Source organism: Zalophus californianus, chromosome X (assembly GCF_009762305.2).
Source record: "Zalophus californianus isolate mZalCal1 chromosome X, mZalCal1.pri.v2, whole genome shotgun sequence".
In the NCBI taxonomy this organism is placed as follows: domain Eukaryota; kingdom Metazoa; phylum Chordata; class Mammalia; order Carnivora; family Otariidae; genus Zalophus; species Zalophus californianus.
Window position 1 is genome coordinate 66,048,225 of NC_045612.1, and position 72,089 is coordinate 66,120,313.

Genomic DNA, 72,089 nt, shown 5'->3' on the forward strand with positions numbered 1-72,089 from the left:
CTTTTTGTACTGTTGAGGTCTGATTTGTGACCCAGTATGTGATCTATTCTGGAGCATGTTCCATGTGCACTGGAAAAGAATGTGTATTCCTCTGCTTTAGGATACAATGTTCTGAATGTATTTATTAAGTCTATCTGGGCCAGCGTATCATTCAAAGCCATTGTTTCCTTGTTGATATTCGGCTTAGATGATCTATTCATTGCTGTAAGTATGGTGTTAAAGTCCCCTACTATTATTGTGTTAATAACAATGAGTTTCTATATGTTTATTATTACTTGATGTATATATTTGGGTGCTCCCAATTTGAGGGCATAAGTATTTACAATGGTTAGATCTTCTTGATGTATAGATCCCTTATTTATGATAATGCCCTTCTTCATCCCTTGTTACAGTCTTTGGTTTAAAATTTAGTTTGTATGTCTCTCATTTTATTTAATTTTTAAATTCTATAAAATAGGGAGAGCTGATATTACCATTTTTTTCTAATAAGAACACCTAAACTCCCCATCCATAATGGATGACTTCTCTTATGAGAGTCAGTCCTTGACGGTCCTTAGTGGACCTGATTTAAATGCATTGAAATTAAAAAGGACTCTCACTGTGAAATACATTTAACAGTATTTCAGGCTTGGGGTGCCTGGGTGGCTCAGTCAGTTAAGCATCCAACTCTTGATTTTGGCTCAGGTCATGATCTCAGGGTTGTGAGATAGAGCCACATATCAGGCTCCATGCTCAACGTGGAGTCTGCTTAAAATTTTTTCTCTCCCTCTGCCCCTCCCCTCACTCACACGTTCTTTCTCTCTCTTAAATAAATAAAATCTTTTATAAAAAGGTATTTCAGGTTTATGCTAGCATATTTGGAGTAGCAAGAGCTTTGAGGAACTGTGGTTTTCTTAGATACGCCCAAAATTACTCAGTAGTCACCACTTTCAACAGAAATTTATAGTTCTGTGATTTCACAGAAAATTTTTCATTTCCCTGGAAAAACCTAAAATAGTGCACTTTTCTATGGTTGTAAACAATCCCTCCAATTAAAGAAAGGCCTACTTCTCACTAAAGATCTTTGCCTAATTCCTCCATTAGTGGTCCTCTCTTGGAGCAAAAGCTGAGGTGGTTTCAAGTCCAAACAGCAACAGTTCCTAGGTTTGGAGGCTATTTTAGGTTCCCTGACCACACCCTCCCAGCATACTCTCTCTCACTTCGGTTACCAAACTGACCCAGGCTGTTTCCCCATAAACATCCATCTCCACCTGAACTGAGGGGTATTAAATATAAGGGAGTAAAGCTGGAGTTGATCATCAATACTATACCTTCCATTTGTATAACTTTCTTTTCATTCCAGTTTTATGTATATTATCTCTTTTTGTCCTGTCGGGGAAGAATGGTAAGAACTATAGGAATCCATGTAAAGGAGCTCCCTCATCCATGCTAACTAGATGCTTTCCTCCTAAAACTTCAAGCCCACAAATAAAGTCACATATACACAGTGTACCTCAGTTATGCCCATAGATCTACACTGAGATAGAAATAACTACATAGGGTGTGGAAATGAATCTGCTTACTCTTGATTGGCAATCCAGAAACCTGATTCTTTTTCAAATTTTGGCACTTAATTATATGATCTTGTACTTGTGATACTTCCTATCGAACCTAGATATTAATTTTAAAATCTATTCTATTTTTTTATTTTAAATCCAGCATAGTTAACAAAGTGTTATATTAGTTTCAAGTGTACAATATAGTGATTCAACAATTCTATATATTACTCAGTGTTCATCAAGATAAGTGTATTCTAACTCCCCTTCACCTATTTCACCCATTCTCTGACCCACCTCCCCTCTGGTTTCTGGTCTGTTTCTTTACAGTTAAGAGTCTATCTCTTAACTTTGGTTTCCCTCTTTTTTCTTCCTTTTTTTATTTGTTTTGTTTCTTAAATTCCACATATGAGTAAAATCATATGGTATTGGTCTTTCTCTGACATTTAACTTAGCATTAACTTAACATTTAACTAAGCATTAACTTAGACTAATTTAACTTAGCACTATACTCTCTAGCTCCATCCATGTTGTTGTGAATGGCAACATTTCATTCTTTTTTATGGCTAAATAATATTCCGTTATATATGTATTGTCTATAAACATGTAAAAGTGTATTAGTTTAGGTTTTTCCAGGGAAACAAAAAATTTTCTCTGAAATCATAGTACTATATATATATATTATATCACATCTTCTTTATCCATTCTTCTGTCATTGGACACACTTGGGCTGCTTCCATAATTTGGCTATTATAAATAATGCTGCAATAAGTATAGGGGTGCATGTATCCCTTTGAATTAGGGTTTTTGTACTTTTTGGGTAAATAGTAATCAATTTCCTGGATCATAAGGTAGTTCTATTTTTAGCCTTTTTTACAGATTTATTTATTTATTTTACAGAGAGACAGAGCACGAGTGGGGGGAGGGGGAGGGGGAGATGGAGAGAGAGAATCTCAAGCACACTCCTCACTGAGCACAGAGCCTGACACAGGGCTCAATCCCATGACACTGAGACCATGACCTGAGCCGAAATCAAGAGTTGGACACTCAACTGACTGAGCCACCAAGGCGCCCTTATTTTTATGGAACCTCCATACTGTTTTCCACAGTGACTGCACCAGTTTGCATGCCCACCAACAGTGCAAGAAGATGCCCCTTTCTCTACCTCCTTGCCAAAACTTGTTTTCTTGTGTTGCTGATTTTAGCCATTCTGATAGGTGTGAGGTGATATCTCATTGTAGTTTTGATTTGCATTTCCATGATGATGAGTGACGTTGAGCATGTTTTCATGTGTCTGTTGGCCATCTAGATGTCTTCTTTGAAAAAATGTCTGTTCATGTCTTCAGCCCATTTTTTAATTGGATTATTCATTTGGGGGGTGTTGAGTTTCATAAGTTCTTTATATATTTTGGATACTAACCCTTTATCAGATATGTCATTTGCAAATATCTTCTCTTATTATGTAGGTTGTCTTTTAGTTTTGTTGGTTGTTTCCTTTGCTGTGCAGAAGCTTTTTATTTTTGATGTATTCCCAGTAGTTTATTTTTGGTTTTGTTTCCTTTGTCTGAGGAGACATATTAGAAAAATGTTGTTAAAGATGTCAGAGAAATTACTGCCTGTGTTCTCTTCTCTCTTCTTTAATCCATTTTGAGTTTATTTTTGTGTGTGGTGAAAGAAAGTGGTCCAGTTTCATTCTGTTGCATGTAGCTGTCCAGTTTTCCCAACACCATTTGTTGAAGAGACTTTTTCACACTGCATATTCTTGCCTCCTTTGTCGAAGATTAATTGACCATATAACTGTGAGTTTATTTCTGGGCTTTCTGTTCTATGCCATTAATCTATGCATCTATTTTTGTGCCAGCACCATACTGTTTTGATTACTACAGCTTTCTAGTATAACCTGAAACCTGGAATTGTGATACCTCCAAATTTGTTTTTCTTTTTTTAAGATTGTTTTGGTATTTGGGGTCTTTTGTGGTTCCATAAATATTTTAGGATTTTTTGGTAGTTCTGTGAAAAATGCTGTTGGTATTTTGATAGGGATTGTATTAAATCTGTAGAGTGCTTTAGGTAGTATGGGTATTTTAACAATATTTATTTTTCCATGGGGCTCCTGGGTGGCTCCGTCATTAAGCGTCTGCCTTTGGCTCAGGTCATGATCCCAGGGTCCTGGGATCAAGCCCCGCATTGGGCTCCTTGCTCAGAGGGAAGCCTGCTTCTCCCTCTCCTACTCCCTTGCTTGTGTTTCCTCTCTCACTGCCTCTCTGTCAAATAAATAAATAAAATATTTTAAAAATACATTTATTTTTCCAATCCATGAGTATGGAGTATCTTTCCATTTGTTTGTGTCATCTTCAATTTCTTTCATCAATGTTTTAGAGTTTTCAGAGTACAGGTCTTTCATCCTAGGTATTTTATTATTTGGGGTGCAATTATAAATGTGATTACTTTCTTAACTTTTCTTTCTGCTGCTTCATTATTAGTGTGTAGAAATGCAACAGATTTCTGTACATTGATCTTGTATCCTGCAACCTTACTGAATTCGTTTATCAGTTCTAGTAGTTTTTTTGGTGGAGTCTTTAGGGTGTTCTACATACTGTATTGTGTCGTCTGCAAATAGTGAAAATTTTGCTTCTTCCTTACTAACTTGGATGCTTTTTGTTTCTTTTTCTTGTCTGATTGTTGTGGCTTGGACTTCCAGTACTATGCTGAATAAAAGTGGTGAGAGTGGACATCCTTATCTTCTTCCTGACTTTATGGGAGAAGTTCCCAGTTTTTCACCATTGATTATGATTAAAATCTATTTTAAAGCCATGCTATTCAATGCAGTAGTCACTAACCACATGTGGCTATGAGTATCTGGAAGGTGGCTAGTGTGACTGAAGGACAGAATTTTTTTATTTTATGTTATTAATTTATAGTATAGTTTAAATAACCACATATTGGACAGCACAGAATAATGTAGGGATGTTGGCTTCAATGATCTGTACAATCTGTCCTAGGTGGTCTATGTTATTCTTTTCAATAGATTTCATTCAAACTCATCTGAAATTCTGGTATTAATTTGGTATTAATGCAGGGCTCGATCCCAGGACCTCTCCAGAAATGATAAACCAAGATTGCTTTATACTCATGGGGTGGGCCCTGAAGCAGGAAGAGGGAAAGTGTTCAAAGCCGTATTTTCACAGCCAGACTGATATTTTTCTTCCTTATTTAAATTCAATTTAGTTAACATATAGTATATTATTAATTTCAGAGGTAGAATTTAGTGATTCATCAGTTGCATATAACACCCAGTGCTTATTACATCAAGTGCCCTCATTAATGCCCATCACCCAATTACCCCAACTCCCCACCTGCCTCCCCTTCAGCAACCCTCAGTTTGTTTCCTATAATTAAGAGTCTCTTATGGTTTTCTTCCCTCTCTGTTTTTGTTTTATTTTATTTTTCCTTCCCTTCCCCTATGTTCATCTGCTTTGTTTCTTTAATTCCACATATGAATGAAATCATATAGTATTTACACTGATAATTTTTATTGTCTCTGGGTTTCCACAAACTGAAATGAAAGGATGAATCAAGTCTATCCCAGTCTCTGTGAATGAATGTACATGTGTGTATATCACTGTGCTATGAGTATGGTAACATTCTTTATCTTCCTTTCAAAAGTGCCATTAGTATTGATTGTGAATTTATAATTGAAAAAGAATTTCAGTTCTGGAAGGAAAAAAATGACTCCTCTTGATTTTGGGTAAAATGAATACATCTTGAGAAAGTCTCTTTCTCTCTGGCCTCAGTTTTCTCATCTCTAATATAAGAGAGTTGGACTAGATTTATTTATTTGACAAACCAAACAAGACAGTAAGCTAATATCTTGGGACAAAATCATCAGTTAGACCTGGGTTACCCTCAGGAAATCAATTGAATAAAAAATCTAAACAAAATTATTTTAAGATCACTTTTCAACTCTGTGAGCCCATGTAAGCTATGAATCTTGTGGCTCATAGTTAACATGCAAATGTTATATGACTGAAAGTCCTTCCTTCTACCTAAGTCCTACTTCATTAAGACAGAGTCCCCATCCAACTATATGTTATTCTCCCTCTTCCTCACCATTCCCTACTTTAGCCTCTCCAACTCAGTAATAAAGTAAGAACGGATAGTGTCTGGGGAAATTAGAAAGAATAGAGAGAAAATAGCAGAAAGGCATCAGTTTGAGTATTTCACCATTTCCTGGAATGATAGGAAATGTTAGGATAAGTATGTAATGAAGATAAACAGAAAGGAGAATAAAAGATGGAAATGTGAAGGAAAGAGATGAGTAATCTGCAGTCAATTATATCAAACATGGTATAAACTGATACAGCTATACAGGGGAAAGACCCAATTGGGGATAAGTGGAGCACTACCCTTCCCATCGCTCAGGAAGCAGAGAAGCAGCTAAGGGAGGAAATAGGTAGGAGAGCACACAGGAGCAGCACAAGGCATCCCCTCTTTGTTACAGTTATTGTGGTCCTATCTTGAAGATCAAATATATAACCCCATTCTCTTTACTTCCTTACCTGAGTATAAACTACGTTTCCACCATAGCTCAAGATGACTCTAACAGTCCAGACTAGAGGGGAAGTGACAACTCATCCTCTGCCTCCCTTATTAACTTTCCCCTGGGTCTCTGAGGATCCAAACTCAGCTGAAGAAATTCTAGTTATAATGTCACTTTAGTTAGTAAAACTCCCCAGGGGAGGACTAAAGAGTCTGGTCTTAGATCCAAATGTTATCTCCCCCTTTAATTTGCTTAGATGGCCTTTTCCTCCACCCACTACCACAGCTAAGAATTCTATGAAAGAAAAAGATTTCAGAACTCTTAGTGCCCTGGCCCCAGGTTTCCTGTGATATAATTCAGGAATCTACAGATGCAAAGTTTGAGTAAATGGCTTTGTTTCTGCAGCAAGTATTAAGCCAGAAGGTTATTGCTGGGCTCCTGTTTTACTGAGTACCAAATTAATTATTAATTATTAGTTATGGGATCATGTTTAAAAGGTGTTAAAATAAACATATTTATACCCATCCCCATATAGTCCGTCTTAATGTAACTCAATATAATTGATGTAATCAACTCACACTAGGGTCTCATCCATTTTGTTCATAACATCAAGGTGCCACCCCAAGCTCCAATCAAGACATAGCAGACTGCTATGTCCTTATTCTCTAGAAGACAGACAGAGCATCCCATTATTTCCACACCCCAGAACCTGGCCAAAATCTAGAGTATTTACCTGCCTTCCAAATTCCTAACACAGGACCACTGACAGCAAGCCCAGTCATTCCAGGTTATTCTCAGTGTGACAAAAGCAAAATTACCTTTAATCCAGTGGAGGCAATGTCTGTTGTGCAGATTTTGTGAAATGAAACTCAAACTAAGACAATTATTTTTCCAGAACATAGGGCACCAAAAAGAAAAAGGCTCTTTAGAGTGTGGATAGAGCCACAAGTATAATAAAGGAAAGAGACAGTGAAATAGAGAAAGGGGGAGAGGGGTAGGAAATTTATCTTGGTTAAAATCAAGTTTCACATAATGGCAGTTAGATTAGCATATACTGGTAAGATTATCTTTCTCTGCCTAAAAATACGCTAACCACCCCCCTCAATTCATAAAAATTAGAGAGAACTAAGCTGGACAACGTATACTTCTTCCTGCTTCCCATCTCAGAGCAGCTACAAGATTTCCTGAGGATTCTGTTGCTGGAGCTAAGCATAAAAGCTTATTTATATACACAACTTGCAGGTCTCCAGTTTCTATTCTTCCCTCCTTCTGCCTTCCCCTCCCCCACTTTGCACTAAGAAGCCAAATTTAGGCGTGCTTTACAGCTTGAGGACTAATCTGAAAGAGGAAGGAGAATCTGTATACATTGGCTAGCATATGTGCCCTGCCCTCTTTCTTCTTGAAAATCGCAGCAACCCATCTTTTCAAAAAAGCTTGCCTAAAGAACAGTCACCCTGTAAATGGATTGTGCTTTCAGGACCCGTCAGGGTATTCAGATTCACTGTGCAGCTAACCAAAAAGGTTAGCTCTCCAAGGGACGAGCAGATTGGATTTAATGAAGACTTGGCGCTTGCTTCTGAGAATAAATGCAAAGGGACCCCAAACTGTCAATCTTGAAGGTAGAAGGTAAGATTTGATATTTCAATGCTATGACTAAAACAGTATGTAGTAAAATTCCTGGGATTTTAACAAATTCCCAGAAGTTTAAGCATAACTAATCTGCCTTGCCTGCTTTAAATTAAGCTGCTACTATGAATTCTTTCTGCTTTATTTTTTGGCCAGATTTTTGATAACTAATCAGTCTGTCAACAAGTATTTCTCTGTCCTTCTGCTAGGAACTGAATGTGGCAAAATATAGAGGGGACACTACCCAAGCCTCCAGCACTTTTGCAATTAAGTTAGAAATAGATGACATAGTTTAGAATCCTATTTTAAGGGCTCAGTGGGGTTTCTCTAATCTGTAGTGGGGTTTCTCTAATCTAAAAATAGTGACTGATAAAAGTAAAACAAATACTGAAGAATGACCTGGTATATTTACAAAGTAGTTTCACATTCATTATCCCACTTGATCCTCTCAACATCCTGCATTTTAGACAGGGTGAGTGTTACTATCCCTGTTTTGCAAATAAGGAAATAGACTCAGAGGCATTAACAAATTTTCTAACAAACACCATACAACTACAAATTGACCAGCTCCAACTAGCCACTGAATAGAAAGCTCTCACAACTATAAATGAATATAAGGAAATTGCATGATCTATTTAGTAACTTATACATATTTGACATAGACCAGGTTTACACAGAGCCAACACTTTATACATTTCAATCAAAAATCTTGGCCAGGAGCATAATTTTATTTAGCAGCAAAGAAGCTGTTTTCAAGGGTAAACAAATAAAAGAAAAAAAAACTTACATCTAGTAGTTCTTCCCTGCAGTGCTCTGATTGTTTTGAAGGCTAGAAAGAGGCCATGACATTATATATTTATCAGCTAATTATTCTAAAATAAAATGTAAGTAAACTGGGACTTGGGACTGCAGTGTGTTTCAAATATATTAGTGAAATTTGCTTCTAGATAATTTTAAGTTTACGGTATCTATTACAATCATTCAAAAATATTTTCTATTGTTGTTTTATTATTAATTGCCCAATTAGAACTAAAGGTGGTCTCTGTTTACATAGCAAATAAATGACCTCAGGTACCACATTTATATCTTTAATACACCCTTAATAAAAACTGGTCCCCATGTCCCCATAATATTTAAATGACTGCACTAGCTAATCAACTCCTGCAAATGGCATAAATCACCCTGGGAGTGAGTGAACCCAAACAGAATAGGTTAAAGAAAGTTTTCAGATTGAGTCTAGTCCAAATTCAGCATTTTGGTGTCTTCCTAGCCCAGAATCATCAATTTCATTTTTTACTACTTTTTCTCTCTTACCCTTATCAAACTTTTGATGTGTTTAGGAAATACTTATCTGGGATAAAAGCAAGATTCTTCCATGATGCAGAAAATTATAAATTTGCCTTTGCAGGATCACTGGCTGATAATAAGGGATTAATAGGATGGCACTGATCCTTAAGAAACATATCTAATCTTGTGGATTTGATGCCATGAAAACTAAGTATCATAATCTCTTAAATAAGATAGCTCTGCATGGACCTCTACTTTGATCCATTTTGTTATTTCTTATGTTCTTATTAAAATATCTCAAATCTACTGTAATCCAGTTAAACAAGTGTCAGTTAAGCTCAATACATTATGTGGCACAAAGGCAAGATGTAGTTCCTACCCTTGGGGAATTTACAATGTTGGTGGGCACACAAGACCTACAGAACATAAAAATATGAGACAGTAAACCAATGTTATGCGGTTTGGGGGGCGTTGTTTGTTTTATTTTATTTTAAAGATTTTATTTATTTATTTGACAGAGAGAGAGACAGCGAGAGAGGGAACACAAGCAGGGGGAGTGGGAGAGGGAGAAGCAGGCTTCCCATGGAGCAGGGAGCCCGATGCGGGGCTCGATCCCAGGACCCTGGGATCATGACCTGAGCTGAAGGCAGACGCTTAACGAATGAGCCGCCCAGGCACCCCTGTTTGTTTTATTTTAAAGATTTTTATTTATTTGTCAGAGAGAGAGAGAGCATGCACAAGCAGGGGGGAGAGGCAGAGGCAGAGGGAGAAGCAGGCTCCCTGCCGAGCAAGGAGTCTGAGGTGGGGCTTGATCCCAGGACTCTGGGATCATAACCTGAGCGGAAGGCAGATGCTTAACTGACTAAGCCACAAAGGCATCCCACAATGTTATGTTTTTAGTGGTAAAGGAGTTTATGGAAGAAAGAGAGCAGTAGGCTAGGCTGAATGGAGAAAGCTTCATAGAGGAAGTAAAATGAGATAGGCCTAAAAGAATAGTAGTAAAATTCCTGGGATTTTAACAAATTCCCAGGAGTTTAGGGATAACTAATCTGCCTTGCCTGCTTTAAATTAAGCTGCTACTATGAATTCTTTCTGGTTTATTTATTGGCCAGATATTTGATATGAGACCATGCTAAGCAAATTTTCTGTGCACATAGTAAGGGGTCAATATATGTTGTTTGAATTCAATTCTAGTCACAGAAATGATGTCAGAAATATATTGTATCAAGAATGAATTTGACACTTGCAGTGATTTTGACACTTACAGGGTACACCAAAAAGCCTAATCTGGCTAGGGTGAAGGGATTGATTTGAGGAGTAACAGAAAATAAATTTGGATAGAAATGTAAGACCAGATTATTAGACATTGAATTCCAGGCACTTTTTAAATGTTTTTTTTTTAAGATTTTATTTATTTATTTGAGAGGGAGAGAATGAGAGATAGAGAGTACGAGAGGGAAGAGGGTCAGAGGGAGAAGCAGACTGCCCGCTGAGCAGGGAGCCCGATGCGGGACTCGATCCTGGGACTCCGGGATCATGACCTGAGCCGAAGGCAGTCGTTTAACCGACTGAGCCACCCAGGCGCCCCAGGCACTTTTTAATAGGAAATCATATCAGCAAAGTTTAAATAAATGAGAATATGATGGGAAAATGTTTTTAGTAGATGAATCTGGCAGAGTTTCATAGGCCTGACTACATTTGAAAAAACTGGAGCTGGAAAAGCTCACTTAAAGAGTAGAAATTAATGCAGCTATAAGGCTAGGTTGGTGGCAATGGAAATGGAATGGAGAAAAACTCAAGGAGACATTTAAGAGGAATAATAGATGGAAGGTGGTGAGTGATTAGATATAGGCAGCACAGGAAAGTCAAAGCTATCACTGAAATTTTGAACCCATGGGATCTGGGCAGTGGTGCTACTACTATTCATAGAATTAGGTAACTTGGGGATGGAAGTGGGGAGTGTAGGACATGATGAGTTCTGTTTCTGATCTATTAAGTTTAAGAAGATGGCAAAAATTCCAAGAAATAATGTCTTATGATGGTTGGAAACAATGGCCCTGAATATGAGTGATGAGTAAATGGTAGAGGCCAAAGTTAAATCTGGGGAGTGTGACAGCCAAGGCCATAAGATTGGCTCATCTTAGAGAAAGCAAATCTGAGATGACCAAAGACTGAAATTTGTGCAGTTCATACAGTTTTGGTCAAGAGAAAGAAGAGAGTCTTGAGAAATAAGAGCCACAAAAATATAATTCTTCTCAAAATATACCGAGTCTTGAGAGAAGGTATAAGGTTATTTATTCTTTTAAACTCCCTCTTCCCAACAATAACTAGCATAGTGCCTTATACGTACCATGATCACCCAATAAATATTAAGTTATTCTAATATAAATAAGCATGGAGATATTTTACTTCAAATTATCTTTCAAATTGGACTCTGTCATAAACTCTGCAACATAACAGTGGCATCTTTAAACTACTTTGCTGCATGGATTTCAATGGGAAGGAAATTGGGCCTGGATAACTGGGAGTTCATCCTAGATTTGCCTTTTAATCAGCTGTGTGTTCTTTAGCAAGTTATTGAACATCAGTATTTCTTGGTTTCCTCATGTATCCAATGCAATAATGAGATTATAGAGATATTTTTCAGATCTGTTAAAATGATAAATATGAAAGCAATTTGAAAATACAAACCACCATCTAAAAGGATATTGTTTAAATTCCATTCTAGGAGAATAAGACACATAACAAAATTGATTGCATGTGGAGGGAGCAGGGCCAGTTACTTTCTGCTCCCAGTTCTACGCCTCTAAACAGGGACCTCATTCTAAGTAAGCATCAGCAATCTCATCCTACTTTTAGGATGTCAGTAGGAGCCAACTCTCTGGTTACCACTAATTCTACCATACCTGTGCAAGTCTCAATGTTAATGCCAATTTGTTGATTTGCATTGAGGAAATACAACTGCTAAGAAGTTTAATGTACTCAAAGCAGGTGGTGGTACATCCTCATCCTTACAGAAAAGGCAATGAAGTAAGCCTGTTAACCTGATTTGATAAATCCAGACATCTTTGGTCCATTAATTCATGTTACAATACTGGTGCTAATTATAATTACTTTTGCTTTCAACTTATAACTCTTCGTAGGTTGGTAGAAAAGACCGCTGTTTAAACAAGTTGTGCACTACAAAACTCATCTATCCTGCTTCTTCATTCCATCCCATTCTACTCCCTCCCATCATAATTCCTCTTTTCTTTATGCCCCACCAGTTTTTCTTCCGTATTTAGGAGAGAAAATAGAAAGAAAAATATTTAAATATTTGGGAGAAGTTAGTTAGAGAGGGGCCCTGGCAGAAATAGGGGGAGAGAGAAAAAACAGAAAAGTAAACATAGACCCTTGAGCACTTAAACTACCTAGGGAGACAAGATTCCTACACATTACAAGCTACAAGATAGTAGAGTACTGACTGCCATATTATTGGTACAGGCAATAAACATAATACAAATTGAAAGAAGAGAGATATAAGTGTAGAGTGGGGTTCTCAAAGTAGGTGTCAAGAAGTGGAAATTGAGCTGAGCCTAGTATGAGTAGGAAAGAGAGTCATACTTCTGAAACAAATAACGCAACATATTTTAAGAAAAAAGAAAAAGAAGAAGATAGCAGGAGAGGAAGAATGAAGGGGAGTAAGTCAGAGGGGGAGACGAACCAGGAGAGATGATGGACTCTGAAAAACAAACTGAGGTTTCTAGAGGGGAGGAGGGTAGGGGGATGGGTTAGCCTGGTGATGGGTATTAAAGAGGGCACATTCTGCATGGAGCACTGGGTGTTATGAACAAACAATGAATCATGGAACACTACACCAAAACAAATGATGTAATATATGGTGATTAACATAACAATAAAAAATTTAAAAAAATTTACATTTATATAGTGCCTTACAGTTTATGAAACACTTGTATTCACTGATTCTCCTATTTATTATGCATCCATTCAACAAACACTTGCTGTATCAGGAGATTAACAAAATATTGTCCCAGTTTATTAACTTGATGGGGGGAATTTCTTCACAATGTGTATGCATGTGTATGTGTGTGTGTATATACACACACACACATATATATATATATATATTTATCAAGTCACCACATTGTACACTTTAAATATCTTATGATTTTATTTCTCAATTATACCTCAATAAAGCTGGGGAAAAATTGCCTCACCTCCTTGAGCTTACCTTTATAGGATAAACAGCACAACTAACTTTTTCCATTTGACAATAATAGGATACATGGAGAATAGCAAAAATGGCACTGGGGAGTTGACCAAATAAAAGTAGGGCCCCACTGAGCTGTACTTTCACGAAAATTAAGCTTCCTGCATCTTGCCACTGCTCAGCAGAAGTATCTGCCTCACAAGACTGAGCCCCAAGTCCCAACCTCCCCCACTTCCTCTTCTGCTTTGGCCCTGCCCTCATCACCCCATTCTTGTTGGCAGTCCTCCAACACATGCAGACCATCCGGTGCATGCTAGCATTTACTAGAAAGGTAAAGGAAGTCTTGGGGGAGGCATTAACTTAATACAATCATAAAACTACATCCAAATACTGATTTAATCTTTCAGTCTCTCCTGTCGGCTGAATTTAAAAACACTCATCCTCAGTTTCACCCAAACCTCATGGTCAGACACATCCTTGGGTCTTTGAGTTCTCATCAGTCTCTGACCTAGACCACTTTTGAACTCTCCTTCAGCCCCAACAAACTATGTTTCCTTTTTTTAAATTTAAATGCAATTATCCAATGTATAGTACATCATTAGTTTTTTATATAATGTTTTGCTTTTTTTTTTTTAAGCTCTTTGCCTTCTGTCCCTTCCTAAAGGTGTGGATTCATCTGCCCCACCCCCTTTACTTTCTTCTCCAGTGATTTGTAGTGTTCATCCACAGGTCATAGTCCCCTGTACTCTTTTTGATTTTTCAGGTTTCTTTTTAATAGACTTTACCCTGCTAGTGGAGTCAATATTTCACTTCTACTTTATGCCATTATCTAGATTCCTGCACAATAGCACCTGTGCTTCCATACCAAAAACTTGCTTCTCCCTCCACCTCCCCAGACACACACCTTGCAGAATTAAGGCACTGTATTACTCAAAAGCACCCAATACCACACAGTTATTTTTCAAAATTTGCTGAATTACGAGGGGAAGAGAGCAAAACTGAATGAAGCAGACTCATTGTCATTAATAGGGCCACTGTCTAAATGGATATGACAGACATGTAAATCAAAAAGCGTGATTACAGCACTGCAATAAATAAGATAATAGAACCACAAATGAGGGAACATTTGTAAAGAATAACAACTTCAACTTGAGTCTTGAAGTATAAGTAGAAATTTACCAAGCTCACCTCTTTGACTATGTAAGGGTGAAAGAAGATACATAGTTTATCTGCAGGTAGACAAAACATGATGAGATAAGGACCCTGATCTAAACTGGTGGGAGAAGGCCAGGAGATATTGAAAAATAAGAATCAACAGAATTTTGGGTTCACACATGAGGAATGAAGTCAGGGAAGATCAAATATGACTACCTTGATCATATTTGCCGAAGTAACTGGAAGACGTTCAATGTCAATGAAAAAACAAAACAAAACAGAAGAGTCAGTTGCGACAGTTGATTTGGGAGGGAAGGTAATATATTTGTCTTTAAGCATGTTGAAATTGAGGAAAAAGCATACGATCCAAGAAGAGCAATCTTATAAGCAGTTGAAAATGAGACTAAATTTCAAGTGAGCAGTTTGTGGCTGAGACAGAGATTTGAGTCATCCACATGAAAATGGTCTTTTTGAACCATGGGAGTTGGTAATTATTCAAGGGAAAGAGAGAAGCAAAGAGCTAAACACCAAAACACCGAACATTTGCATTTCATAGACCTTGGATTCACTAAAAACCTCAATTGGCTATCTGAAAACCTGTCATTGATGAAGGGAGGCCAAAAAGAAGAGTAGCAGTGTGGTAGTAGAACTGGACTGAAGGTTGTAATGCCTGGATTCTAGTTCCAGCCCTGTCATTAGCCATTACAATCTTGAGTAAGTCATTGCCACTCCACTCCCATTCCCAGGTTTCCTTTTTTTCGCATGTAAAAGTCCATTGGAACAAGATTTCCAAGATCACTTCTGACTCAAGCTGGCACTTCTTGGGATAATAAAAAGGTGCATTCTACTAATATGGCTCAATAATATAATTATCTTTTAAAAGAATGGTAACATATCATGGCCTTTTTCAAAGGTCTATTCTTAGATATAAAACAAACTCACTTTAATTAAAACCTTTGCTTATAAACACATTTCCTGAGTAAGTAAAGCCTAACAAATCCAATACGAGTGAAACACTGTACCCTGGAAACAGAAAGGTGGTTGACAATGGTCATGTCATATAACCTATTGTCACTCCCACCACAACATCAAACATGCAACCTTAAACTAAGGAAAAGTTTCTAAATTTAGAGACTTCCAAATAAGGCATTTAAGTTATACATAAAAGTTTAATAAGTTATTGATTATGTTTCTTATCTTTAATAATGGAATATCATGTTTAACTTGTAATCAAAATGGAAAGAAAGTTGTTATATCATGTATTACTGTACCAGGACTCAGAGTTTCCAGTCTATATTTTGTTCACATTAAAATGGAAGCAAAGAGGCAAACCAAGCTAAAAATAAAATGTTCTACAGAGATGAAAAAAAAACAAGAATAGCATAGAATCTCACTAGACATTCATTATGTTCCTGCTGTGTATGCAAAGTACTATGCTAACCACTCTAGAAAAAAACTTGGAAAGTATAAAAGGAAGTAAAATGGGAAAAAGAAAACACAAAGATGTAATCCCTGTTTTCAAGGAACTTGCAATCTATTTGAATTTACTGGCCTCACTTTCAGCTGATCCACAGTAAATCATAACTCTGTTGCCAGACTTGTTATCACTTTAGTTGGATGAGAAACAAGCTGTTTAAATTTAGCTCTCATACAAAGTTGTATTTATTAATTTTCTTGCTTTGGTAAAATGTTCTGAAAAAAATCCCTGTTCCTGTTTCAAAAGGAAACAGGAAAAACAAGAAGTAATATAATAAAAGAACTATACATCTAAGGTGACTCAATAAAACAATTTTGAAATGAGTTAGTCTGATTCAACACATTTATTGAGCAACAAGTGTAATGTTCCTTGCTAAGCACTAGAGAAACTATTCATATTAATTAGATCTGGTCTTTGTCCTCAAAAAAGTCCATAATTTAGTAGTAGAGATTATGTAAATATACAAATTACTATAAGAAAAAGTTTAAAAAGGTAGAAATACAAAATTGAATTCTGCAGTTGAACCATTGGCCACTATGGTCAAGTGCTCTCCAAGGTTCCAACATCTTGAGAATATCCTGTACTTTCTCCCTCCTAATTCTTCCTTCCACATCTAACCTTTCTTCTAACTTCTCCTCACTGTGCCCTCTAGAACCTTCTTTTTCATTATGAGTTCCCCTATATCCTAAATCTCTTCAAATAATTCTCCCACCACCTCATTGCCTTATGTGAAACCTGATCCTCCCCATCAAAAGTAAGCTGCTTTTTTTCTACATTCTATCTACTGTGAAACCTAGAGAGTCTGTTGGATGTCTCCTGGCTCCCTGGTGCCACATTAAACCATTACTCTTCTACCATAACACAAAAGCCATTCACCTATGCCACCCTTTAATCTTCCTTATTAATATCACCACCTATTGATCTCCTGGTTATTTTTCCCTAGCTCACTGAATAATTTAGCATTTGGCTTGTGGTCTCCCTCTCTACCCCAAATCCTTCTATCACCTTTATAACTTCATCTTCCATGTAAACAACCAACCCAGTAAACTGACTTGAAATTTCTTGACTTCCTTATCTACAGCATCCATTCACATTCCATGGCCACACTTGGAGCCTCATTTACTATCACACAACTGAAATCTTAAATTCCAGTGTATCACACTCTGACCACAGACTCCTAGACTTTCAGTTCTCTCACACTCTTATTGCCACTACACCGCTTCTTAAATTTCAGTAAATCTTCCAGTCCCTTTGTCACCCCCTTTTCTCCCAATCTGTTAAAACTTCTTCATAGTTTCACTGTTAATCACTCTTTTAGTAGCATCATCATTCAACTTCCTTACCCTATTGTCCTTCCATAAATTTTCTCTATTACTCTCAATCTTATATCAATGTAAGCATTTATATATTTTTTTCTCTCTTAAATCCAGGCTGTTGATAAATCCCAGGCTGGAATAAATCACACAATTGTGCAGATTAGGGCCATTAAAAACCCACACTCTCCAATTTCTCTTGGGCCTTCAGTCTCTTCTTGGTCATATTTCTCTCCCATTTCCCAGAGCTACCATTCAAACCTTCACCAACTTTCAGAAGACCTGAACCCAAGTGAAGCCCTCTTTTTCTCAACATTATTTTTTTTATTTTACCAAGAAAATTAAACCTCTCAGGATGACCAACCTCTATCTTTTCTGCTCCACTTCCTCTTTCCTTTATACGTCAGTATTTTTTATCACTCTGCACCCTCTAATAGCTCCTTATTCCCTAGAAGATAAACTCGAATTCTCTAGAACAGTATACAAGATTTTAATGATCTAGTTCCTGCATTTCTTTCCAACTTGTTTTCTCACTTTTAAACCCATAGTCCAATAACATACAGATACATACACCCAAACATGCACACCTGCACACACCTTTAGCTTATATTTCATCCCTATCACACTGTTACTTTTCCCTACACATGTCAGGCTATTTCTTATCTCTAAACCTTTGCTTATTCCACTTTCTTCCCCTGCCTAAAATGCTATTCCTACCTGCCATACTCTTCTATATTTTATGAAGCCTTTACTAACATACATGCACCACTTATATTCCCATTCTGTGTCCTTTATATACTTCTATTACTGCAGCTGTAATGATGCCGTGAATTAATTTGTTAACACATCTGTGTCTCCCTCTGGTGGAGTGTAAACCTTAAATTGGCAGAGCTTGTATCTTATTTTCCAAAGGTTTAGCACAGAATTGATATATAGTAAGCAGCTAATACATCCCTTTTAATATGACTAACATATCACTGTAGTACAGAGGATCAGGAAAATTTTTTAAGGGAGAGATGATGTAAGAGATCATCTTAAAGATGGTTAGAATTACAGATGATAGCAATGAGGAAAAATAGCATATCAGATGAAAAAATGTCCTGAGCAAAGGAAAAGAGACCAAATAAGGGATGAAGCTAGTCATAAGTTCACATTTATATAATATACATATAATAAACAATGGAGAATGATGCTATAAGGTTAAGATAGAAAATTATTGTGGTCTTAAATGATGCATCAGGCTTAACTTAATAAGTCACTGAAGATCTTTGAAAGGGAAATGATATGACTAGAACTGTGCTTTAAGATGCATAATCTGGCATAAGTGATAACGACAGACTGAACAGAAGAGACACAAGAAAATTAAAAAGAAAGTTGTAACTTCTAATACTCACTAAAAACTAGTCCTATAATTATAACCAAAAAGGGGACCAAAAAGTGGATCAATCCTTGGCTTTTGTGCAGTTTTTTGTTCAACGGTCATTATTTGTACCAGTATATGAGTTTGTCTTATATCAGAGTTTAGTGATAGATCTTGTGTTATCTGAAACTCAACAGTGTTGTATACTGAAAATAACAATGGACTGTGAGTCAGGCATCCTGACTTTGCCACTGATTCTGTGTGTTACTTTTAGCAGTCATTTTATCTTTCTGGGTCATTAAGGTACTGGGGTTGGATTAGATGCTTTCTAAGTGCATTCCACCTCTAACATTCTATAAAACTAGCTTATTCAATCACAAATAGAGATTTTAATGCCATTTCTGGAAACTTCAGTCAAGGAGTAGCTCTGTTTAAAAATTGTTTTCGGTATCATGACACGTACTTCCTTTTTATTGACTTGATTATAGTGACCTGGTTTCACCTAACACTTGTGTGGGAACATAGATATTGTCCCTTCTCATATGACTTATTCTGTGATCATGTCTGGTCTCAAATCTTCATGAAAACCTGAAAACTAGGACACTGCTAAGTTACTTTTTGTCTTGTCATTTCATATTGTAAAGAGTGCCCAGGTATCACTGGTAGAATTTTTCAAATAATTGAATACACCTTAGAGAAGCAAATTTGATATTATGCAAACAGATTTACAGTAACAGAAGAGACTTTTTAAAAAAAGATTTTATTTATTTATGTGACTGAGAGAGACACAGCAAGAGAGGGAACACAAGCAGGAGGAGTGGGAGAGGGAGAAGCAGGCTCCCCACTGAGCAGGGAGCCCAATGTGGGGCTCGATCCCAGGACCCTGGGATCATGATCGGAGCCAAAGGCAGATGCTTAACAACTGAGCCACCCAGGCACCCCCAGAAGAGACTTTAAGAAGCAATTTAGTATAGACTACTGGGAAGAAATGTATATTTGCTCCTATAGGTAATCAGGAAATTCTGAGGAAGGAGAATGTATGATCAAGATGGTATTAGTGAGAGCTACTTCCTCACTGCTCATTTATGAACAAATTAAAGCTTTCTTTCCACATGTATACCTAGGCCATTCTTCCTTCCTTCCTTCCTTCCTTCCTTCCTTCCTTCCTTCCTTCCTTCCCTTCTTTCTTTTTAGCCCTGATTTCAACAAAACAATACATTTCATGGCTCATATTTAAGAAGCTACACAAACTTAGGGGCAGGAGTTAAGATGGTTGAGGAGTAGGACCCTAGTCTTGCCTCATCCCTCAAACAAACTGGATAAATATCAGATCATTCTGAACACCCAAGAAATCAATCTGAGGACTGACAAAGCAAACTGCAAAACTAGAAGGAGAGAAGAGGCCATGTTGTGGAAGGTGGGAGGTGTAGAGACGTGATTTGGGGAAGAAATGGATCACAGGTACTGTAGAGGGGAAAGCGCCCTGGTCACAGAGAGAGGGGAAAGAGAGAGAAAGAGAGAGAGAAAGAAGCATAAAGGGGATAACACAAGGAAAACACTTCCCCAAAGCCATTAGCTGGGAATACAAGAGGGGCTGAATTTCATGAGTTTTTACAACCAGTGAGGTTCAAAGACTGGAGTTTAAGAGGTCCATAGCATGGCTAGTGTGGAGCCCTGAGGGCACAGCACTGCTCCTGTGGAGAAGGAGGGCAGATAGCCCATAGCAGATGACGTGATCTGAGAATCCCCTGGAACACATTGAGAGAGACAGTTCCCCCTTCTTGCAGTGCATCTGGGAGATGTGGCATTGCCTCTGTGAGGACAAGAGAGCCAGCAGGAGCCATTACCCTCCTCTACCTCTTAGCATGCATGCTACTGAGGGCAGTTAACCTGGACACTGGCTCTTTGTTGTGCTTTATTCCAAAATCCAGGCCCCTGCGCTTTAGTGTTACTGCCCTTCTGGGACAAACGTGCATCACTCCCTGCATGGTGACTCCCTCCCCCAGAGGACCAGTATGGGTCCCCGTGATGTTAAGTCCCTAAAGCTTGGGGTTTTAAAACTCAGCCTGCCTGCCTGGGATAAGACACATGTGCAGGCAGACAGCCCAGACACAGACAGGGTGAAGGCATGAATCTGAGGGATGCCTGGACACATGAGGGAAGACTGTACACTCACCTGGGAGGGCTTCCTGGACATTGGCAGGCAGGAACACCCCTCTCCAGAATGAAGGTGGGGCTCACCATTTCTCTCTTCTGCCCCTCAGCATAAACTAACTTCAGTAAACAGCACAGTACCAACAGTAGCGACCAAAACCACTTGCATCAAGCCCTAGTTCCCTGCACTTTGCAGGTACTACTTTTCTGGGCAAGTGTGCCTGTGAACCAGAGCAGTGGGCCACTCCACCAGAAGACCACCACAAACTCCCCAAATGCAGCATGTCTGCTGACCATAGAGTTCTGCAAAGCTTCAGCTCTAGTGGAAATAAAATCAGGTATCCTTTAACAAGCAGAGCAGAGCACACCTACTTAAAACTCACCCCATTCTGGCCAAGGTCCAAACACTCACCACTCCAGGCAGGGAGAAACTCTTCAGAGGACTGACCTGAGTGAAAGAGCAGCTAAAACACAGCAACAGAGTGCACACAGACTACACCAGAGATATTTCCTGAAGTGCCAGGCCTGGGATAGTATATGACCTCTTCTTTTCAAAGCCATTACTCTCAGGAGGAGGAAACATAACAGGTTTTCCTAACACAAAGAGGAAGACAGAGACCTAGACAAATTGCCAAGATGGAGGAATTCATCCCAAAAGAAAGAACACAAACAGGTCATGGCAAGGGATCAAATCAAAACAGATATAAGTAATATGCCTGATCCTGAATGTAAAGTGACAATCTTAAGGATACTAGTTGGGCTTGAGAAAAGCATAGAAAACACCAGGGAGTCCCTTACCACAGAGATGAAAGATCTAAAATCTAGTCAGGCTGAAATAAAAAGTCCTGTAACTGAGATGCAAAACTGGATGTAATGAACACAAGGACAGAAGAAGCAGAGGAATGAAAGAGTGATATAGAAGGTAAAATTATGGAAAATAATGAAGCTGAAAAGAAGAGGAAAAGAAAAATGTTGGATCATTAATGTAGACTTAGGTAACTCAGTGACTCCACCAAACACAATAACATTCATATCATAGGAGTCCAACAAGAAGAAGACAGGGAAAAGGGGGGCAGAAGTTTTATTTGAGGAAATTATAGTTGCAAACTTCCCTAATACAGACATCCAACTCCAGGAGGCACAGAGAACTCCCCTCAAAATCAACAAAAGCAGGCCAAACCAAGATATATTGCAGTTAAATTTGCAAAATATAGAGATAAAGAAAAAAGTCCTAACAACAGCAAGACAAAAGTAGTCCCTAACTTACAAGAGAAAACAAATAAGGTTAACAGCAGATCTCTCAACAGAAACTGGCTACACCAGAAGAGAAGGGCATGATATAGTCAATGTGCTGAATGGGAAAAATATGCAGCCAAGAATATTCAGCAAAGCTGTCAAGCAGAATACAAGGAAGATAGTTTCCCAGACAAAAAAACAAACAACAACAACAAAAAACACTAAAGGAGTTCAAGACCACTAAAAGAAAGACCAAAAGCAAAGAAGACTCTAAAGGAAAAGAGAAAATCTCCAGAAACAACAACAAAGCAAGTAATAAAAGGGCACTAAATTCATATCTATCAGTAATCACTCTGAATGAAAATGGACTAAATGCTCGAATCAGAAGACAGAGTGTCAAAGTGGATTTAAAAAAAAAAACAAAAAAACAAGACCCATCTATATCCTGCCTACAAGAGACTCATTTTAGACCTAAAGACACTTGCAGATTGAAAGTAAGGGGATGGAAAAACATTTATCTTGCAAATGGACATCAAAAGAAAGCCAGAGTAGCAATACTTATCTGACAAAATACATTTTAACCAAAGACTATAACAAGAGATGAAGAGGGCAATATAACAAAATAAAGGGGCCTATTGTAAATTGTAAATTGTAAATATTTATGCCCTCAACTTGGGAGAGCCCAATATGTAAAACAACTAATACAAATATAAGGGAACTCATTGATAATAATATAATAAGAGTAGGGGACTTGAACACTCCACTTATAGCAATACAGATTATCTAGCAGAAAATCAACAAGGAAACAATGGCTTTGAGTGACACACTGGATCAGATGGACTTAAGAGTTATACTCAAAACATTTCATCCCAAAGTAGCGGAATACATTCTTTTTAAGTGCACACGGGACATTCTTCAGAAGAGACCCCATACTGGGTCACAAATCAAGCTTCAACAAGTAAAAAAGATTGAGATTATACAATGCATATTTTCCAACCACAGTGCTATGGAACTTGAAGTCAACCACAAGAAAAAATTTGGAAAGACCACAGATACATGGAGACTAAGGAACATCCTACTAAAGAATGAATGGATCAACTAGAATATTAAAGAACAAATAAAATACATGGAAAAAATGAAAATGAAACATGAGGGTACAAGCCCTTGGGATGCAAGAAAAACAGTCCTAACAGGGAAATATATACCTATACAGACCTACCTCAAGAAGCAAGAAAAATCTCAAATGCACAACCTAACCGTACACCTAGAAGAGCTGGAAAAGGAATAAAAATTATAAGAAAAATTAAAAAGAAGCCTAAAACCAGCAGAAGAAGGGGAATAACAAAGATTAGAGCAGAAATAAAGTATATAGAAACAAGAAACCCAGTAGAACACAACAATGAAACCAGGACCTGGTGGTTCTTCTTAAGGATTAATAAAATTGATAAACCCCTAGCCAGGCTTATCAAAAAGAAAAGAGAAAGGACACAAATAAATAAAAATCACAAGAGGAGCGATCACAACCAACATGAAGGAAATACAATTATAAGAGAATATTATGAAAAACTATATGCCAACAAAATGGGCAATGAGGAAGAAATGAATAAATTCCTAGAAACATATTAACTACCAAAACTGAAACACGAAGTAATAGAAAACTTGAACATACTGATAACCAACAAAGAAATTGAATCAGTAATCAAAAATCTTCCAAAAAACAGAAGTCCAGAGTCAGATGGTTTCCCAGGGCAATTCTACCAAGCATTTAAGGAAGGGTTAGTACCTATTCTTCTCAAACTGGTCCAAAACATAGAAATAGAAGGAAAACTTCCAATTGCCTTCTATGAGGCCAGCATTACCCTGATTCCAAAACCAAAGACCCCACTAAAAAGGAGAATTACAGGCCAGTATTCCTGATGAACATGGATGCAAAAATTCTCAACAAAATACTAGCAAATTGAATCCAACAGTCATTAAAAGAATTATTCACCACAATCAAGTGGGATTTATTCCTGGGCTGCAAGCATGGTTCAATATTTGCAAATCAGTCAACGTGATACACCATATTAATAAAAGAAAGGATAAGAAACATATGATTCTCTCAATAGATGCAGAAAAAAAGAATTAGGCAAAGTACAGCATTCATTCTTGATAAAATCCCTCAATAAAGTAAGGATAGAGGGAACATATGTCAACATCATAAAGACCACATATGAAAGACCCACAGCTAATATCATCCTTAATGGGGAAAAACTGAGAGCTTTTACTGTATGATAAGGAATAAGACAGGGATGTCCACTCTCACCTTTATTAGTTAACATAGTGCTGGAAGTCCTAGCCGGAGCAATCAGACAACAAAAAAGAAATAAAAGGCATCCAAATTGGCAAGGAAGAAGTCAAACTTTCACTATTTGCAGATGACATGATACTTTATGTAGAAAACCTGAAAGACTCCACCAAAAAAAAAATTGTTAGAACTGATACACAAATTCAGCAAAGTCATAGGATACAAAATCAACATACAGAAAACTGTTGCATTTCTACATAGCAATAATGAAGCAGCAGAAAGAGAAATCAAGGAATCGATCCCATTTACAATTGCAACAAAAACCATGAGATATCTAGGAATAAATCTAATCAAAGAGGTAAAAGACCTGTAGCTGAAAACTGTAGAACACTATGAAACAAGTTCCATTGTTTATCTTCAATTTCTTTCATAACACAAAGAAATGGAAAAACATTCCATGCTCATGGATTGGAAGAACAAATATTGTTTAAATGTCTATATGATTCAAAGCAATCTACACATTTAATGCAATCTCTATCAAAGTACCACCATCATTTTTCACAGAGCTGGAACAATCCTAAAATTTGTATGGAACCACAAAAGACCCCGAATAGCCAAAGCAATCTTGAAAAAGAAAAGCAAAGCTGGAGGTATGACAATTCTGGACTTCACATTATATTACAAAGCTGCAGTCATCAAGACAGTATGGTACTGGCACAAAAACAGACACATAGATCAATCGAACAGAATAAAGAACCCAGAAATGGACCCTCAACTCTACAGTAAAGTCACCTTTGACAAAGCAGGAAAGAATATCCAGTGGAAAAAAAAGACTGTCTCCTCAAAAAATGGTGTTGGGAAAAATGGACAGCAACATGCAAAAGAATGAAACTGGACCACTTTCCTATACTATACACACAAATAAATTCAAAATGGATGAAAGACCTAAATGTGAGATAGGACACTATCAAAATCCTAGAGGAGAACACAGGCAGTAACCTCTTTGACATCAGCTGTAGCAACTTTTTATTAGATATGTCTCCTGAAGCAAGGGAAACAGGCAAAAATGAACTATTCAGACTTCATCAAGATAAAAAGCTTCTGCACAGCAAGGGAAACCATCAACAAAACTAAAAGGCAATCTTTGGAATGGGAGGAGATATTTGCAAATAACATATCTGATAAAAGGTTAGTATCCAAAATCTATAAAGTTCTAGTCAAACACCAAGAAAACAAATAATCCAGTTAAGAAATAGGCAGAAGACATGAATAGACATTTTTCTGAAGAAGAAATAGAGGGCCATCAGACACATGAAAAGATGCTCAACATCACTCATCATCAGGGAAATACAAATCAAAACTATAATCAGATATCATCTAACCCCTGTCAGAATGGCTAAAAACAACAGATGTTAGGGAGGATACAGAGAAAGGTGAACCCTCCCACACTGTTGTTGGGAACACAAACTGGTTTAGCCAGTGTGAAGAATAGCATGGATGAATACTAAATATAGACAATTAATGACATTTGATATAACCTTTCTTATTTTTTTCAATTTTTTATTTAAATTCCAGTTAGTTAATATACAGTGTAATATTAGTTTCAAGTGTACCATACAGTGATTCAACACCTCCACACATCTCCTGGTGACTTCACAAGTGCATTCCTTAATCTCCCTCACATATTTAACCCATCCCCCCCACCCAGCTCCCCTCTGGTAACCATTAGTTTGTTCTCTGTAGTTAAGAGTCTAAAAAAAAGAGAGAGAGAGTCTGTTTCTTGGTTTGCCTCTCACTTTTTTCCCCTTTGCTCATTTGTTTTGTTTCTTAAATTCCACATATGAGTGAAATAATATGGTATTTGTCTTTCTCTGACTGGCTTATTTCACATAGCATAATACTCTCTAGCTCCATCATGTACTTGCAAATGGCAAGATTTCATTTTTTATGACTGAATAATATTCCATTGAATATATAAACCACATCTTTCTTATCCATTCATTGATCAATAGACACTGGGGCTGTTTCCATAAATTTTTTTGTTTACAGAATTTGGCTATTGTATAAAATGCTGCTATAAACATCAAGGGGCATGTTTCCCTTTGAATTAGTATTTTTGTATCCCTTGGGCAAATACCTTTTAGTGAGATTACTGGATCATAGAGTATTTCTATTTTTCACTTTTTGAGGAACCTCCTCACTGTTCTCGACAGTGGCTAAAACAGTTTGTATTTCCACTGACAGAGCAAGAGTGTTCCCCATTCTCCACATCCTCACCAATATTTGTTGTTTCTTGTGTTCTTGATTTTAGCCATTCTGACAGGTGTGAAGTGATATCTCATTTTTTTGTAATGGAATTTTGATTTGCATTTCCCTGTTGATAAGTGATGTTGAGCATTTTTTCATGTACCTGTTGGCCATGTGTATGTCTTCTTTGGAAAAATGTCTATTCATATCTTCTGCCCACTTGTTAATTGGATTATTCATTTTGGAGGTGTTGAGTTTTATTATCAGATATGTCATTTGCAAATATCTTCTCCCATTCCACACATTGCCTTTTAGTTTTGTTGATTATATCCTTTGCTGTACAGAAGATTTTTATTTTGATGTAGTCCCAATTGTTTATTTGTAATTTTGCTTCCCTTGCCTGAGGAAACATATCTAGAAAGAAGGTATTATGGCCAATGTGAAAGAAGTTACTGCTTCTGTTACCTTCTAAGATTTTTATGATTTCAGATCTCACAGTTGGGCCTTTCATCCATTTTGAATTTATGTATGTATGGTGTAGGAAAGTGGTCCAGTTGCATTCTTTTGCATGTTGCTGTCCATTTTTCCCAACACCATTTGTTGAAGAGACTGTCTTTTTCCCATTGGATATTTTTTGCTGCTTTCTCCAAGATTAATTGACCATATAATTGTGGGTTTATTTCTGGGTTTTCCATTCTGTTCTATTGACCTATTTGTCTATTTTTGTGCCAGTACCATACTGTTTTGATTGCTACAGCTTTGTAATATAACTTGAAGTCTGGAATTGTCATGCCTCTGGCTTTGCTTTTCTTTTTCAAGGTTGCTTTGGCTACTTGGAATCTTTTGTGGTTCCATTCAAATTGTGGGAGTGTTTGTTCTAGTTCTATAAAAAATACTACTGGTATTTTTTAAAGATTTATTTATTTATTTTAGAAAGAGAGAGCATGAGCAGGGGGAGAGGGAGAGGGAGAGAATCTCAAGCCGACTCCCCACTGAGTGTGGACCCCAGTGCCAGGCTCAATCCCACAACCCTGAGATCGTGGCCAGAGCCTAAATCAAGACTCAGGTGCTTAAGTAACTGAGCCACCCAGGCACCCCAGAAATGCTGTTGGTATTTTGATAAGGATTACATTATATGTGTATATTGCTTTGAGTAGTATAAACATTTTAACAGTATTTCTTTTCCAATCCATGAGCATGAAATGTCTTCCATTTCTTTGTGTCATCTTCAATTTCTTTCATCAGCGTTTTACAGTTTTCAGAGTACAGATCTTTTACCTCTTTGGTTAGGTTTATTCTTAGGTATCTTATAGTTTTGGGTGCAATCGTAAATGAAATTGATTCCTTAATTTCTCTTTTAGCTGTTTCATTATTACTGTATAGAAATGAAACAGATTTCTGTACATTGATTTTGTATCCTGTGACTTTACTGAATTCATTTATGAGCTCTAGCAGTTTTTTGTTGAGTCTTTCAAATTTTCCATATCGAGTATCATGTCATCTGCAAATAGTGAAAGTTTTACTTCTTCCTTGCCAATTGCAATGCCTTTTATTTCTTTTTGTTTCCTGATTGCTGTGGCTAGGACTTCCATTACTATGTCAAATTAAAATGGTGAGAGGGGACATCTCTGTCTTTTTCCTAACCCTAGAGGGAAAGTTCTCAGTTGTTCCCCATTGAAGATGATATTAGCTGAGGGTTTTTCATATATGGTTTTTATTATACTGACGTATGTTCTTAATGTGATGTATCACGTTGATAGATATGAAAATATTAAACCACCCTTACAACCCAGGAATAAATCCCACTTGATCATGATGAATGATTTTTTAATGTATTATTGGATTTAGTTTGCTGATATTTTATTGAGAATTTTTGTGTCTATGTTCATCATTGTATTTCTATTCATTTAGTTCATTTAGTTCTCTTTTAAGTGGTGTCTTCATCTGGTTTTGGTATCAGGGTAATGCTGGCCTCATAGAATGAATTTGGAAGTTTTCTTTTATTCTCCATTTTTTCGAATAGTTTGAGAATAGGTATTCACTCTTCTTTACATGTTTGGTAGAATTCCCCTGTGAATCCATCTTCTCCTAGAATTTGGTTTCTTGGGAGTTGATTACTGATTCAATTTCTTTGCTGATTTTCTAAGTTTTTCTATTTTTTCTGTCAGTTTTGGTGGTTTTTATGATTCTAGGAATTTGTTCATTTCTTCCAGTTTATACCATTTTTTAGCATATGGTTTTCATAATATTCTGATTGTATTTCTGTGGTGTTGGTTGTTATTTCTCCCCCTATTCTGATTTTATTTATTTGAGTCCTTTCTCTTTTTTTCTTGATAAGTCTGGGTATACGTTTATCAATTTTATTAATTGTTTCAAAGAACCAGCTCCTGGTTTCACTGATCTGTTCTATTGTTCCTTTAATTTCCATATCATTTATTTCTGCTCTAGTTTTTATTATTTCCTTCCTTCTGCTGTTTTAGGCTTTGTGTGTTGTTCTTTTTCTAGCTGCTTTAGGTGTAAGGTTAGGTTGTTTATTTGAGATTTTTCTTGCTTCTGTAGGTAGGCCTATATTGCTACAAACTTCCTGCTTAGAAATGCTTTTGCTTCATCCAAAAAGTTTTGGATCATTGCGCTTTCATTTTCATTTGTTTCCATGTACTTTTAATTTCTTCTTTGATTTCCTGGTTGATCCATTCATCATTTAGTAACATGTTGTTTAACCTACATGTATTTGTGATCTTTCCACACTTTTTCTTGTGGTTGACTTCTAGTTTGATAGCATTCTTGTCAGAAGAGATGTATGGTATGAGTTTGATATTTTTGAATTTTTTGAGGCTTGTGTTTTGACCTAATATGTGAAGTATTGTGGGGAATGTTCTGTGTGTACTTGAAAAGAATGTGTATTCTGCACTTTTAGGATGGAATGTTCTGAATATATCTATTAAGTCCATCAGGTCCAATGTGTCATTTAAAGCCATTGTTTTCTTGTTGATTTTCTGCTTAGATGACCTGTCCATTGATGTAAGTGTTATGGTCCAATACTATTATTATGTTATTATCAATGAGTTCCTTATGTTTGTTATTAATTGTTTTATATGTTTGGGTGCTCCCATACTGGGTGCATAAGTATTTACAATTGTTTTATCTTCTTGTTGGATTGTCCCCTTGATTATTATATAGTGCCCTTCATTGTGTCTTGTTACAGTCTTTGTTTTGAAGTCTATTTTGTCCGATATAAATATTGTTACTCCTGCTTTCTTTTGACATCCATTTGCATGATAATTTCTCCATTCTCTCACTTTCAATCTGCAAGTGTCTTTAGGTCTAAAATGAGTCTTTTGTTGGCAGCATATACTTGGGTCTTGTTTTTTATCCATTCTGACACCCTATCTCTTTTGATTGGCATGTTTAGTCTATTTACATTGAAGTAATTACTGATAGGTATTTTTTGCCAGTTTATTACTTTTTTGTGCTTGTTTCTAGAGATTTTCTCTGATCATTTCTTGTCTGTCTTTCATGTTTCCTGATTTTCTTTGGTGATATATTTGGATTTCTTTCTCTTTATTCTTTGCATATTTATTAGCGGTTTTTGATATATGGTTACCATTATATGTGTATATAACCTCTTTTGTACACAGCAGTCCATATTAAGTTGATGGTCATTCAAGTTTGAACCCATTCCTTTTTCCTCTCCTCATCACATTTTTGGTGTGTGTTATTATATTTTATATCCTTTTTGTGTGTGAGTTCCTTGACTGATTTTTACAGAAATGTTCATTTTTACTGCTTTTGTGTTTCCTGCCTTTATATTGTCACTTTTGGTCTCTCCTTTCCACCAAAGAGCCCCCTTTAATATTTCTTGTTGGGCTGGTTTAGTGGTTACAAACTTCTTTAGGTTTTGTTTGTCTGGGAAACTATTTCTCCTTCTATTCTGAATGATAGCCTTAGTGGATAGAAAATTTTTGGCTGCAGATTTTTCCCATTCATCACTTTGAATGTATTATGCCACCTCCTTCTGGATTGCCAAGTTTCTGTTCATAGATCTCCAGCTAGCCTTATGGGTCTTTCCTTATAAGTTAAGGAATTCTTTTGTCTTGCTGCTTTTAAGATTTTTTCTTTGTCACTTTTCAAATTTAATTACAATATGTCTTGGTATTAATTTACTTTGTTGATTCTGATGGGAGTTCTCTGTGTCTCCTGGATCTGGATGTCTCTTTCTTTCCCCAGATTAGGAAAGTTTTTCAGTTGTTATTTCTTCAAATAAATTTTCTGCCCCCCTTTCTCTTTCTTCTTCTGGGACTCCTATAACACAAATGTTATTACATTTGACGGAGTCACTGAGTAACTCTTATTTTCATTTTGCATAATTCTTCTTTCTCCTTTTTGCTCAGTTTCATTGCTTTTCATTACTTTGTCTAGGTCATTAATTTGTTTCTCTGCCTCTTCTAGCCTGCTGTTCATTCCATGAAGCTTGTTTCTAATCTCATTTGTTGCACTCTTCATCTCTCTGATTCTTTTTTAACTCTTTTATCTCTATGGTAAAGGTCTCCCTGATGTCTTCTATTCTTTTCTCAAGCCCAATGACTCTCCTTATGATCATTTTTTTTAAGTTCCCTATCAGACATGTTACTTATATTTGTCTCACTTAGATCTCTGGCAGTGGCCTTATCTTGTTCTTTCTTTTGGGACAAATTCTTCACATTTTGTCTCAGTCTCTGCTTTCTTCTCTATGTTAGAAAAACTAGTTATATCTCCTGCTTCTAAAAATAACGGCCTTATGAAGAATAGATCAGGTAATCCCCAGGGCCTGGTGCTTCAGGATGTGCCTTCAGTGTGTGTTTCATGTTCTCTGCTGTTCTGTTCTGCCTTCTCTATGCTTCAAGCCTGTTATCTGCAGAGGTTTTCCTTGACTGCTGTGGGCAGGGTTTGGTCCCTGGCCTTTGTGGAAAATTTTAGCTAGGTGTGCTCTGGTCTGCTTGTGAAATGAGACTTGTCACCACCTCTACTGGAACTGAAGCCTTGAAAAACTCTCTGGTCTGGAAAATGGTGTGGGCAGGAATTTGTGCCGGTCTTCTGGTGGAGGGGTCTGCTGCACTGGGACTGAAGAAAGCATGACCAAGAAGGGCAGTTCCACCAGAGTGTAGGGGAGTAAGGCTTGGTGTAAGCAATTTAGGCAGCCACTGTCAGTACTGAACTCCATGAATGCTGCCTCTCAGTGATGTGCTCTGAGAAAAGCAAATAATCTTCCCACTGTATGCCCCAAGTGATCTTTGCACTCTATTTTTTTAAAGCTTTTATTTATTAATTTGAGTGGGGGATGGAGAGCACACAAGCAGGGGGAGAGGCAGAGGGAAAGGGAGAATCAGGCTCCCCGCTGAGCTGGGATCCCTATGTGGGGCTCGATCCCAGGACCTGGAGACCATGACCTGAGCTGAAGACAGATGCTCAACCATTTGAACCACCCAGGCACCCAGGTGCTCTTTGCACTCTTTAGATTGCTGTTTCCACCCTGTCTGCCCACCTCCACCCCCAAGTTGTTTGCCTGTCTTCTCTGCAGGAGCAGTGCAGTGCCTCAGGGCTCTATCCCAGCCAAGCCTGGTAACCTTTTAAATTCTAGGCTTTAAGCCCTACTGGTTGTAAGGACTCATGAAATTCAGCCCCTCTTGTTTTCCACACCAGTGACTTTAGGAAAACGTTTTCCTTGTGCATTTCCTTGTGTGCTCATCTGTCTCTTGCCCTTATCTAAGGACCATGGCTCCTTCTCCTCCACAACACCTGCAATCTGTTTCTTCCCTAAACCATGTCTCAGCACTTCCTGCTTTCTTCAATACGGTGTTTCCTCTCCCTTTTTTTGTGTTTTTTTTTTTCTGTCCTTCAGGTCAATTTCTGGAGTATTTAGGATGATTTGAGAGCTATCTAGTTGTGTTTGTGGGACAAGGCAAGTCTAGGGCCCTCCTACTCTGCTGCCATCTTCCTGCTCCTCTTTCAGTATTTACTAAAACTGATCTTGTATATTTACCAATCTTTCTCTCTCTCTCTCTCTCTCTCTCTATATATATATATATATATATATACATAATTTACCAATATTTATAGATATAGAAGTTAAACTTAGAGATTCAGTTTCTAGCCCTATCCTTCAAAAATTTCTGTTTAACCTCAGTAAGCCTAGCTGAATATTTAATAGTTTGAGGTAATTTAGACATGATGCAGCAGACATTTCATTTTATTCTATTCATGACAAACAATAAGCCATTAATCAAATAATTAGAACCAGAAGAGTTTTGCTCAATTAAATTAAATTTAGTTAACTTTTCATCTACCATTTACTTACATAGTCATAGACCACTTCTAATGCACTTTATTCACTAAGAGTAGATACTTGGGGATGTACTTGCCAAAGTCTCAAAAATGTATATATTCCTGAGAAGAATGTAACTGCATTACTGTTCTGTAATATTTTTGGAAATACGGTATAGTCCGTTCCTCCACACTAAAGGCTACCCATTATTGAGCAAATGGATGATCTATTTCCCCATTGAGTACTTCTTTAATGGCATTTTGTGCCTTTTTAAAAGAGCTTCTTTCCATACTGAAAAATCTTGCTTTTTTTCTGGAAACCTTCAGTTGCATTCCTAGCTTTTCCTATAAGTTAGCCAGGAGACTTCACCTGGACTCGAGGCAAGATTTTTGATCATCTTTTCTGTTAGAGCATTTAAATGCAGAGTACAACTGTTTCACTCCCACCTTGCCAGGAAAAAAAATGTCTGAGATGAAATGAACACCCACTTGAAGAACTTTAACCAATCATCCTTGCATTTCTATGTATAAATCCACACTTCTAGGGCTGCCACTCTTTTGCAGATTTTTCTAGCTTGCCTTTGGACCACACTTTCCTCCCTAGAAAATCCCTCTTAGACATTTCTTCTTTGGTAGGTGGAATTTAAAGATGGCTCCAGGATTCTTTCTCCCTTGTGAACAAGTCCTATATAATCAACTCCCCTTGAGTGTGGATGGGACTATGAATATGAGAGAATTTAATTCATGTGTTAGTGTACCAATCAGTTGGTTTTCAGTTAACCAAACAAGAAGTTATCCTGGGTGGCACTGCTTAATCAGGTGAGAATTTTAAAAGAAGACCAGTCCCACCCCTACCCCCACAAAAGACCTAAAGTTCATAGAAAGAATTAAGAAAGATTTGAAGAGAGAAATCACTCTCCTGATATCCTGGAAGCAAGCAAATCAAATAACCATGTTGTGAGAGAAGGGGCTTATATGTCATGGGCCTGAGGGTAACCTCTAGGAGTTGAGAGTGGTTCCTGGCCAACAGTTAGCAAGAAAACAGGGCCTCAATCATACAATAACAAGGAATGAATTCTGCCAACAACCAGTGATCTTGGAAAAGGATCCCTAGCCTCCAGTGAGGTCAGAGTTCTGGCTGACAACTTGATTGCAGCTGTGTGAGACCCTAAGTAGAGGACCCAGATAACTCATACCTGAACTCCTGAACCATGGTAACTAAGATAAAATAAGTCAGTGTTGTTTTAAGTTTATGATAATTTGTTATACAACAACAGAAAACTAATACATCTTCTTTCATCTTTTTTCTCTTTTTATTGATGATTATCTAAATGAGACCAAAAAGTCTGATTATAAGTTTTAACCTTTGTATTTTTGTTCTAAATTCAATATTTTATTGTAAATATATTCTGTAATGTCACCACTGGCCTCCTAATAACCAAATCCAATCACCATTTTATGAACTTCATTCTCTTTCGTCTTTTGGAAACATTTAAAATCAATGACCACATTCTTCCTTAAGATTGTTCTTAAATCTAAATATTTTCTATTTGGACATTTTTTTCAAATTCTAAACTTTTATTTTTAGATTTTATTTATTTATTTGACAGAGAGAGCATGAGCAGGGGGAGTGGCAGGCAGAGGGAGAGGGAGAAGCAGACTCCCCGCTGAGCAAGGAGCCCGATGCGGGGCTTGATCCCAGGACTCTGGGATCATGACTTGAGCTGAAGGCAGATGCTTAACCTACTGAGCCACCCAGGTACCCCTCAAATTCTAAACTTTAAAATAAAGTGAGTTTATAAGCTCACTGTGGGGTTTTGGGTATTTTAAACAACTGTAGTCCTCTTGCTTATCCATGATATAAACTGAAGAAATTTACTGCTACCCCTCAACACCATAACCCATATCTACCTTTCTCAAAAACATACATTTTTTTAAAACCAACTTATCTTAAAATCAACTGTGTTCCTTTTCCTCTAATTTTGAATTATTTCACTGTCTCCCTGTATTTTGGAAAACAAAGTAGGCTCAGTGTAAATTTCCACATTATCTTCTTGTTCTTTATAGAATGTATATCTCTCTCCTAATGCAAACTATTCTGGTTCCTTGGGCACTTAATAACCCAAATAAATGAATCTTTTTCCCAAGTAAAAAGATTTGTAATTTGCTTTATTCCAACAAAATGCAATCAGTAGTGTAAGGTCCCCAAATTTAGATTAATACAGCTATTCTTGTTTGTGTGTTTTCAAAAATTTTCTCACAGTGTTTTGGGAGCCAAATTTCAGAATTAAGGTCATCTCCTAAGATCATTTTAAAGTCCAAACACCAGACTACAAACAAATTCCCACCTGTCATTCTCTTGATCAAAGTTGGGCCTGACATCTCCCCTAATTAGGGTTATTAGAGACATCAAGTATACTTGACTACCTCCCAAGATATTACTTATAAGGAAAAAAATGTTTATGATTTGTTTAGATTGGATAGATAACAAGGTCAAAATAGATGTTTTATTCCTCAAAAGATGGTTCAAGTAGGGTGGGGCTAGAGGTGGGCCTGGGGGAAAGAATTTGGATGAAAACCATGGATACTTGTAAATGATGACAAGATAACAATAAAAACAACTTAAACTTTGGTACTATAAGGCATAATCTCAGGGAGAAAAAAAAATCACTGATCTGAAGAGCAAGGATATTGGCTTAATTTGGTGGGTGTCTATACTACACTTAAGGAATATGCTTGTCAAAACAGTCAGAATCTTAAACCAGCATGTCAGGGTAACCTTGTCCCTAACTCAAGTTTTGCCAAGAGTCACTATTCCAATAATTAAGCTGTCACTTTCATTCTATAGCATATCTTAGTTTGAGAAAACTGTACATCCAAAAAGATGCCACAGATTATTTCAGGGCTCTCCTTCTGAGAGCCCTAGGCTCTCCTTAGTGTTTACTAGTGGATTTTTTCTTTCACCAACTAGTAATATTCCTTTAGCTTCTGTCATTTTTACCTTTCTCTGTAAGACAGAAGTTTGGATAGGAGACTAAGGTTATATTGTGGAGGAGGTTTCCTGAAATATAAGGTTGGGATTTTATTATAGCCATTGTAGGATCTTGAACAACCAAAAGACAAGTGCAACTGAAGGTTAAAGAATGACCAGTGTGAAAAATAATTTAAAAATAAAAAAAAAATGAATGACCAGTGTGGCAGCAGTGTGTAAGATGATTTTGAGACAAAAGAGCCTGAAATTAATGGGGTACGAGAAACATCTCCAAGAATTACAAACAGTTCAGCATGGCTAAAATACAAGGTGTATGTAAAAAGTAGGTAATAATGTCATCTATGTATGGGGTGATGAGAGCCAGAAGTGAAGAAGTAGTAACAGTAATGAAAAGGAATGAAGAGAAAAAAGAGTAAAACAGTATCAGAGAGGGACGCCTGGGTGGCTCAGTCAGTTAAGCATCTGCCTTCAGCTCAGGTCATGTTCCCAGGGTCCTGGGATCAAGCCCCACATCGGGCTCCCTGCTCAGCGGGGAGCCTGCTTCTCCCTCTCCCTCTGCCTGCCGTTCCCTCTGCTTGTACACTCTCTCTTTCTCTCTCTCTCTCTCTCTGACAAATAAATAAATAAAATCTCAAAAAAAACTTAGTATCAGATGAAGTCATTTTAACAGAAATTAAGGCTTGTTAGATTCTCTGTAGGATAGATTTCATGTATTAGCCAAGATATGGATGGATGTATTGTTGGTCCTGGAACCCTAACACCATATGATCAAGCATGATGGGCATCTCATACAAAAGATGACAAAAAGGAAAAGACAAAGATGACTTCAGAAGTTTCTCTGTTAGAAGATCTAAAGAATGGTGATAATACTGCCAGAACAAGAGATGTTGTAACTTGTTATTGTATAACAAAAGGGGTAAGGCCAGTGAAAAAGATGCCCTAGAAAGTGGGACGACTTTATGTCATAAGATTAGCACTTAATTTAGAAACCACTGTCAAAGCTAGAACTTCTGTGTTGCCTTTAGGGGGTCTGACCAAATTTGTATCCTGAGAAGAGCTAATATAATCAAAGAGGAATTGAATATTTCTCTCAGATGTTCACCTAAAACGCAGGGAACACCTACTAGTCTTAAATCAAGCTTGCAAACATTATTTGCATTATTAAAAACATTATTAAAAAATCAAGCTTTTGTCCATATTCCTCTTCACTAAACCCATAGATCTCTCACCCTATGTGCTCTTTTTTTTTCTAAGATTAAACTAAACCAAGGAACATGATACCTTACCCTTCATAGATTTACAGAATGGCAAACTGAAGGGAAATTCAGAGATATATAATATAAACCTATTGAATTGTAGATAAATGAAGAGATCACAAGGATGGAGTAATTTACTCAAGATCGCACAATTAATCATCCACTATAGCCTGAAGTATGATCCAGGTCTTGTGCCTATCAGTCCTACAAACTTTCTACCATGTTCATTGTCTTTCTCCATGCAAGAATTCCCTCTGATTTTGATAAGACATTACTGAAAGTATATAGAAAATTGATTATTTCAAATCAACCAATATTTAAATAACACTGAACTGTGTACAGCATGAAATACAGAAATAATAAGACTTGGTTATTGCTCTTTCAGTCTAGTGGAATTGGGGTGGGAATAATGAAGACATTTACATTGGATACCCAGAGAGATGACTATGACACAAAACAATAAATGAAAATTATCAAGAAAAGTACAAACAAAAGACTGAAGGACTTTGATGGAGAAACGTACTAAACTGGATTGAGAGGAACAGGAATGGCTATTTGTTTGACTAGAAATAAAAGAAGAAGCACTATTACTATCTTCATTTAATAGAAGACACCAGCCTGGGTAGGTAGATCACCAGCTCTACCCAGACCACAAAATGTATAAGTCATTCTTGTTCATAGGTAGTTCTAATGCAGCAACATTAGGGACCTTGTATTCTCAGATTATCTCTGGATCTCTTATTTCCCTCATTCACTGGAGCTTGACCAGGTTATAGGTTCAATGGAGGCTAAAGGCTGAAGGAAAGAATACACACACACACACACACACACACACACACACACACACACACACACTCATGGACTTAAGGTGACCCAAATAAAAGATCTAAGTAACTCCTGAATTAAATAATTAAAATCAAAAATCATATATCCACACTTTTACTTTTTTGCCTACCCACCCAATCACCCAGATAAGAATGGTAGAATCCAATTTTGGCAGAAGCTGCTGTCAGAGACAAGAGACCTCTAGGAAATTGGGAGAAAAAAAAAGGCAAAAAGTGAAAGTATTGAGTGCTTGCTATAGGCAAAGCTCAGAATTTCTAAATAAATAAATAATAGAAGATACCTCAGAATCTCAAACTTGAGGAAACACTGTTGCTCAGACAACATGACATGTAATCACTTGTGCATGTACAGTGAACTAAACTATAATTGTACAGCTACCATGGATATGGATAACTAGTACATTAACCTAGTAATATTACATTCTCATAGATGGGTCTTAGAAATTCACAAACTTTCTTTCTCTTTCCACACTAGGAAAAAATATAAGCTTTGTTTAAACATAAAATTGTGACAGAGCAATGTTAATTTTCTCCATAGATGAGTGAAATCATTTAATTTTAAGCTCAGAGATTTTTCTTTCATTCAATATTCAGTCCATATACTTTTATTAATTACTAAGCCCTAGGATAAGCTAAGAAAAAAAAAAAAGCTTACTGACTGAGTAAAAAAAATATAAAAGCCAACTCAGTTTGACTAGTTCCCCACCTGCAGCCCATACTTCACCCAGACTGCTAGTAGTAAGTTACATATATCAATTCTTTACTGGGAGAAGGAGGGAAATTCAGAAAGGGAAAAGAAATTGGAGAAGATCTAAAAAATGATTGTCTGAAAACAGAGTGGACTCAAATAGCAATATTATAGCTGCAGGTTCATATTCCTACTTTTAAAACTTGTCTACATTTTATATTTTTTAATTTCCTTTATTTTCCTCTTGATTTCCTTTTTTTTTCAGCAGAGTTCCCTTAGAAAGGTCTAGTGTGTTTATACTTGTTAAGAATAAACGGGAAGGTATTTATTTTTTGGTGCTTAGGCCACAGATAAATGAAAAGTGGCCAGCCTGTGTGGTCCCTGCAGACAGGGATGAAAATTGCCATAAGGGAATACAAACTTGGGGGGGAGGGGAAGTGTTCAGGTTGCTACCATTTCACAAAAGCCTTTCTCTGTTCATTTCCTGGAGATTTGTTATACTTTGTTTTATATAAATCTATATAGTTTTACATAAACTGTATCAGATTTTTCTGATATAGTTTAATTGAAGGGAAGAAGCATATACTCATGCAAAGTTAACAATACAAACTACAGAACAGTTGATTTCTGAAGGTATACAATATATGTCAAATTAGTGATATAAACAATAACTGACATTATGAGATTTTAGGAAGAAGGGTCCGAGGTCTTCTAACCCATTGTTCCTTCAAGGAAAACCATCCCTAAGCCATTCCAGACAGATATATTTGATATTTTTAATGTGCTAACTCTTCTTCCTAGCATACTAAATCCTTGGATATGACCTTCCAAATTATTTCCCCTTTGAACTTAATAACAAACAGTTTAGAAGAGAAAATAGGAAAAATATCATGGTTTTATAGAAAGAGGAGTATTTTTATAACATTGGGTTCATACTTAGATACAGAAGCTTCCTGCACACAGCAACAAAAATCTGTAATCAGCTCCAGTCCATATTATAAGTTCCACCCCCATCCCCTGGGGATGTAAAAATGAATGTGGGAGAAAGAAGGAGGCATGGAATCCAATAACTAGACCTAAATCTGTCAGTAAAGCTGTGATGTCCCATGACACACCCTGGATCTGTACTTAAGGTCACTAAGTTCCCATGACCCTTCTGGACTGCTTCTAAGGTCATTGACTTCCTTTTCGATCTTGTGATGTCATCTTAGGCTTCATCGGAAATTACATCATAAGAAGCACTGACCACTAACTAGGAACATTTGTGAAAGGCACTGCAGTGTCAGAAAGAGGTATGGTTCCATTTTCTAAATCAATCTTGTTTCTTCAACTGGCAAATTATCTAAACAAAGTAACTTCCTTTGTCATCTGCATAAAAAAATTCATTTTATGTATTTATTGTTTGTTTATATTAACCAATTTAGCCCATTTGCTTTGTTCTAAGATAGTTCTTACCATACTGTATTGTAACCTTTCCATATTTCTGAGTTATCACTCCTCTCCCCCACCAAACTATGAGGGGTTTGAAGGCAGGGATATCTCTGAATCCATATAGTATGGGTCTCATTATTTGGGGATCACAGTAAATTCTATAAAAATAAATTAAATGCTGTTAAAGACAAGGAAAGCCATAATTTGTGAAATGAGTGGCTTAGACTAAATGATCTCTATCCCTCTAGGATTCATTAATTGTTTAAAAGTTTTACAATTTTCTTTTTATGACCTAATATAAGTGATTGACCTGACTTAGTTATAAATAAACAATTGAACCTAAATACCAACATTACTAGGAAAGCTTATTTTGGTCTGTAGGACTGGAAAGTTTATTAATGGGACTAATGACCATCTGTTTTCCATTAATTTATTTATCAGTTTTATTAGGCACCTTTCATTCAAAGATCTGGGAATGTCAAATTTATAATATTTAACAGAAAAACAAATAAATGATTATTCTGTGTCAAGATATGAATGTTTTTTAATCTTACAGTTAGCATTATGATTTAGTTCCTTCCTTAATACCTTAGGAAGTAACTTTACTTTAGGCTCTGAGGCTGGAAAGATTTTAAATGATACTGGAATACAAAGATAACTCTAAGTGGTTTTGAATGATAAATACTTTTAAAAATGACAAACTTGTTCATCATTCATTTATTCATTCACTCAATTAGCATTTATTGAGCACTTATGGTCAAAGTATATATGTCTTAGCCCTGTGTGACATGCCTTCTTATATATCAACCAGATGGTCTGTCAGGGAAGATAACATACGCATACAAATCATTGATCTGAAAGAGAATTTAGAGTTCCCTAGAAAGGAAAATGATAGAAATTACTTTGGAAAGAGGATGAAGAAAGTCTTAAAGTCTTTACACCCAAAAAGGGTGTAATTTGAGTGAAAGGGTGGGTAGTTTTTGCATATACCTAGATGGAGGAAAGAGTATTTCAGAAAAAGAAATAGCATGAAAAAAGACTGGTGAGAAAACATGTAGCACATGTCTCTAGCATAGTAAAATAGTTGTTTCATTGAACTATAGGGTGTGCAAACGAGAAAAGTGAGAGAGAAGCTAAGAAAATTTAGTTGCAACTAGACTATAGAGAGCCTTAAATATCAGGCGAAGAAGTTTGGATTTTATTCTGAAAGCCCTCAGGGACCATTGAAGGTTTTAGAACAGAATTATGATATAATTAGAAGAAGCTCCAATATATGGAAAATTTTTCTAGAGCTTTTAGGAGGATGTAGTGAGGATTGATGGTGGTAGGAAAGACAGATGGTAATTATTTATCTAATACCTTTCAAGTGTAGTTCTTAAAATAAAGCTTATAGCAAAAATCTCAACAGCGCCATCTAGTGACTCATCATAAACTGCCCAATTTGTGGAAAACCTAGTAACAAGGCTAACAGAAAACTTGATTAAGTTTAGGCAGTTTCCCTCTTTTCCACAATTGCACCTGAGTTCAGGGAACCAATGGTGAAAAAGGCAAGTAACCTCTTAGTTTTCTTAGTTGCCAGAAAGCAAACTAAGAAATAATGCAGAAGTTGGGAATAGTCAACTCATTTTTCTCTTTGATCTTAGATATCCACCCTCAGAATGATTCACCCTCAATTCTTTGTCATATACCAACAGTTCTTGGTGCAAAATTATGACATTTTTTAATTAAAGGGAAAAATGAAGCAACTAGCCAAGTTGTTAGCAGTAGTAAACCTGGAAGTTATATCCCACCTACAACCACTACTATAACTGTTTGTTTCTGTATCTATAATTCAGAGACAAGATCAGTCCCTTCCATTGCTTGGAGTTCTTGCATGTTCAAGCAATCTTTCCACCTTACAAACCCCAACTCTCTTTTACTAGGGAGAAAGAGCTGTGTAAAAGGCCAAGAAATCAGACTTCAATCAAATATTATCCACAAAAAAAAGATTATCCACCATATTCTGTATTGATGAGTTACTCCCACTTTCTTAAAGAATTAAAGAATCTGGAGGAACACTAGAGATTGTCTCATCCCTAGATCTGTCTGATCAGAGCTTGTTTACTGCCTTAATTGGCTGTCTTGATGTAGCTTAACTAAGCTAGACAAGTAACAACCTTTTGGTATAAAAGAAATGACCATGTATGGTTGAACAGTGTGGTTTTGAGAGTGAGTTTAGGAAGAGAACAAGAATAAACAGCTACAACAATATCCTTACCCAGAAAATATATTTTAACTAGTTATGCTGCATCTTTCCTCAGAGCCTTAACTAATGTTGCAGATTTTTAAAAATGTGTTTTACCTCTTTGGAACTGTTTTCTCTCATTAAAACAATTAGATAAGCATCAACCAGCAGATGTTACCTAGAAGCCCTCTTCTTGAACGAACCAAGCATTTTCACCTAGACTTTATTCTCCAAGAGAATTCAATGCTCTTCCAATAGATAGATGATGATAGATAGATAGATGTAGATAGATAGGTAGATGATAGATAGATGGATATTTATATTTATGAAAAATGACTATCTTTAAAGCTTTTATCTAATAGAAAAACTCAATTAAAAAGAAGATTTACAGAATAGTACTAGAGTAATATGACTTAAAGAAAAGCAGAGCTATTTTAGCTAGATTTTGAGGATTAAGAGGAAGTCCATTAGGCAAACTTGGGTGGAAATAAGGGAAAAAGAGTTTTCTTGATGGCTATAGGACACAAACTCTTCTCCTGGAGGCAAGGTGCAGCTGAATCTTTCTTTATTGCCCCACTACCTGTACTTCCTGCCATGATCAAAAAGTATATATAATGACAATATAAAGTGAAATCTTAGTAATTCCTGTAATTTATTGTCTGATAAAAATTGACAAGAATTTATATATATATATATGTATGTATGTATATATATATTGTAGGCACCAAGCAGACATTCCTAGAGAAACATGGATGGCGTCGGGAATCTGACAGTATCTTCTGCCAATAATAACACGTGCAATGACACTATTGATGACTTCCGCAATCAAGTGTATTCCACCTTGTACTCTATGATCTCCATTGTGGGCTTCTTTGGCAATAGCTTTGTGCTCTATGTCCTCATAAAAACATATCATGAGAAGTCAGCTTTCCAAGTATACATGATTAATTTAGCAGTAGCAGATCTACTGTGCGTGTGTACACTGCCTCTCCGTGTAGTCTATTATGTTCACAAAGGCATTTGGCTTTTTGGTGACATTTTGTGCCGCCTCAGCACCTATGCCTTGTATGTCAACCTCTATTGTAGTATCTTCTTTATGACAGCCATGAGCTTTTTCCGGTGTATTGCAATTGTTTTTCCAGTCCAGAACATTAATTTGGTTACACAGAAGAAAGCCAGGTTTGTGTGTGTTAGCATTTGGATTTTTGTGATTTTGACCAGTTCTCCATTTTTAATGTCCACATCTTACAAAGATGAGAAAAACAATACCAAGTGCTTTGAGCCTCCACAGGACAATCAGGCTAAAAATCATGTCTTGGTTTTGCATTATGTGTCATTGTTTATCGGATTTATCATTCCTTTTGTTATTATAATTGTCTGTTACACAATGATCATTTTAACCTTACTTAAAAATTCAATGAAGAAAAATCTATCAAGCCGTAAAAAAGCTATAGGAATGATCATAGTTGTGACAGCTGCTTTTTTGATCAGCTTCATGCCATATCATATTCAACGCACCATCCACCTTCATTTTTTACACAATGAAACTAAACCCTGTGATTCTGTTCTTAGAATGCAGAAGTCAGTGGTCATAACCTTGTCTCTGGCCGCATCAAATTGTTGCTTTGACCCTCTCCTATATTTCTTTTCAGGGGGGAACTTTAGGAGAAGACTGTCTACATTTAGAAAGCATTCCTTGTCCAGTGTGACTTATGTACCCAAGAAAAAGGCCTCTTTGCCAGAAAAAGGAGAAGAAACATGTAAAGAATAAGTTAAACCCATTTCCAGTGAAAATCAATGAAGAGTTTCCCAAACAAGTATTACCTCAAATTATCTACTAATAAAAATGAGTATTTCCATTAATAATTTACAAATACTTAACTGAATGTATGCCTATAAATAGAACTCATTTATGAATCCACACCGTTACATGTCCTAAAAATATTTTAAGTGTTAAAAATTCAGTCCACAACTATTAACTAAATTATAAGTGGTTTTTTGATCTTTCACTGAAAGATTTTTGTCTTGGCATTGTAAAAAAATGGATCTGAGACCAAATAAAAGCTTCAGAAAGGATAAGAACTAGCCCTTTAAGATACAATTATCCTAACATATTCCTTTGCATGCATGCCATCAGATGAGAACTGGAATGACCCAGGAGCTACATAAAATGTCCTGTCACCCTCTTCCTTTGAAGTATTGACTGACTAGGTAAAGTAGGGCCATTTCTTCCAAAACAGAATATGCAAGTGCTAGAACACCTTAGTATCCAGCCAAATGGCCCTAAAGACTCCATGCAATGTGCAATTGGGAAACTGAGGAATAGGAACTTAGTCAAAAGCCAGTTTGTGTCCAATTTTCTTCTGCTCCTGACCCAGGCCCTCAAAAGAGAATGGTGGAGTTTTTGTTGCTTATTGAAGTTCTTACAGGAAATTCTCTCCCTACATGACATACAGTTCTTCCTTAAGAACCAGACAACTGATACTCCCATATATGAATAGAAGTAATTTAAAATTTATCTAAAGCAGAGGGAAAGGGTTCTACTTTTCTACATGCTTATTATTGGGATCAAAACTAGCTACAGTGGGTTTCTGAATAAAATTTGAATGTTTTTGCTATTACAAGTTGTTTTAATAAGTACTTATATTTATATAACTATGTCAGAGATTTTGTTCCATGATATGCATTTATGAATGGAAGTTAATTACAAGTTTTGTTATTATTTTATACTTTTTCTTCTCTATTGGCATGTTGACAGGAATATCAAGGAGATGTTTACAGTGGGTTTTATATTACAGTGGAAACTTTGTTCTTAAAACACAACTTGATTATGGCTGAAATATAATATTCATGTGCAAACTTTTGCTGAAGTGTGGTCTGTTCCTTTATTCTGTGTTTCAAAAGGCACATTACCTCAGAGGAAATAAATGATAATGGTGAAGAAAAAAACTATGAAAGGATTCTATCTGAATCTGCCGTGTGTATGTTATTTCTATTTCACTTCTAATGTTGCAACCCCTTAGGAAAACACTCAAAACAAAAAGAAAGAGGATCTCTAAGGCATAGTGTAACTAACTAGTGCCCATTTATTTTTAACATACCTGAGATTTAGCAGTATCTACACTTTTATCCTATACCATTTTTTCCTTGTTTGAGGTGAAAATCAAACATAATATCTATCAAAACATTCAGTCCTCATTTCTCATGTTCTAAGCTTTCTGCTACTCAGTAAGTATAGTGTGATAGAAGAGCACTAAATTGAAAGCTAGAAGACCTGGTTGCTAATCGGGTCTCACTTACTAGTGGTGTAACTTTAAGCAAGTGACATAAATTCTGATCCTCAGCTTCCTCATTTGTAAAATGGTAATAATAATAATACTTGTCTTGCCTTTTTTTACCGGACATTTTTGAAACTCAAATGTGATCATAACATACACACATATATTAACATATATGTTAAAGTTTCACCTTTAAATAATTTTAAAGTACTTATAGATGGTTTTGTTACTTAAATATACTGATTCATATTTACAACATGGATTCTAAATTTTGAAAGATTTAGAAGAAAATATGGGCATAGTTAAATTCTAATGCACATAAAAGAGCCTTTTGTCTTACTTGTTCACACTTCTAGGTGTTTTCTTATGTTCTCACTTCTGCTAGCAGTCCCACTTTCTCCCACACAGAAGCATACTGACAAGTTAACCACAAATTTGTTATTCTTTACATCATTTATGTTTATATCTTATATGAAACTGTTTAATAATTATTTTCCAGTTTTTTCATATGTGTATTTTCTCCCAAAGTGAACTCAACACTTAATGGAATTATCAATTCCTTCAGGTTGAAAACTATGCCTTTAAATCATGGTACTTAATGATTAATGAGCTTTTATTCTGTTTTAAGTGTTTTATCTGTATCACCTCATTTAATACTTATAATTGCTCTGTAATATATATACCATTCTTATTCCTATTTTGCTGATTTAAAAACTGAGGCATGAAGAAATTAAGTAACTTGCCCATTGTCAGACAGCTAGTAAGGATCAGAACTAAGGTTCAAATTTAGGCAGTCTGACTCCAGAACTCAATTTCTTAATTTGCTATGCTATCCTGCTGGACCATTTTCTACCTTCAAAATAAGGAGTAGAAGTGAGGGTTTTTTTTCAATGATTTGTTTATTTTACAAAACAGGTTTAAATAAACTATATGCTTAATTTTTTAAATACATGAACCCAGGAACCATGAACTCAAGCTTATGATTTTATTTGGAAAAACATCTTAAGAATATTGTATACTATCTTAAAATATTGACATTAGAAGGACTTTAATGTTTATAATTTCTAATATCTATATAATACCCTGTGGCATTACCATGCCACAGTCTTCACACACATTCCTTTGGTTTCTAACAGTCCTTTGAAAACTCATCAGCTATTCAAGCTCATTTTCATTATACACTTGGCTTTTTTATTTTGTTCAGCCAATATAGGTTCAGTACCTCAAAAAATAATTTCAAATATTAAGGCAACGCTTTGTATTTTATTCTCCAGAATACACATAAATGGTTTTGTATACTCATCTCAGACTGTAAACTTTGGTTTTCTTGGTTGTCAAAATCTCCTGGCTTTCACTCTAATAATATGATTTTTCATTTTTAATTGACTTTTAAATGGTCTTTTGAGATAATTAAATATATACCTCAATATCTAACTTTATTAATGCTTTAGTAACTCCAACAGTGAAAAAATCAGAAGCTTGAAAGGTGAGATTGGATTTTAGAGCAATGTAAATTTGTGGGCCCTTTTTAGTAAGCACCACTGCACTAGAGGTAGGAAAAGAAGCTCACTTATTCTATTCTTCTTCATGTGCATAACCTGGGTTAGATTGCCTTTTTCTGATACTAAAGGAGCTAAATGGGAGAGAGCTTGGGAAGATGGCAGAGTAGGAGGATCTTAAGTTCACCTCATCCCATGAATACAAGTAAATAACAGCCACATCAGTGCAACTAACCCAGAAAATGACCCAAACCTGACAGAACAGACTTTTCATAGCTAACTGTAAAGAGGAAGCCACATCAAAAATGGTAGGAGAGGCAGAGTTGGGAATCAGACTTCTGGTGATATTAACCACAAATGGGAGGGATACCATAATTTCAAAGAAGGGAGAGGAACAGACCCCAAACTAGGCACCCCAGACATGAGGGACCTGCAATGGGAAGACAAGCCCACATAATATTTGGCTTTGTAAACCAATGGTACTTAACTTCATGAGTTGTTACAATAAGTGGGGCTTGACTTCAGGTACTTTAAAAATCAGCAGGCTCACCTCTGGGAAAGCTGGAAGGTGATAGGAAAATGAATCCTCACCCTTAAAGAAACAACGTAATAAACAACTCTGTCAAGATACAGCATAGAAGCAGCAGGTTGAAAAACACCTGGGTATAGGAAAAGGAGATTTATTTACTAATCTGAGAACTTGCACTGGAGGGGCAAGGATCTTTAAGAGATTTATCCAAGAACAAACAAGCTGACAGATGCCATTTCTGTAACCCACCCTCCAACCTAGATGCAGAGATACCTGCAGGAACCAGCATAAACACTTGCCATGTAACTTGCTAACACCAAGCTCACCACACCCATGGTCTCCTACAGATTTGCCCCTTCCAATCCAACCCACTTGGAAACAGTATATTATTAGAGTGAAAGCCAGGAGATTTTGACAACCAAGAAAACCAAAGTTTACAGTCTGAGATGAGTATACAAAACCATTTATGTTTATTCTGGAGAATAAAATACAAAGCGTTGCCTTAATATTTGAAATTATTTTTTGAGGTACTGAACCTATATTGGCTGAACAAAATAAAAAAGCCAAGTGTATAATGAAAATGAGCTTGAATAGCTGATGGGTTTTCAAAGGACTGTTAGAAACCAAAGGAATGTGTGTGAAGACTGTGGCATGGTAATGCCACAGGGTATTATATAGATATTAGAAATTATAAACATTAAAGTCCTTCTAATGTCAATATTTTAAGATAGTATACAATATTCTTAAGATGTTTTTCCAAATAAAATCATAAGCTTGAGTTCATGGTTCCTGTGTTCATGTATTAAGACACAGCAATAGTACCCTGAAGTTCAATGCAACCCAAGCCTCAGCAAATGAGCTGAGGGCAAACTTCTGGTCTGATACAAATATAAGCCCAAGGTGCCCCAGACTGGTCCCTTAAAAGCACAGGGAAAAACCATGTTTGTAACAGCAAAGAGGACTATGGACTGAACTGAAGGCAAACACAACCAAACAGTAGGGCACATGCAACACACATAGGAGACACCACTGAAGCACCTGTTTCTGGTGCACAGGGAACATGGCACTACAGAGCACTATAGGACCTCTTCTTCCCAAGGCCAATAGTTTCAATATCTGGAGACATGGCTGATTTTTTAAATACATAGAAACAAACAGAAAGTTAGAAAAAATAAGGAGATAGAAGAATATGTCCCAAATGAAAGAAAAGGGGGAAAAAATACAGCCAAAAAGCTAAATGAAACAGAGATAAGCAATATACCTGACAGACAATTCAAAATAATGGTCATAAAGATACTCACTGGACTTGAGAAAACAGTAGAGGATCTCAGTGAGACATTCAACAGAGATAGAAAATATAAAAAAGAAACAATCAGAGATGAAGAATAACAAAAATTAACAACGTATTAGAGGAAATAAATAATAGACTAGAAAATGCACAAGATTGGATCAGTGAGAGGAAGATAGAATAATGGAAAGCAATCAAACTGAACAGCAAAAAATAATAATAATAAAATAGGTTAAAGGAAGTCAGTGACATCAAGTGTAATAACATTTGCATTATAGAGATACCAGAAAAGGAAGAGAGAGGAAAAAGGGGCAGATAATTTATTTGAAGAAATGATAGCTGAAAAAATCCTTAATGTGGGAACAAAAACAGACATCCAGATGCAGGAGGCACAGAGAAACCCAACAAAATCAACCCAAGGAGGAGCACACGAAGATACATAGTAATTAAAATGGTAAAAAGTAGTGATAAGAGAGAATTTTAAAAGCAGCAAGAGAAAACAGTTACATACAAAGGAAATCCCATAAGGCTATCAGCTGGTTTTATAGCAGAAAATTTGCAGGCCAGAAGGGAGTAGCATGATATAGTCAAAGCACTGAAACGAAAAAAAACCTGCAACCAAGAATACTTTACCCAGCAAAGCTATCATTCAGAATAGAGGGAGAGATAAAGATTTTCCCAAACAGGAGTTAGAGGAGTTTATCACCACTAAACTAACCTTACAAAAAACTTTAAAGATGATTCTTTAAGTGGAAAATAAAGACCATAATCAAAAGTAGGAAAATTCAGAAAATAAAAAATTTCACAGGTACATACCAATATAATAAAAATAGTAGATTAATCAATTATAAAACCAGAATAAACATTTAGGCACACAAAAGCGGTAAAATAAATCATATCTACAAAAATAACTCAAGGGATTCACAATATAAAAGGATGTAAAGTACGACATCATATACATAAAACATGGTGGGAGTCAGTAAAAAAATTTAGTGCTTTAAGAATGGGTTCAAACTTAATTGACCATCAAATTAATATAGACTGTTATATGCATAAGATGTTACATATCAACCTAATGGTAACCACAAATCAAAAACATGTAATAGAAATGCAAAAAAAATAAAAAATAAAAAGGGAAAGAAATCATATCACTAAAGAAAGCCATTAAACCACAAGGGAAGAGAGCAAGACAAGAGTGGAACAGAGAACTACAAACCAATCATAAAACAAGTAACAAAATGTTACCATTTTGTTTAATTACTTTGAATGTAAATGACTTAAATGTTCCAATCAAAAGTCATAGGGTGACTGAATGGATAAAAGAAAACATAGGCAATAATCACTTTGACATCAGCCATAGAAACATTTTTTCTAGATATGTCTTGTCTGTCAGGGGAAACAAATTCAAGATTAAACTACTGGGACTATGCCAAAATAAAAGCTTTTCCACAACAAAGGAAACCATTAACTAAACAAAAACACAATCTGCTGAATAGAAGATGATATATATAAATGATGTATCCAATAACAGGTTACTATTGAAAATATAAAAAGAACTTATAGAACTCAACACCAAAAAAAAGAAAAGATAAGAATCCAATTTAAAAATGGGCAGAAGAATTTGCAATGACATGGATGGAGCTAGAGTGTATTATGCTAAGCAAAACAAGCCAGTCAGAAAAAGACAAATAACATGATTTCACTCATATGTGGAATTTAAGAAACAAAACAGATGAACATAGGGGAAGGGGGAAAAAAGAGATGGAGGCAAACCATAAGAGACTCTTAACTATAAAGAACAGATTAAGGGTTGATGGAGGGGAGGTGGGTGGGGGAAGAGCTAAACAGGTGATGGGTATTAAGGAGGGCATTTTTTTTTGAGGAAAAGCAAAACACTTTTATTATGTTATGTTAGTCACCATACAGTACATCAAAGAAGGGCACTTTTGATGAGCACTGGGTGTTATATGTAAGTGATGAATCACTAAATTCTACTCCTGAAACCAATATTACACTATATGTTAACTAGAATTTAAAAAAAAAACTTGAAACAAACAACAACAACAAAAAATAGAAGGCCTCTCCACTACTTGTCTGAATTATGCAGAAACTTGGAGAATAAAGAGAATTTAAAACATAAATAAATAAATAAATTTTAAATAAATTAATGTTTTTTTTAAATAGGAAGAACTTAAGAAGACATTTTTTCTTTTTTAAGGATTTATTTATTCATTTTAGAGAGTGTGTGCACACAAGTGGCAGGAAGGGCAGAGGGAAAGAATATCAAGCAGACTCCCTCTGAGCATGGAGCCCATGAAGTACTCAATCCCACAACCCCAAAATCATGAACTGAGCTTAAATCAAGCTCAACTGACTGAGCCACCCACATGCCCGTAAAAAGACATTTTTCTCAAGAGGACTTACAGGTGGCCAACAGACATGAAAAGATGCTTAACATCACTAACTGTCAGGGAAATACAAATCAAAACCACAAGGAGATATCACCTCACACCTTTCAGAATGGATGAAATCAAAACTATAAGAAATAACAACTGTTGGTGAGGATGTGGAGAAAAAGGAACCCTCATGCACTATTGGTGGCAATGTAAACTGGTGCAGTCACTATGGAAAACAGTATGGAGGTTCCTCAAAAAATTAAAAATAGAATAACCATATGATCCAGTAATTCCACTACTGGGAATTTACCCAAAGAAAACAAAAACACTTATTCAAAAAGATGAATGCACACCTATGTTTATTGCAAAATTATTTACAATAGCCAAGATACAGAAGAAATCCAAGTGTCCATCCATAAATAAATGGATAAAGAATATTGTACAATATAGTGATTCAACAGTTGTATGCATTACTCAGTGCTCATCAAGAAAAGTGTACTCTTGGGGCACCTGGGTGGCTCAGTCGTTAGGCATCTGCCTTCAGCTCGGGTTCCTGGCTCCTGGGATCAAGCCCTGTTTTGGGCTCCCTGCTCAGCAGGAAGAGTGCTTCTCCCTCTCCCACTCCCCCTGCTTGTGTTGCCTCTCTCGCTGGCTCTCTCTCTGTCAAATAAATAAATAAAATCTTAAAAAAAAAAAGAAAAGGGTACTCTTAAGCCCCGTCACCTATTTCACCCATCACCCCACCCAACTCCCATCTGGTAACCCTCTGTTTGTTCTCTATAGTTGAGTCTGTTTCTTGACTTGACTCTTATTTTTCCTCTGTTCATTTTTTTGTTTTCATTCTTTATTGTAGATGACTGATATTCCATTGAAAATACAGATGGTATTTTCTTTATCCATCCATCTATTGATAGATATGGGCTGCTTCCATAATTTGGCTGTTGTAAACAATGCTGCAATAAATATAGGGGAGCATGTACACTTTTGAATTAATGTTTTGTATTCTTTGGGTAAGTATCCAGTAGTGTGGTTACTAGATCATACAGTAATTCTATTTTTAAATTTTTGAGGAATCTTCATACCATTTTGCACAGTAGCTACACTGGTGTGCATTCCCACCAACGGTACACAAGTGTTCCTTTTTCTCCACATCCTCACCAACAGTTGTTGTTTCTTGTGTTGTTGATTTTACCCATTCTGATATGTGTGAGGTGATATCTCATTGTAGTTTTGATTTGAATTTCCCTAATAATCAGTGATGTTGAGCATCTTTTCATGTGTTTGTTGACCATCTGCATGCCTTCTTTGGAGAAATGTCTGTTCGTGTCTTCTGCCCATTTTTTAATTTGATTATCTTTGTGTGTTGAGTTGTATAAGTTCTTTATATATTTTGGATACCAACCCCTTATTGGATATATAATTTGAAAATAACTTCTCCCATTCAGTAGATTGTTTTTTAGTTTTAGTGATTGTTTCTTTTGCTCTCCCAAAGATTTCTATTTTGATGTAACCCCAATACTTTGTTTTTGCTTTTGTTTCCCTTGCCTCCAGGAAACATATCTAAAAAATTGCTACAACCAATGCCAGAGAAATTACTCCCTGTGCTCTCTTCTAGGATTCTCATGGTTTTGGGTCTTATATTTTATACAATGGAATATTAATCAGCCATAACAAAGAATGAAATCTTGTCATTTGCAACAACTTGGATGGATTTAGAGGGTATAACGCTGAGTGAAATAAGCCTGTCAGAGAAAGACAAATACCATATGATGTCACTCATCTGTGGAATTTAAGAAACAAAACAAACAAAAGTGACAAAAAATTCTTAAATATAGAAAACTATTGGTGGTTGCCAGAAAGGAGTTGGGTGGAAAGAGGAGTGAAATAGGGAAATGAAACTAAGAGTGCACTTATGGTGATGAGCACTGAGTAATATATAGAATTGCTGAGTCATTACATGGTACACCAAAACTGATATAACATTGTGTTGATTATACATGAATAAAAATTTTAAAAATTAATTTAAAAAAATAGCAAAATGTTTCTGAGATGCCAAATCCAAAACATTTTCTTTGATTCATCCTAGACCTCTGCTACCCCAAATAAATTAGAAGACAAATTCTAACTCCTCATTCATCTGTTCATTTCTACTCTTTTCTCTGAACTATATAAATCCCTTCATATAATCTCTTCCATGATAACTCCACCAAATCACAAGTACATATTTCTACTCTAAATTACAAAAGCACAATTAAATTTTATCAAACATATTTACATAAAACACTTCCTCAACTGACATTTAAATTTGTATCCCCAAGCACCTGATCTTTACTGTTTTTCTTCTGAAGCTAGTCACTTGACCTAGGAAATGTTTTACATGTCACTAGTACCAAATTTGAAATTTAACACATCTAAATTACCCAAAGGAAAAGGGTCTTTTTGGCAAAGAAAGTTATATTATTAACTATCCAAAGCAGAAAAATAAACGTTTTCTATTGTCAGTGTCATTGCACTATAGGTAGACAAAAATAACCATTTTAATTCTTTCTGAATACTCACAATACTTTTATTTTGGTGTGCCGGTTTTTTTTTTCTGGTCCTAACTTGAAAGATTAATGGTCTCTTACAATCACAGACAACATTAAAATTAAAGATTTGGGGGAACAGATAAGATGGCAGAAGAGTAGGAGGATGCTGAGCTTGTTTCACCTCTCAAAGACAGCTAGTTATCAAATTATTCTGAACACCCAATAAGTCAATCAGAGGTCTGAGAGAACAAAAACTGCAAGTCTACAAGTAGAAAAGCAATGACCTTATGGAAGGTAGGAGGTGCAAAATTCACTTGGGGGAGACATAGCTGTGGATCTGGCAGTGCAGAGGGACCCTGCTTATGTAGGCTACTGTAACGTATTAGAAGTGGAGGAGTGCAAAATCTGAACCCATGGGGGGATGGGCCTGGTTGAGAGGTGTTCAGGTGGCAAAAAGGGGCAGAATCCCAGTAGTGAAACCATGGTCTGAAGATCCTCTGGGTCACAATAAGAACAGGTGGTGCCAAAGTGCTGTGCTATTCCCACACATAGGAGCTGGGAATCCAGCAGAGAGCAGCTGGTCTTGGTGCCGGCTTTCTGCTATAAACTGCAAACTGACAGGCAGTCATGAGACCACTTTCCCGGGATGGGTCCACAAGCAAGGCAAGATTCACCTGGAGAACAGTGCCGGACCCCACAACAGGCATCCCTGAGATTTGCAGTTTTGAAACTCAGTCATATGTCTGAGATTAAAAGGCTCAGACATGGGTAGGATTCAGATGGAAACTGGGAACACAAATAGGGTGATTGGTTTCTTTTCTGTGAAGGCTCACTGAAGGGCAGGGGGTGCCAACATTCACCTCCCAGGCTAGCGAGCTCAGCACAACCATTTTCATCCCATCAGTGCTGAAAGACCTCAAGGAGAAAACAGCGCCACCTAGTGAGGGACAAGACAAATACACCAAGACCCGCGCACCTGCTCACTGGAGAAGCATTTCCACTCAAACAAGTAGGCCTGAAAATCAGCTCAGCAGGCTCCTCCCCCAGAAGACCAGCACAAACAACTGGCTCACACCAAGTTTATTGATCATAGAGTGCTGCAAAGCTTCATCTCTAAGGGAAATAAGCTCAAGCTTCCTGTTTACTTTTATTTTATTTATTTTATTTGTATTATTTATTCATTTATTGTCTTATATTTTCCAATTCCTTTTTTGAATTTTTTATTCTTAATTTTTAAAATATATATATATATATATATATATACTTTTCATATATTTTTTTCTCTACATTCATTTTACTATATTTCATTGTATTTTTTTATTTTGGAAACTACATTCTTTTAACAAGCACACCAAAACACACTTGGGATCTAGTTGGGGTTTTTTTTCTTGTTTTGTGTTTTTGTTTTCCTTGTTTTTCCTGTTTTTCTTCATTATCTTTGTTTTTTGTGTTGTTTTTGTTTTTTGTTTGTTTTTTGGGTTTTTTCATTTGTTTTTTGGTGGGCTTTTTTTCTCTTTCTTCTTTTCTTTTCTGAACAAAATGACAAGATGGAGGAATTCAACCTCAAGAAACAACACAAGATAGAACTCATGGGCAGGGATTCAATCAATACAGATATACTTAAGATGTCTGAACTAGAATTTAAAACAAAGATTGTAAGGATACTAGCTGGCTTCAGAAAAGCATAGAAGACACTAGAAAATCCCTTATTACAGAGATAAAAGAACTAAAATCTAGTCAGGTCAAAATTAAAAATGCTGTATCAAGATGTAGTCCCAAGTAGAGGCCATAAAAATGAGGATGCATGAATCAAAAGAGCGAATCAGTGATGTAGAATTTAAAAATATGTAAAATAATGAAGCTGAAAAGAAGAGGGAAGAAAGGTAATGGGCCACAAAGGTAGACTAAGGGAGTGCAGAGACTTATTAAAATGTACTAACATCTGTATCCATAGGAGTTCCAGAAGATGAAGAGAGAGCTAAAGGGGCAGAAGGTTTATTTGAACAAATTATAGCTGACAATTTCCCAAATTTGGGGAAGGACACAGACATCAAAATCCAAAAAGCACAAACTCCCATTAAATTCAACAAAAATGGACCATTATCAAGGCATATCATAGTCAAATTCACAAAAACACAGACAAGAAATTAATCCTGAAAACAGCAAAGGAAAAAAAGGTCCTTAACCTACAAGGGAAGACAGAATAAACTCACAGCAGATCTGTCCACAGAGACATGGCAGGCCAGAGACGGTGGAAGGAAATAGTCAATGTTCTGAATGAGGAAAATATGCAGCCAAGAATTCTTTATCCAACCAGGCTATCATTCAGAATAGGAGAGATAAAGAGTTTCCCAGACAAATAAAAACTAAAAGAGTTTGTGACCACTAAACCAGCCCTGCAAGAAATTTTAAAGGGGATACTTTGAGGGGAGAGAAAAAGACCAATAGCAACAAAGACTAGAAAGGACGAGAGGATGTCACCAGAAACACCAACTCTACAGGTAACAAAATGACACTAAGTTGATATTTTTCAATAATCACTTTGAATGTAAATGGACTAAATGTGCCAATCAAAAGACATAGAGTATCAGAATGCATTAAAAAATGAGATTCATCTTTTTGCTGCTTACAAGAGACTCATTTTAGACTTAAGGATACCTGCAGATTGAAAGTGAGGTGACAGAGAACTATCTATCATGCTAACGAACATCAAAAGATGCCAGGGTAGCCATACTTATATCAGACAGCCTAGATTTAAAACGATTGTAACAAGAGATGAAGAAAGACACTATTTCATAATTAAGGGGTCTATCTATCAAGATCTAACAATTGTAAATATTTAAAGAAGAGTTAATATCTATCCTTCTCAAACTGTTCCAAGAAATAGAAATGCAAGGGAAACTTCGAAACTCATTCTACAAAACAGGCATTACCTTGATTCCAAAACTAGACAAAGACCCCACTAAAAAAGAATTATTGGCCAGTATCCCTGATGAACATGGAGGCATAAATTCTCAATAAAATACTAGCAAATCAAATTCAACAGTACATTAAAAGAACTATTCACCACAAGCAAGTGGGATTTTCCTAGGCTGCAGGGGTGGTTCAGTGTTTGGAAATCAATCATTGTGATATACCATATTAATAAAAGAAAGGATAGGAACCATATTATCCTGTCAATAGATGTAGAAAAAGAATTTGATAAATATAGCATCCTTTCCTGATAAAAATCCTCAACAAAGTAGGCCAGAGAGGATGGAAGCAAATATTATAATGTACTAATGTACTAACATACAGCATAGGGATAGATGGAACACACCTCAATATCATAAAGGCCATATATGAAAGACCCACAGCTAATATCATCAATGGGGAAAAACCTCTTGGTCAGGAACAAGATAAGGATGTTCACTCTCACCATTACTATTTAACATAGTACTAGAAGTCTTAGCCTCAGCAATCAGACAAGAAAAATAAATAAAATGCATCCAAATTGCCAAGGAGGAAGTCAAACATTCACTATTTGCAGATGACCTGATACACTATGTGGAAAACCCAAAGACTCCACCAAAAAATTGTTAGAACTCATATATGAATTCAGCAAAATCACAAGATACAAAATCAATGTGCAGAAATCTGTTGCATTCCTATACACAAATAGAGAAGCAGCAGAAAAAGAAATCAAGGAATCAATCCCATTTGCAATTGCACAAAAAACAATAAGATACCTAGAAGTAAATCTAACAAAGTAAAAGATCTGTATTGTTAAAATGTCTATACTACCCAAAGCAGTTTACACATTTAAAACAATCCCCATCAAAAACCACCAGCATTTTTCACATAGCTAGAACAAACAATCCTAAAATTTGTATGGAACCACAAAAGACCCCAAATAACCAAAGCAATTCTGAAAAAGCAAAACAAAACTGGAGGCATCACAATTCTAGATTTCAAGCTATATTACAAAACTGTAGTCATCAAGACAGTATGGTACTGGCACAAATACAGACACACAGATCAATGGAATGGAATAGAGAACCCAGAAAAGGACCCACAGCTATACGGTCAACTAATCTTCGGCAAGGCAGAAAAGAATATCCAATGGAAAAAAGACAGTCTCCTTAGCAAATGGTGTTGGGAAAACTGGGCTGCAACATGCAGAAGAATAAAATTGGACCACTTTCTTACACCATATACAAATATAAATTCAAAATGGATGAAAGACCTAGATGTGAGAAAGGAAACCAACAAAATCTTAGAAGAGAACACAGGCAGCAAGCTCTTTGACCTTGGCCTCAGAAACTTCTTACTAGACATGTTGCTGGAGGCAAGAGAAATAAAAGCAAACATGGACAATTGGGACTTCATCAAGATAAAAACTTCTGCACCGTGAAGAAAACAATCAACAAAGCTAAAGGGTAGGTATCCAAAATCTATAAATAACTTATTAAACCCTCCCCCCCCAAAAAATAATTCAGTTAAGAAACGGGCAGAAGACATGAATAAACACTTTTCCAAAGAAGACCTCCAGATGGCTAACAGACATATGAAAAGATGCTCAACATCACTCATCATCAGTGAAATACAAATCAATATCACCTCACACCTGTCAGGATGGCCAAAATTAACAACACAGGAAACAACAGGTATTGGCAAGGATGTGGAGAAACGGAAACACTTTTACACTGTTGGTGGAAATGCAAACTGGTGCAGCCACTCTGAAAAATACTATGGGCTTCCTGAAAAAGTTATAAATAGAACTAAGCTATGACAGATCAATTGCACTACTAGGTATTTACCCGAAGGATACAAAAATACAGATTAAAAGGGGTGCATGCACCCCAATGTTTATAACAATATTATCAATAATAACCAAACTATGGAAAGAGCATAAAATGTCCATCAACTGAAGAATGGATAAAGAAAATGTGGTGCATATATACAACAGAATATTCCTTAGCCATCAAAAAGATTGAAATCTTGCCATTTGCAATGATGTGGATGGAGCTAAAGAGTATAATGTTAAGCAAAATAAGCAGTTAGAGGAAGACAAATACCATATGATTTCACTCATTTGGGGATTTCATTAAACAAATCAGATGAATATATGGGAAGGAAAAAAAGAGAGAGATAAGCAAACCCTAAGAGACTCAATGATACAGAACAAACTAAGGGTTGATGGATGGAGGTTGTAGAGGGATGGGCTAAATGGGTGATGGGTATTAAGGAGGGCACTTGTTAGGATGACCACTGGGTGTTATATGTAAGTGGTGAATCACTGAATTCTACTCATGAAACCAATATTACACTATATGTTAACTAACTAGAATTTAATTAAAAATTTGGAAAACAAATAAAAGTGAATTGATATGAAGAGGCGTCAGACTCTTCAGGATTATTTTAAGGGAATACACTGTGGATAATTATTAAGTAACCAAAACCAAAAAGGAATAGTACTATGAATAATCTGAAAAAGAAAGAAAAAAGTTTTAGTATTCAGACTATTTCCTTGTAACGGTATTGCACCTAGATATTGGATTTCTGGGTTTTAGAATTTATGATAGCAAAATTCAAAGGTTATTTGAATAATTTTCTATACTGGTCAACACCTTGAGTTAGGCATCTTGTAAATAAGGCTAATGTAATTGCCAAATTTATTATAAATAATAATTAATAATTTCTCAAATAAGTAATTACTATCAAGCTTTTCTCATGTGCCATTTTATTTAATTTTTTAATTAAACTGTAATTGAGATATAATTATTATTTTCTAGGTAAAGAAAATGAGACTTTAATTATTAACCTTGCAAAGCCAATACCACTGGTAGATGGCAAAGCCAGATCAAATTTAAACCCATGTCCCTATTACTAATACCAATGCCTCTGCTCTCTTCTATGGGCTTTTGCCTTCAGAGAAGGCTGCTGCTACCTGAAAACTTAATAGTGTCAAGGTGATAATCTTGAGAAATAATGAAAGATAAGCTGAGAAAGCTAGATAAAGACTAGAAGAAAAATAGGATTACTAAGCACTTTTATCAGGAGCTATTTAGCATTTTTAAAAGTTATTCCACAACTGAAATAGGAGCTAGAAATACATAAACAATCTAGAAGCAAGTGAACCTTGAGTGAAGCAGGTAAGAAGTCCTGAGTCACTCTTCTCACTGGGAATCCAAGAAAATCAATTAAAGGAAGTGGATATGATAGCAGCAGCTAATTTAAAGCATTAGTTTTTATGTCTCTTTGAGATGATATTTCAGTAGAGGTTTGCTTCAAATTCATTTTATGTGTTGGAGTGAAAGTCTCTTTAAGAAGATGTAACATAAAATTCATTCATCCAACAAAGGTTTATTGATCACAGCTGTGTATGATACTCTGTGCTTGGTGCTACTGGATATGCAAAGATGAAAAAAATATAGTCCTTGCCCTCTAGAAAAGAATGTAGAAAAATATACAAATTGAAGAATTATAGCATGTAAAAATTAGTTTATTATATTTACAACAAAGTGGAATGTAACTGATGTTAAGACAGTAAGAAAAATTCAATACTACGGTAATAATCTTGAAATTTTATTTTTGTTATCCGAGGTACTTTTTTATTAGGTTCAATTAGCCAACATATAGTACATCATTAGTTTTTGATGTAGTGTTCAACAATTCATTAGTTCCATATAACATTCATATCCTGGGTATTTTAAAGTATTTTTTGTGATCTAGTTCAACACCAGTGGAAATATGTAAAAAAGTAAGTCCAAAAAAACCCCACAAGTTTAAACTTGAGCATTAATGGTAAAAGTTTGAGTTAGAGTGACATCACTGACTATGGCAGAGTAGGGAACTCCAGGGCTCTGTCCCCTCCAAAAAAATAAATAAGTAAACTGGAAAAAAACTGCAAGAATCACATTTTGTAGAACTGTAGAATCTATTCAAAAACTGAGAACAACCAGGGGAAATTTTAATGATGAAAGAAGCTACTGGATTCTGCAGGTAAGCACTATGGTACTCAAAATTTTTACTTACCATCCCCCACTCCCAAGTCTGGCATGGTCTGAAGACAGCAGCCCGCAGTCTCGCAGAGGTTGCTACTGATAGAGGGATAAATACAGGCTTTATATTTTTTTAATTGTGGTTGTGTGTTTTGAACTAACTGGTGGCTTCTTAATGACCATTGGAAATTCTTGGCTGTTTTCACTGACTTGGAGCATTATCAGTACTGGGATGGCTTCCTGGTCATCTTTTGTCAAAAGAATTTTAAGGCAAAAATATTGGACACAACAGCCTGGGCCAAGAAAAAACAGTTGGGACAAGCAATAGATCAGGAAGTCTGGCAATGAAGATGTTGGAAAAGGTGGTATGAATCAGTCAGGAAAAAAAAATAAATGAATAAAAATTATCTCTAAGAAGCCCAGACATTGACCTCACATGAAAAAGTTTTTAAATCAACCGTCTTCAATATATTCAAAGAACCAAATGAAACAGGGAGAATGATGTCTCACCAAATAGAAAATAATCAATGAAAAGATTCTAAAAAGGAGCCAAATAGAAATTCTGGAACTAAGAAGTGTAACTGAAATAAAAATTTACCAGAGGGGTTCAACAGCAGATTTGAGCAGGCTGAAGAAAGAATCAGAGAACTTAATGATAGGTCAATTGAGATTATCCAATCTGAGGAACAAAAGAGAAAATACAGAAAAATAAACAGAACCTGTGGGATATCCTAGAATATATCAATATACACATAATAGGAGTTCCAGAAGAAGAGAGAGAAAAGGGATTTTAAAAAATCTAAAAAAATAATGCCCAAAACATCACAAATCTGATTAAAGATATTAATAAACACATCCAAGAAGCTCAACAAAATTCAAGTAGGACAAACACAAAGAGATCTATATCTAGACACATTATAGTCAATTTGTCAAAAGACAAAGAAACAATCATAAAAGTGAAAGAAGAAATTTCATTTGTACAAGGGATGCTTAATAAGATTATCAGCAAATTTCCTTCCAGGAACTATGGAAGCTACAAGGCAGTGACAGGACATATATAATGTACTGAAAGAAAGAAAAAAAAAACTGTCAACCAAGAAATTTCTACCTAGCAAATCCATCCTCTAAAAATGATGGCAAAATGAAGATATTCCCAGATAAACAAAAAGTGATAGAACTTATTGCTAGCATACCTTCCCTACAACAAATATGAAAGGAACTCTTGCAGATAGAAATAAAACAATACTAGACAATAACTCAGTCATATGACAAAATAAAGAACAGTAAGGTAACAACATAGATAAATACAAAAATTGGTATTGTTACAATTTTGGTTTGTAACTCCTCTTTATTTCCAATAATATTTAAATAATGAATGCATTAAAAATAATTACAAATCTATGTTAATGAACACACAATGTACAAAGATATAATTTGTGACAATAGTGAGTGGGAGTTAGAGGATGGCAGTGAAACAGGAGGACCCTAGACTCACTTTGTCCCATAAATACAACTAGGTAACTATCAAATCACCCTAAATACTCAAGAAATTGACCTAAAGATTGGCAGAACAAACTCCACAGCTAAAGGTAAGGAAGAGGCCATGTTGAAGAAGATAGTAAGTGTGGAGACTCACTCTCTATCACTAATGAAAGTCAGAAGAGAGAAATGGAATCACTACAGTGGGGAGGAAGTCACAGTTATGTAGAAGGGTGAGAGACAAACTAATACACAGAGGAGCATAGGGAGAAAACAAATTCCCTGACAATTTTCTTGGAAATCAAGAGGGGCTGGATTTCATGAATTCTTGCAACCATCAGGGTTTAAAGCCTGGAGTTTTAAAGGTCAGTATGTTTGGTTCTGGGAGAGCTCAGAGGATATTTGGGCTGCTCTTGGAGAGAAAGCAGGGCAAAGAGCCAGGGAACATACAGTGTGGAAACGGTGATCAGAAGAACACCTTGGGCACAGAGTAGAGAGGTTATTACCTCATCTCAGAGTACATCCCAGTGTTAAAATGTTCACAGAGAGACCCCTCCAGGAACAAGGGAACTGGTCAGTACCATTTCCCTTCCCTTCAGCATCAACACAGAGCCACCTGTGGGAACCAGGGCAGTGCCAACACTTGCTACCTAACTTGCTCACACTAAGCCCTACTCCCCCAGCACACCATAGAACCACCCTCCCAGTCACGTTGCCTCAGTCCCAGCATAGTACACCCCCAGAAGACTAGCCCAAATCACTGCCAACACCATACCTCCTTACCTGGGAGTTTTGCAAGACTTTAGTTCCAGGGACAGCAGTGACAGGTCTTATTTCACAAGCAGACCAGAGCACATCTAGTTACAACATACTACATTGAAGCCAGTGACCAAACACTGGCCACAACAGGCAAGGAGAGCTTCTGCAGACTATTGGCCTGATGGATAAAGCAGCAAAAACAAAACATCAGAGCACACACAGCACACACTGAAGACACTTCCTGAAGTGCCAGGCCCTGTGGAATAGGAAACAGCACACAACAAGGAACTACAGAACCTCTTATACATAAGGCCATTACATGCAAGAACAGGAGACATAGCTGACTTTCCTAACAAATGAAAATGGGCACAGAAACTTAGACAAAATGAGAAAACAGAGAACTTTATCCCAAATGAAAGAACAGGGCAAGGCAATGGTTAGAGATCTAAGCAAAACAGACACAAGTAACATGCCTCATGGAGTATTCAAAGTAATGATCATAAGGATACTCACTGGACTTGAGAAAAGAGTGGAAGACATGAGTGAGACACTTAAGACATAGATAAGAAAAACATAGCAGAGATAAAGGGCTCAATAAATGAAATGAGAAACACACCTGATGGAATGAACAGCAGGCAGGAAGAAGCAGAGGAATGAAATATGAAATAGTGACCTAGAAGATGAGTAACGGAATTAATCAAGCTGAACAAAAAAGAAAGAAAAAAATTATGTGAAATGAGAATAGATTTAGGGAATTCAGTGACTCCATCAAATGAAATAACATTAGTATTATAGGACTCAGAGAAGAATAAGAGAGAGAAAAGGAGGCAGAAAATTTATTTGAAGAAATAATAGCTCAAAACTTCCTTAATCTGGGGAAAGAAACACACATCCAGATCCAGTAAGATCAACAAAAACAAATGCACACCAAGACATATAGTAATTAGATTGTCAAAATATAGTGATAAAGAAATAATTTTAAATGTAGGAAGACAAAAGAAGACAGTAAGTTACCAAAGAAAACCCATAAGGGAAGGGGGAGAATTCTCAGCAGAAAGTTTCCAAGCCAGAATGAAGTAACATGATATATTCAAAGTGCTGAGTGGGAAAAAATTGCTGCCAAAAATATTCTATCCAGTAAGGCTAACATTCAGAATAGAAAGAGAGATAAAGTTTCTCCAACAAACAAAAACTAAAGGAGTTCATGACCACTAAACCACCCCTGCAAGAAATACTAAAGGAGACTATTTGAGTGGAAAGGAGAGAACAAAAGTGACAGAACAAAGGTAGGAAACACAAAAACAGTAAAAATGAGTATTTCTGTAAAAAAAACACTTAAGGAACTCACAAAATAAAAAGATGTATTATATAATAATATACACCTAAAATTTGGGGAGAAGACTAAAGAAATGGTTCCAACTTAAACAACCATCAATTTAATATAAAGAGCTATATGTAGAAGAGGTTATATACAAACCTAATGGTAACCATATATCAAAAGCCACTAATAAATATGCAAAGGATAAAGAGAAAAATCCAAATATATCACTAAAGAAAGTCAAAAGAGAGAAAGACAAGAAAGGATCAGAGAAAGTCTTCAGAAACAGCCACAAAGCTAATAATAAAATGACAATAAATACACATCAATCAAAAATTACTTTGAATGTAAATGGGCTAAACACTCTAATGAAAAGACATAAGGTGATAAAATTGATTTAAGAAAAAAAACTCATCTATATGCCTAAAAGGGACTTATTTTAGACATACAGTCACCTGCAGATTGGAAGTGAGGGTATGGAGAAACATCAATCGTATAAATGGATGTCAAAAGAAGGCTAGAGTAGCAATATTTACATCACACAAGATACACCTTAAAACGAAGACAGTAACAAAAGACAAAAAGGACAATATATAATAACAACAGGGACAATCCAACAAGATACAACATTGGCAAATATTTATGCAACCAACATAGGAATACCCAAATGCATAAAACAGTGAATAACAATCATAAAGAACTAACTGATAATATTACAATGTTAATAGAAACTTTAACACCGTGCTTACATCAATTGACAAATCATCTAAACAGAAAATAAACAAGGAAATAATGGCTTTGAATGATATACTGGAACAGATGGATTTAACAGATACATTAAAAACAATCCATCCTAAAACAGCAGAATACACATTCATTTCAAGTGCACATGGAACATTCTCCAGAATGCATCACATAGTAGGCCACAAAATAAATCTCAGCAGACTCAAGAAAATCAAAGACATATCATACACTTTTTCAGACCATAATGTTATGAAACTGAAGTCAATCACATCCCAGGGAAAAAAATCTGGAGAGACCAAAAATACATGAAAATTAAATAACATGCTACCTGGGGCACCTGGGTGGCTCAGTCCTTAAGCATCTGCCTTTGGCTCAAGTCATGATCCCAGGGTCCTGGGATCAAGCCTCACATCAGGCTCCCTGCTCAGCAGGAAGCCTGCTTCTCCCTCACCCACTCCCCCTGCTGGTGTTCCTGCTCTCGCTATCTCTCTGTCAAATAAATAAATAAAACCTTACAAAAATGATTTTAAAAATTACTTTATAAAATAAATTAATTAATTAAAAAATAACATGCTACCAAACAATGAATAAGTCAACAGAATAAAAGAAGAAATTTTAAAAGTACGTGGAAACAAATGAAAATGAAAATAAAACCGTCCAAAACTACTGGGATAAAGCAAAAGCTGATCTATGAAGGAAGTTCATAATAATACAGGCCTAACTCCCAAAGCAAGAAAAATCTAAAATAGACAACCTAACATTTCACCTAAAAGAGCTAGAAAAAGAACAACAAACAAAACGTATAACAAGCAAAAGGAAGGAAATAATAAGGATTAAAGCAGAAATAATTGATATAGAAACTAAAAAACAATAGAACAGATCAAAGAAACCAGGAGCTGGTTCTTTGAAAAAAAATCAATAAAAATCAATGAAACTTTAGCTAGAATTATCAAGAAAAAAAAAAAGACTCAAATAAATAAAATAAAAAATGTGAAGAGAAGTAACAACCAGCACTGCAGAAATACAAACAATTATAAGAGAATATTATGCAAAACTCTAGGTCAACAAATTGGACAACCATGAAGAAATGGATAAATTCTGAAATGCATACAAACTACCAAAACCGAAACAGGAAAAAATAGAAAACTTGAATAGACCAGTTGAATCAGTAATCAAAAAAGAAATTGAATCAGTAATCAAAAAACTCCCAACAAATAAAAGTCCAGGGCCAAATGGTTTCACAGGTGAATTCTAACAAGCATTTAAAAAGGGGAGTTATTATCTATCCTTTTTTTTAAGGATTTTATTTATTTATTTATTTGACAGAGAGAGAGACACAGCGAGAGAGAGAACACAAGAAGGGGGAGTGGGAGAGGGAGAAGCAGGCTTCCCGCTGAGCAGGGATCCCGATGTGGGGCTCGATCCCAGGACCCTGGGATCACAATCCGAGCCAAAGGCAGACGCTTAATGACTGAGCCACCCAGGCACCCCTATTCTTATAAAACAATTCCAAAAAATAGAACAGGAAGGAAAACTTTTGAAATTCACTATATTAGGCCAGCATTACCCTGATACTGAAACCAGACAAAGGTTCTGCTATAAAAGAGAAATACAGGTCAATATCCCTCATGAACATGGATGAAATGTTCTCAATAAAATACTAGAAAAACAGAATCCAACTTCATATTAAAGAAGCATTCACCACAATCAAGTAGGATTTATTCCTGGGTTGCCAGGGTGGGTCCAATATTCGCAAATCAACCAACACGATACATCACCACAGTAAGAGAAAGGATAAAAAATATGGTCATTTCAATAGATGAACAAAAAGGATTTGACAAATTACATCTATTCATGATAAAAACTCTTAACAATGTAGGTTGAGATGGAACATACCTCAGCATAATAAAGGTCACATATAAAAACCCACAACTAATATCATCCACAATAGGGAAAACTGAGAGCTTTTCCTCTATGATCAGGAACAAGACAGGGATATCCACACTCACCATTGTTATTTAACATAGTACTGGAAGATTGAAAGTGAGGGGGTGGAGAAACATTTATCATGCAAATGGACATCAAAAGAAAGCTGGAGTAGCAATTGTTATGTCAGACAAACTGGATTTTAAACCAAAGACTGTAATAAGAGATGAAGAAGGACACTATATCATAATAAAAGGGTCTACCCAACAAGATGATTTAACAATTGTAAATATTTATGCCCCTAACTTGGGAACAGCCAATTATATAAACCACTTAATAATGATATTAAAGACTCATTGATAATAATACAATAATAGTAGGCGACTTTAACACCCTACTCACAGCAGTGGACAGATCATCTAAGCAGATCAACAAGGAAACAATGGCATTGAATGACACACTGGACCAGATGGACTTAACAGATATATTCAGAGCATTTCATCCTAAAGCATCAGAATAAACATTCCTTTCGAGTGAACATGGAACATTCTCCAGAATAGATCACATACTAGGTCACAAATCAGCCTTCAACTGGTACAAAAATATTGACATCATACCAGGCATATTTTTAAATCACAATGCTATGAAACTTGAAGTCCACCAGAAGAAAAAACTTGGAAGGACCACAAATACATGGAGGTTAAAGAACATCTTACTAAAGAACAAATGGGTCAACCAGAAAATTAAAGAACTTAAAAAATACATGTAAGCAAATGAAAATGAAAACACAACAGTCCAAAATCTTTGGGAAGCAGCAAAGGCAGTCCTAAGCGGGGAGTATATAGCAATACAAGCCTTTCTCAAGAAACAAGAAAAGTCTCAAATACAAAACCTAACATTAAACCTAAAGCAGCTGGAAAAGGAACAGCAAATAAAGCCTAAATCCAGCAAGAGAAGAGAAATAATAAATATGAGAGCAGAAACCAATGATATAGAAATAAAAAAAAAAAAAACAGTAGAACAGATCAATGAAACTAGGAGCTGGTTCTTTGAAAGAATTAATAAGATTGATAAACCTCTAGCCAGACTGACCAAAAAGAAATGAGAAAGGACTGGGGCGCCTGGGTGGCTCAGATGGTTAAATATCTGCCTTCGGCTCAGGTCATGATCCCATGGTCCTGGGATCGAGCCCCACATCAGGCTCCCTGCTTGGCGGGGAACCTGCTTCTCCCTCTCCCTCAACTGTTCCCCCTGCCTGTGCTCTCTCACTCTCTCTGTCAAATAAACAAACAAACAAAAAAATCTTTTTTTAAAAAGAAAAAAATAAAAGAGAAAGGACTCAAATAAATAAAATCATAAATGAAAGAGGAGAGATCACAACCAACACCAAAGAGATACAAACAATTATATGAGCACCTATGTGCCAACAAATTAGGCAATCTGGAAGAAATGGATGCATTCCTAGAAACATATAAACTGCCAAAACAGGAAGAAATAGAAAACCTGAACAGACCCCATGACCAGCAAAGAAATTGAATCAGTAATCAAAAATTTTCCACCAAAAAAAGTCCAGGGTCAGATGGTTTCCCAGCAGAATTCTACGAAACATTCAAAGAATTAATACCTATTCTTCTGAAACTGTTTCAGAAAATAGAAATGGAAGGAAAACCTCCAAACTCATTCTATGAGGCCAGCATTACCTTGATCCCAAAACCAGACAAAGACCCACTAAAAAGAATGACAGACCAATATGCCCAATGAACATGAATGCAAAAATTCTCACCAAGACACTAGCTAATCGAATCTAACAGTACATTAAAAGGATCATCCACCACGACCAAGTGGGATTTATTTCTGGACTGCAAGAGTGGTTCAACATCTACAAATCAATCAAAGTCATACACCACATTAATAAAAGAAAGGACAAGAACCATAGGATCCTCTCAACTGATGCAGAAAAAGCTTTTGACAAAATACAGTATCTTTTCCTGATTAAAACTCTTCAGAGTGTAGAGATAGAGGGAACATTCCTCAATACCATAAAAACCATCTATGGAAAGCCCACAGAGAATATCATTCTCAATGGGGAAAAACTGAGAGCTTTTCTCCTAAGGTCAGGAACACGACAGGGATGTCCACTTCTACCACTATTGTTCAACATAGTACTAGAAGTCCTAGTCTCAGCAATCAGACAACAAAAAGAAATAAAAGGCATCCAAATCAGCATATAAGAAATAAAACTTTCACTCTTCGCAGACAACATGATACTCTATGTAGAAAACCCAAAAGACTCCACCAAAAGTTTGCTACAACTGACACAGGAATTCAGCAGTCACAGGATATAAAATCAATGCATAGTAGTCTGTTGCATTTCTTTTTTTTTAAGATATTATTTATTTGACAGAGAGACATAGCGAGAGAGGGAACACAAGCAGGGGGAGTGGGAGAGGGAGAAGCAGGCTTCCCACGTAGCAGGGAGCCCAAAGCGGGGCTCGATCCCAGGACCCTGGGATCATGACCTGAGCTGAAGGCAGTTGCTTAATGACTGAGCCACCCAGGCGCCCCGTCTGTTGCATTTCTATTCACTAACAATGAGGGAGAAGAAAGAGAAATAAAAAATTGATCCCATTTACAATTACACCAAAAACCATAAGATACTTTGGAATAAATCTAACCAAAGAGGCAAAGGATCTGTACTCAGGAAACTACAGAATACTCATGAAAGAAATTGAGGAAGACACAAAGAAATGGAAAAACATTCCATGCTCATGGATTGGAAGAACAAATATTGTTAAAATGTCTATGCTACCCAAAGCAATCTACACATTCAGTGCAATCCCTATCAAAATACCATCAACATTTTTCACAGAGCTGTAATAAACAACCTTAAAATTTGTATGAAACAAGAAAAGACCCCAAATACCAAAGTAATGTTAAAAAAAAAAAAACTGGTGGCATCACAATTCTGGATTTCAACCTCTATTACAAAGCTGTAATCATCAAGACAGTATGGTACTGGCACAAAAACAGACACATAGATCAATGGAACAGAAATGGACCCTCAACTCTATTGTCAACTAATCTCCAACAAAGCAGGAAAGAATATCAAATGGAAAAAAGACAGTCTCGTGAACAAATGGTCTTGGGAAAATTAGACAGCCACATGTAGAAGAATGAAACTGACCACTTTCTTCCACCATACACAAAAATAAACTCAAAATGGATGAAAAACCTAAATGTGAGACAGGAATCCATCAAAATTCTAGAGGGGAATGCAGGAAGCAACCTCTTTGACCTTGGCCACGGCAACTTCTTGCTACACATGCCTCCAAAGGCAAGAGAAACAAAAGCAAAAATGAACATTTGAGACTTCATCAAGGTAAAAAGCTTTTGCACAGCAAAGGAAATAGTCACCAAAACTGAAAGGCAACCTAAGGAATGGGAGAAGATATTTTCAAATGTCTTGTTAAATAAGGGGCTAGTATCCAAAATCTATAAAGAACTTATCAAATTCAACATCCAAAGAAAACCCAAAAAATCCAGTCAAGAAATGGGCAGAAGACATGAACAGACATTTCTCCAAAGACATACAATAGGCACATGAAAAAATGCTCAACATCATTCAGCATCAGGGAAATATAAATAAAAACCACAATGAGATTCAACCTCACACTGGTCAGAGTGGCTAAAATTAACAAGTCAGGAAGCAACAGATGTTAGCAAGGATGTAGAGAAAGGGGAATCCTCTTACACTCTTGGTGGGAATACAAACTGGTGCAGTCATTCTGGAAAACAGTGTGGAGGTTTCTCAAAAAGTTAAAAATAGAGCTACCCTATGACCCAGCAACTGCATTACTCAGTATTTATCCAAAGGATACAAACTGATTCAAAGGGGCACATGTACCCCAATGTTTATAGCAGCAATGTCCACAATAGCCAAACTATGGATACAGCCCAGATATCCATTGACAGATGAATGGATAAGGAAGATATATATATACATACACATATATACACACACAATGGAATATTACTCAGCCACCAAGAAGAACACAATCTTGTCATTTGCAACAACATGGATGTAACTAGAGGGTATTACATTAAGTGAAATAAGTCAGTCAGAGAAAGACAAATACCATATGATTTCACTCACATGTGGAATTTAAGAAACAAAACAGATGAACATAGGGGCAAGAAAGGAAAAATAAAATATGACAAAAACAGAGATGGAAGCAAAGCGTAAGAGACTCTTAACTATAGAGAACAAACTGAGGGTTGCTGTAGGGGATGTGGATGGGGGGATGGGGTAACTGAGTGATTGGTATTAAGGAAGGCACTTGAAGTAATGAGCACTGGGTGTTATATGCAACTAATGGATCACTAAATTCTACCTCTGAAACTAATAATAGAGTATGTGTTCATTAAGTTGTATTTAAGTTTTAAAAAGTGAAAAAAAAATTGTGACAATATCAACATAAGTGGTAATATATGTATAAAGGTGCAGTTTTATATACTATTAAACCTAAACTGGAATTAATTCAAACTTTTTTATAAAGTTATGATGTCCTCTTTTGCGCCTAGCACAGCCATGGTTCATGGTCCCAAGAAGCATCTGAAGCATGTAACAGCTCCAAAGCATGTATGTTGGATAAACTGACCAGTGTGTTTGTCCCTAATCCATCTACTGGTTCCCATAAGCTGAGAGAATGTCTCTCTCTCATCGTTTTTCCTAAGGAACAGACTTAAGTATGCCCTAACAGAAGATGAAATAAAGATCTGTTTGCAGTATTTTATCAAGAGATTAATAGCAGGGTCAGAACTAATATAACCCACACTGGTGGTTTTATGAATGTCACCAGCATTGACAAGACTATGGAGAATTCTCACCTCATCTATGACACCAAAGGTCACTTTTCTGCTCATCATATTACACCTGAGGAGGCAAAGTATAAGTTGTGCAAAGTGAAAAAATCTTTCTGGGGACAAAAGAAATCCCTTATCTGATGACCCATGATATTCATACCATCTGCTATCTTGATCCCCTCATCAAGGTTAATGACATCATTCAGATTGATTTTAGGAGTGTAAAGATTATTGACTTAATCAATTTTGACACTGGTAATCTCTGTATGGTGACTAGAGGTGCTAATCTGGGAAGAATTGGTGTTTTCACCAACAGAGACACTCTCTGGTTCTTTT

At 36.2% G+C, this 72,089-nt stretch overlaps 1 protein-coding gene across 1 annotated transcript; it reads left to right on the forward strand.

Moving 5' to 3' along the window:
- The first annotated feature begins 7,538 nt into the window (after positions 1–7,538).
- CYSLTR1 (cysteinyl leukotriene receptor 1) lies at positions 7,539–45,027 on the forward strand. The gene is made up of 3 exons (XM_027608949.1): positions 7,539–7,701; positions 39,720–39,800; positions 42,885–45,027. Exon 3 carries the CDS (start codon positions 42,912–42,914, stop codon positions 43,932–43,934), a length of 1,023 nt encoding a protein of 340 aa, XP_027464750.1. The 5' UTR covers positions 7,539–7,701; positions 39,720–39,800; positions 42,885–42,911; the 3' UTR covers positions 43,935–45,027.
- The last annotated feature ends 27,062 nt before the right edge of the window (positions 45,028–72,089 follow it).

Bases quoted from the DNA above. Each gene is read 5' to 3' on its own strand.
- CYSLTR1 (XM_027608949.1), top strand. From the start codon at position 42,912: ATGGATGGCGTCGGGAATCTGACAGTATCTTCTGCCAATAATAACACG.